The following is a 72,089-nucleotide window of genomic DNA, read 5'->3' as shown; positions in this document are numbered from 1 at the left end:
GAGCCAGTTCAAAGGGGACATTGTCCTGAGTCTATGCGTTGCAGTGACTTCATCGATCAGCTCAGAACCTTAGTCACCCTGGTGCTCGGGTTGGGTGAGGGCGGAGAGGTAGAACCCTTTGAACCTCCTCTGGATGGCTGGCTGAAGAAGCCAAGGTCCTAAATAGGTTGCAGTTGATGGTGGTTTCCCCCTGTTTTCTCAGAGCTGAACTGTCATCTCTGGAAAGTATGTAAGTGGATTGAGAAGAGCCACATCAAGGAGCAAAGGACACCTGGTGCCGAAGGCATCTAAGAGCCAGGAAATAAGGTTCAGGCTAAGTAAGAATGCTGGGGGAAAGTCAGGATGTTAACCCAGATTCATCGGAAACATTCTCAAAGCTCTTTTAACATTCTGAAAAACCAGGAAGTGGGTGGAGCTTTTCTGGTTCGCGGTCCTCCCATCTTGAGCACCTTTTTACCCCATCTGTAGGACCTAGGGCTCTCAAACTGCCTCCAACCTCTTCCCAGGAGGAGATCGAATGCCTTTATGCCCATTATTTTAAGGTGTTGTTTCTTCTCAGAAATATTTCTGTTTCTCAGAGTGAGGAAAGCAAAGGGATAAATAAATCTCTGTTCTAAAATTAAAGCTACTGTTGTTTGCCTGGGGCTGGAAGACATTCTGAGGGCAGGGGTAGACTTCCCAGTCCTCCAAAAGTCCTCAAATGATTACTCTATAGGCTAACTCCCTCTCTTGCAAATGAAGTATTTGTAAAGTAGCGCCGTCACTTGCACCTAGTAGGTGTTTAAAAATACATGTTCTCTTCTTCCCCTCACCCCCAGCCTCCATGAAGTTGTCAAGTCAGGGTTTAATCATGGGAATATTTCAGTTAGGAGGTGCGGGTGATAGAGCCCTGAGGCCCGGAGTTAGGAAGACCTGAGTTCAAATCCAGTCTCAGACACTTACTAGCTGTGTGACCCTGGGCAAGTCACTTAATCTCTCTTTGTCTCAGTTTCCTCACCTATAAAATGGAGATGATGATAGCACTTAGGTCTTAGAGTGGGGTATGTGGGTGTTCAGGGAGGACTAGCATCCCCGGTATGAAGGCTTGCTATCTCCCTATCACCCAGCTCTCACCTGTGGCTCCAAGAAGTTGTAGCACGCATAGCAGCCACACCTCCGTAAAACCATCTGGGTAGAAGAGCTAAACCAGGCTGATGGTAACCAGAAGGCCTCAGCCCGTCTGTGAGTTAGAGAGATGTCTACCCAGAGCACATGAAGACTTCTGGGGTGGGGGGCAGAAGGGAAAGACAAGAACAGATTTGTTCCAATGGCCATGAAGGCAGCTGAAGCAGGTGCTTAGAGGTTGGTCAGACGTCCGAAAGGCCAAAGTCGTCCACTGCATCCTGGGCCGCTGCCAGTTGCCAGGATTTATGACCTGCCACGGGACTTTGATGATGACTGTGGACCAGAGAACGAGGCTGGCGACTTTTTGCCACTCTGCCTCACTTAAATCCGATTCACTCAAAAGTCAAGGCATCATCCGTCGTCCACCATTTTACCCCAACATCGTGATGTCATCCGTCCTCTTTGAAAACGAAAAGATGAACAACAGCATCATCTCCCAGGAGAGAAGCGCTTAACGCAAAGCCCTGCACATAGTAGGTGCTTAATAAATGCATCCCTCCTTCTTTCCTTCCTTCCTGTCCATGAGTAAGTGGCTCTACCACGACTTCAGGATTAGTCTATGCTCAATTAGAAAAGGTTGGGAACATTTAAAGGAGAAGTTAAATCTTTTGTACATTAGTCTATTAAGAAAATCGGTCTTAAGTGAAGATGTAAATATGATGTAATAATGTAATGCCAATGCTACCACAGTCAGTTGGACATATATTTTGACTTCCCCCACCCAGCAGCAGTGGTGACATTACACTGTAACTAGTCACACTCTATTTCTCAGTCTCGCTTTTGTCTGCTGTTGTACAGTGATGGATTAAAAGCTCCTGGGCCTCCAGGGAATCCCCTGTGATTCCTAAAACCTTTCAGGGTTCCTTGACCTCTGACCACAAAGGTCTGGAGAACCTGGACACAGACACACTCAAGAGAATTAGGAAGGACTCAGGATGTGTTGCCAAGGATGCTGCCATTGCTGCGCATCCCTCTCAGAAATCTTTTGTGTGTGTTCTTCCTTAAGGCAGGGGTTCTTAATGTGTTTTGCATCATGAACTCATTTGTCAGTTTGATGAAGCTGAAGGACCCCTTCTCACCAGTATTTTTTAAAAAATTCATAATTAGAGGAGATGCTGAGTATCAGACATTAGTGAAAATAAGGATACAGAATATATAACGTATTGTATACATACTATCTGTAGATATAGTATACATAGCATATCTATAAAGAATATATATGCAAGATAGAACAAAAATATATTCTCTCTCTACATACTATATCTTTATATTAATATTTATGTACATATCCATCTATCTACCTGCCTATCCATCTATCTATCTATCCATCTATCATATCATCTGTCTATCTATCTATCTATCATCTATTTTCCCCCATCCAAGTTCACAGACTTCCTCCCTCCCTAAATCCATCGATTGGCCCCTTCATCGCAGGTTTAGAACCTCTGCCTTAAAGTTTCCAGATGTTTACTGTATAAGACTCTCCTCAGGAACCCACCCAACTCAAGGAAGGCCACTCAGGTAACCAGCATCCTCAGAGCTACCCTGCTTTGCCTCACAGAAGCCTTACTTGGCTTTCTTGCTCTCCCAATAACAGTCACCTCAGTAAGGTGTGGTCCCAGTTGGAAACAGCCATCCAACAGCCTGGCCTCATTTTGCCTTCATAGAGCGATAGCACTACCTAATGAATGGCAGATTGGACTGAGTCAGGAAGACCGGGGTTCAGATCCCACCTCTAACAGAGTGAGCCATTTAATCTCTTGGGGCCTCAGTATCCTCTCCTGCAAAATAGGGATAAAAAAATCTGTATTACCTATAAACATTGTTGTGAGGCTCAAATGATGTTTTTTTTTTTTTGTCACATTTGCTTGGATACCTGTTACACTTCATTTTGATGAAATTGCCCAGTGCTTTGCAAACCTGAAAGTGCTCCATAAATGTCAGTTATTATTATCCTGGCCACAGGCAACTGAATGATAATTGGCAACAGCTGCTGCCTTCTTGCACCGCAGATCAATTGCCCAGCCTTTTTGATTGTGGTGACAGAAAGTTGCCAGAAGTGTCTCTTAGGGTACAAGCAAATGGGATGTTCCTCTCTGCCCTTCCCCAGTATTATCCTCATAATCCTAGTTTAGGTGTATATTCCGGAGGGTGTCTGTCCTTTTCTTCTCTGTTGCAAGGGCCCTCAGAAGTCCATCATCCCTCCTGTCTCCCAGGTTTCTGCCTCAAGGGCCTCTGGACCATACAGATGAAAGGAATCCTGTAGATCATCTAAATCTCCCTACCCCAATTAATTTTAAACAGAAGCCCGTGGAAGTGAAATGATGTCACACAGCTACGTAATGCTAGGGCTACAGACTGGAACTCAGCTCTCCTGACACCCGGACTGGGGCCCTTCCCACATTTGCTCTCCAGTTTGGCCCAGTCAGGAAAAGCAGACCGACTGATTTGTTATTGCTTCCCTTCCCTTCCACCATGGTGCTAATTGATTGGTCCACCGCTGTGTGATGGGTGCACCATTTTCCCTTGAAGTTTGCTTACTTCGCTGTCCTTTTTGTTTTGTTTTGTTTTGTTGAACTGTGAGACTGACTGGTTTAGGCTTTTGAAGGGACGATCTCCTCAAGGTGTTTGTTTTTGAAGCTAAGGCTTCAAAGGGAGAGATGACTTGGTAATTCCACTGGTTGGAAAATCTAGATGGTGTCACATAGGAAACCATTTGTTACCGTAAACCCTCCATTAGCCTCAGTACAGAGAAGTGTGAAACAACCATTTGGGAATGAAAAATATGGATAACTATCATAATGCATGATAATGCTGGGCAAAGCTGATGGGGATTTCATCTATGCCTCTATTTCTAATTTTGATTTACAGTCTCTGAGAGGGGCTTTATGGATTTATGAAAATACACTGGGGAAAATGGAATGACTGTATGTAAGTATATATTTATGGATGTGTATAGGTAAGGCTTATTCTGTGGAAGATTAAGAAGAGCTTTCAGATGTGCAGATCTTTCACATAGCTATGAGGCACAGTGGATACAGCATTGTACCTGGAGTCAGCAAGATCCAAGTTCAAATCCAGTCTCAAATACCTATTGGCTATGTGACCCTGGGCAAGTCACTTAACCTCTGTCTGCTTCAGTATCCTCATCTGTAACAAAGAGATCAGAATAGTATCCATCTCCTAGAGTTGCTGTGAGGATAAAAAAGAGAAAATATTTGTAAAGTGCTTTGCAAACCTCAAAGTGCTATATAAAAGCTTTCTGCAACCTCTCTTAATTCCTTCTTTCTATTAATTATTTCCTATTAATCCTATATATAGCTTGCTTTGCATATATTTGTTTGCATGCTGTCTCCCCCATTAAATTGTAACATCCTTGAGGGCAGGGACTATCTTTTGCCTCTTTTTCTATCCCTAGTGCCTGGCACACAGTAGGCACTTAATGAATGTTTACTGAATTGAAGTAAATGTTAGCTATTATTTTTATTTATAAAAATCAATCTGGACAAAGGCATAGAGAATCGGAGGTCTTAGAAAAGGAAGGTACCTACCTCAAGCTATCTCCTTGTCTAGCCTCCTGCTTCCAGGAAAGTAAATGCCGTTTTTCAGATAAAGCAACAGTGATGACTTGTCCAAAACAACACCACTAGTAGATGTCAGGGCTGGTTTGGGGGGTTGGGGGCTAGATTTCAGGTCTTTTGCCTCCCCCTGCCTGGGGGCAGTCTGTCCTTCTTTTGCTATACTATACTGTTTAATTATCATTCCTTAAAGGAATTCTTAGCCTTAAATTTAAGCAACACGATAGAAAAAAAGAACCTATTGAATGTTAGATTTCATCTGTTCATATCTTCCAAATTCTCTTTCAATCTTTGTTAAAGTACATGCTTACATTTTTACATACTTTTAGTCATGTGCATATATTTTATGGTTTTTTTCCTACTTAATATTTTACATGTTCTTTTCCATTCATCTGCATTACCACAGTATCACTATTTAGAGCTGGGAGGGATCTTATATAACCTCCAGACACTGCCTCACCTTCTTTTTAAAGATGAAGAAACTTTAGCTCAGAGAGACTTGTCCCAGGTCAGAGCAATTGGATGTTAGAACTCAAGCCCTTGAATCTAGGTCATAAGAGTGGGGAACCTGTGGCCTTGAGGCCTGAGGACATAGAAGACCACACGTGTCCTTGAGGGAGGACTCCCCACCCCTAGATTAGGTGATTTCTAAGGGAACCTTTTCTCTCTAAATCTATGATCCTATGCTGTAGGCCAACTCCCTAATTTTGCAGATAAGGAAGCAGGCCCAGAGAAGTTAACATGACTTGCCCAAAGTCCCACAGACATCAAACAGTAGAACTGGGATTGGATTTTAGGTCTTCTGAATTAAGATCATAGGGCAAGAGGCTGATAGTAGGAAGGTACCTTAGAGGTAATTTAGTTCAACCCTTTCATTGGACAGATTAGGAAACTGAGTCTAGGGAGGTTAAATGATTTGCCTAAGGTCATTATAGGGAGTTAAAATTCAATACTCTTTCTGATAGCCTATTCTGTCTCCACTTGCCCACATATTTATCATTTTTAATAGGCATACACTGTTCCATTGTGTGACTGTACCTTCGTTTTCTTAGCCATACCCCTATTGTGGGCCTTTGGGCTGTTTCCAGCTGTTCAGTCTTATAAATAGCACTTTGTTCACTGACAACAAAAAAAAACAAACCCCAAGACAACCAACAAACTTTTCCTTGTCCCTTCTTATTATTTCCTTCTCCTGTTCCCAGCTAATTCATTTCTTGATATCTTTGCCAGTGTGTAGCTGGAAAATGTTAGAAAATATATATTGATTTGGCTTTGTTTTCCATGGGTTCAGAAGCCATGAGGCTGAGCCTGGGATATGTTCTCAGGGGTTATTGGAAATAAGCTGTTAAGAAAAAGCCTAAAGTGCTATTTTTGGTGATGAATTAGTATCAAAGTTGTGCTTTAAAAAATCATAGGTTACAATATTGAAAGGGACGCTACTTTTTTCATTAATGGAGATGGAGTTCTAAAGCCAGAATTGTCAGTTCTGGAAAGAGAGAGACAAGTGGGTTAATAAGATCACTAAGTCAATCAGCCATTTACTATGTCCCTGGCACTGTGTTAAATGTTGGAATGTAAAAAAAGGAAAAAAAAACAGACTCTGCTTCTCAAAGAGTTCACATTCTAATGGGAGAGAGAGTATGAATGTAAGTAGGTACATACAGAATAAATGGAAGGTCACCTGATAGTGGAAGGGACTAATAGCTGGGGCAGTGGGAAAGACTTCCTGCAGAAGGTGGCCTCTGAGCAGAGTCCGTGAGTGGAATCTTTTAGGAAGATAGAAAACTATAAGGTGGGGTCAGCCCATGCAAGAGAAGAGATAGGAAATGGAGTGTTATACATAAGAAACTGCAAACAGGCCAGTGGAGCTGGATTACAGAGCACCAGGAGAGGAATAAAGTATTAGAATGCTGCAAAGGTAGGAAGGGGTCAAATTATAAAGGGCTTTCTATACCAAACAAAACTTGTATTTGATTCTGGAACTAATAGGGAGTCAGTGATGATTGAGGAGGGAGGCTGATGTAGTTAGACCTAGACTTTAGAAAAATTACCTCAGTATGAATAGATTACGGACTGGATTCAGAAACTGGAAGCAAGAAAACTGGTTATAAAGCTCTTGCAGTAGTCCTAGTAAGAGGTGATAATAACGTGAACTTGAGTCATGGCTGTTTGAGTGGAAAGAAGTGCATGTATATTCATTCATCATTCAATGAACATTTATTAAGCATCTACTCCTCTTTCTCCTCCCTCCTTCTCCTCCCTTCTCCTCCCTCCTTTTCCTTTCTTCTCTTTCTTTCTCCTCCTCCTCCTCCTTTTCCATCTTCCTTCTTCTCCTCCTTCTCCTGCTCTCGAGGAGCATACAGTCCAATGGGAGAGACAACACATAAATACAGGATAAGTAGGAAATAATCAAGGGAAAGCAACAGAATGAAGAAAGGTTAGGGAAGGCTTCCTCTAGAAGGTGGGATCTTAGTTGTGAAGGTAGAAATGGCAAGATTTACATGTGGTGAGTGAGAGTGAGGAGTCAAGAATGACCCTGAAATTTGAGCCGGGGTGACTAGGAAGGTAGTGGTGCCTTTAACAGTAATTGGAAACTGTGAGAGGAGTGTTTGAGAGGAGTGATAATGAGTCCTGTTTTGGACATGTTGGGTTTGAGATGCCTGGGTGACATCGAGCCCTAGCCAAAGGTGATCTAGGACTCTGGCTCAGAGACTAGGATTAGATGGAATCATCTGCATAGAGGTGATAATGGAACTCATAGGAGCCAGTGAGATCATAAGAGACTGGGAATAGACATAGGGATAGGGAGTGGACTTGGGGTTTTCTTAGTATAAGGAACTCCCAGGTCAAGAAATTATAGCAGTGCAAATGGGCACCTTCTCTGCCACTTGTAGTCATAGAGAAGGACGTGGTGAACTGAGAGATTAAGTGACTTGCTGAAGGTCACACAACTTGTGTATGTTGGAGTTGGGACTTAAACCCAGCCCTTACTGGTTCCGAGGCTAGCCCTCAATCAGCTAGCCTTGCTATCATATTATATAAATTAAACAATAATAACTGACACTTATGCAGAACTTTAAAGGGCTATACTGACATTTATACATTACCATATAAAATACATTTATAAGGTACCATAATAATTGACATTTATACAGAACTTTAAAGTCTGTATAGCACTTACATTAGCATCTCCAACCTGTAAACAGGTCTTTCTCTGGTGAGTTCTAGAATCAAAATGTATTTTTTCTTCCAGGTATTCAGTTATTATTGCATAACACATTGCCAAAGTACCTCAAAATGAATATTAAATACAGGATTTGCAGGGTGAGGATGTGGAGGATAAGGTAATAGCCACATTGGTATTCTGGGAGGACTTCTCTTCCTCTTCCTTCTCCTTTTCCTCCATCCTTCTCCTTCCCCTTTTTCATTCCTTCTTTTCCTCCTCCTTTCTTCTCCTTCTCTCTCTCTCCTCTCCTTTCTCCTTCTCCTTCTCCTCTTCCTCCTCCTCCTTTCTCCTTCTCCCTCTTCCTTCCAATCTACAACTTTCACATGTGAGAAACCAACCGTGACACCAATAAGTTATTGAACCTCTCAGTTTTCTTGCCACAAGATGTCCACCTGCAATTTTATGAGGTGTTCCCTCACCTGGCATTCCTTATACCCATAATATCACAGGTCCAGCTATAACCCATAGAGTTGAATTGACTTGCCCCACATGACTAGGGAGTGTCAGATCTAGGATTTCCATTTGGGTCTCCTGAGTCTAAATCCAGCCTCCTTTCCACTTTATATCACTGACACAATGAAAGCTATATACTATGATCTCACTTCCTTAGGGGTTATGTAGCAAAATTTGACTTAGTAAACAAAGCCCAGAGTCAGATACCTTCAACCGACTCCAGTGCCTTCTTTGGCATTGTAGTCGACCACCACTTGAATTTCCCAGCTGCTCTGTGGCACTTGCTTTGCAATTAAATGATCAATAGTTATCATGTAAATAGTGAAGATGCATGTGAAATTTGTGACCTGGAAAATAAAGCGTTACTAGACTGAATGCGTTAAATGGTCTGGAAATTATTGGAGCCTTCAAATCCACACCACTGGGCAGGTAAGGTTGCCCCTCTATGGCTAGCTAGGCCTTTTTCCTCTTCCTTTCCCTCCTGCCACCCCCTCTACCTCATTCACTGCAATAAATCCAGACCAGACAACTACTGCTAAGTGGAGCTGCCTACAGGCCTCTCTGCACATGGGCCTGCGTTGCCTGAGGCTTGTTTTCTTATGCACCAGGGAGCCTCCCATTGATTTCAGTAGGGAGCTCTATGCAGCTATCAGAATCCAGCTGGCAAGAAATCCATAGTCTTCTTGCAGCTCATCTGTCAGGCCCTCTCAGTTGAAACCAGGACCAAATGTGCTCCTGAAACAGGGTCACTCTGAACAGGCTAGATGAATTTCAAGGCAGCCTGATGGGTAAGGGGGTGCAGAGGTTCTGAGGGTGAACATGTCTATGAAGAAAGATTTGGGGGACTGAGGAGGTCTGGAAAATGATTATATCTCTAAGGAGTGAGGTAGATAGGATTAGATTATCCAGAAACACCTATGATTTCATCCTCATGGGGAATTTCCTGTGTGGGAATTCTGTCCACTTGTGCAGATTGCAACCATCTACTACTTGGTAGGTAAATCATCTGGTGATCCTTGGGGGTCGTGGAAGTTAGGTGACTAGATAAGAATGACATTACTGGTGGAATTGGAATTCAGGTCTTCTTGACTCCAAGCCTAGCACTCCATCAACTATACTATACTGCCTTTATATTCAGATCAAAGTACATTTATAAAGTTAGAAATTGTTCGTTTAAGTTGCATAGAATTCGTATAATGTTAGAACTGAAAGTGATTCTGCTACTTCATTACTTGGATAATTTTGGTCCAGTTTCTCGACATCTCTGGGCCTCAGTGGCCTCATCTGTAAAATGAAAAAGATAAAAAGAGATGACCCCAAAGGTCCCTTCTTGACCTAATTGATGATTCTTGATGGTCTGGGCTTATCCCTTTATTTGGCAGATAAGGAACCCAGAGACGATAAGTGACTTGCACAAAGTCACAGAGCGGCAGAGCTGAGATTAAGAGACCCTCCCTCAAGTCTCCTTTCTCCTGGGTTAGAGGAAGGAAGGAAGGAAAGAAGGAAGGAGGGAAGGAAGAAAAGAAGGAAGGAAGGAAGAAAAGAAGGAAGGAAGGAGGGAGGGAAGGGAGGAAGGAAGGGAGGGAGGAAGGAAGACAGGAAGGACGGAGGGAAGGGAGGAAATGAATATTTATTAAGTGCCTACTGTGTGCCAGGCACTGTGCTAAGCATTTTACGAGTATCATCTCATTTGGCCCTCATAACAACCCTGGAAAGTAGGTGCTATTATTATCCCTACTTTACAGTTGAGGAAAATGAGACAAAGAAAGGTTAAGTGGCTTGCTCACAGTCACACAGCTAGTAAGTCTCTGAGGCCAGATTTGAACTCAGTCCTGACTCCAGGCCCAGAACTTTCTCTGCTCTACCACCTATCAGCCTCAGAGCTATTGCCAATTTACCAACTACTTCTCCTGTTTGAACATCACTCTGGGAAGGAGGGACTCTGAGTACCTTCAGAGATGATGCCTATTTGTATAAATAGAAGCTTAAATCATGGTAGTCCTTAGGGCCCAGAACTCATCCTGTATTATTACAGACAGGTTGAATACAAGATTGGCACAGAATGGGAAAGAATCTCCTAGACTCTCTAGTTTCTTTCAAAGTTCAGTTCAAATAGGAACTCCTACATGTGGCCTCTTGTGACCTCTTCCTTGCAGATGTTTTTGCCTACCAAGAAATTATTTTTTATTTATTACGCATATACATGTACGGGTACGTGTTGTCTCTCCAGATGGAATGCACACTCCTTAGAGGGCAAAGATTCCTTTCCTTTCTGTCTTTGTGTTCTCGGCACCTAGCACAATACCTGGCAAACAGAGCTCAATAAGTAACCGGTAGAGTGAAAATTGGAAACATCATTTTACACATCTAGCCCAGAGAATTTCTGGACCCTTTAAGCATCTGGATCCCACTGTACACTCAATGAGAACTTCCTTCTGACTGACACTCATGGATATATTCACATGATGGAAGATACTTGGGAGATCATTTATACTCCCTATCACCACCTATCTGACAGATGAGGAAATTTGGGCCCAGAGTGTGGGTCTAAAGTCACTAGGTAATAAGTGACAAATATGGAATTTAAATCCAGTTCTTCTGACTCCAAATACTGGGCACTTTTCACTACATTCTTTTCCACTACCCCGTTTACTCACTCACTTGTTCATTCATTCAACAACTACCTATTAAGTGCTTAGCTTGTACAAACACACTGTGCTAAGTAATAGGGAATATACAAAAGTGGTCCTTGCCCACTCATATGCAATATTTAAAACCACATGTGTTTCACAGGGAGAGTTAAGCAACACACTTCCGAATTTATTTACACTGACTTCATAGTTTTCAGATAATAATTGAACAGCCACGAAATTCTCTAACCATTTTCTACACCTCCTCCATAATTTTTTTGGTTTTGAGTGGGTGGTTGTACTTTGTTGTGAGTGCTGAAATCTGTGTTAACTCAGAAAGCCAGAGTTTAGCTTCAGACTCAAAACCAATCAGATCCAACTGGATTCAACTCTTCCTCCCCATTTTTTGGGGGAAAAGTCCCATTTTCTTCTGTTTTCTTGCTTACATTTTTCCAATCTCTTGCTACTTAAATTCTCTACCAGCACCAGGGAAAGTCTTTTTCAACTATTGAGACTCAGCCTCTGTCAAATTCAGCAGGATGGCAGAAGACCCACTATGGGAGTATATTAATTTTTAAAATATTCAATCAGTACTTACTATTTTTAGCCACTGTTCCCTGGGTGTGACCATCATGTTTGAGAGTACACTTTGGAACCAGGAAGGATTCAGGTCCCATCTCTGATGCATACTGGCTTGTGATTCTGGCCAGGTTCGTTAAGTTCTTGGTGTCCTAGGAAACTTGTTGTCACTATATTTTGAAGAGAAGACACTGACTTTCCTCGGTACAGTAAGTTTCCTCATCTGGGCTATTCACTATGGCAAAGAAATCACAGGTCTCATTCTTGTTATTAACCAAAGCATTTTAGAAGGTTCTTCTTGTTTTCTGGTCTTAGCAATAGAGTAAAGAAGAACTCATTTTGGTTTTAAAAATTAGAAAACTGAAAAAAAAAGATGTCAGCATCATAATATCATTGCTACTTATATCTGATTTCTCAACTTTCCCTCTTCTCTTTCCTTCCTTCCTCCTTTTCTCCTTCCCTTCTTTTCTCCCCTCCCTCCCTTTCTCCTTTCCTTGCTTTCTCAGTTTCATCCTTCGTTGCTTTGTTCCTTCCTTCCCTCCCTCCTCTCCTTCATCTGTCTCTGTCTCTCTGTCTGCCTGTCTTTCCCTCCCCATAGGGCCAGATACAACTAGAATATGCTGGATTTTGATATAAACAAGCAGAATCCTCCCTTTCTCAGTTGTGGTGGTTGGTTGCCAGTAAGGGGGGGGGGTGGGAGTAGAGCCTCCAGCATTATTGCTTTCAACTACAAGCCAGATGGCCCTATAAAAAGATCCATTGGTTTGCTGGGGGGAGGAGGAAAAGTAAAGATGAGGAAGTGTGAGCACAGAAGCTGAAACACCTCAAAGGAGAAGACCCTGTTACAGAACATGTAGAAAGCTTTTCTTTGTCCAGGCATCCTGCTAAGTGTGGAAGAGAGAAGCTTGGGGGAACTGTCACAATTTGTTAGGATGAGCTGGGATAGCAGTAAGAAACTTTTCATTTCTGTCAGAGGGCCATGTCAGCAGCTGTTGAAAAATGAAGATAATAGCATCATCAGCAAAGAGACATATGCTACATGTCTCTACGTGTCTTGCAGAGAGGAATCCCCTTGAAATATATATATGTATATACATAAATGTATATCATCTATTTATCTCTATATCTTTTTAATGGGCTGCCATGTTTTCTAATGGTATCAACATAATGCCAAGAGGCTGTAGAGGAGGATGCCCACCCAGCACACTGGATGGATCCCCTGAGCTAAGTGAGAGGGCACAGAAGAGAATCCTACAGGGTGAATAAGCTTGGATTTGTTGCAACCTGCCTATGTTGATGAAGCCACAGATGTATTGGAAAATATATTTTACACAATTAAAAACAGCAATTATAACAAAAACACAATGAAAAATAAACAACAATAATGACCCCCCAAAACCCCACTCCTTCGGAACTCTGAGCAGAAGCTTCTTACCCCAGTTTGTTAAGGTAAATCTTACCATCTAAAATAAGCAAAACTCTGTATGTATCGTGTATGTGCATAGGTATTTACATGAGCTCCTTGAAGGCAAGGCCAGTGCTGGGCACAGAGTAAGGTACCTAATAAATGCTTGCTGACTGATTGACAGAATATGAATGCTGTTTCCATGGTGTCTTTATTAAAGCTAGGCTGTGGCATCTAAGGGTAGAATTCTTGATGGCGTATTGCAAGGGTGACTATAGTGCTTATAGTAGGTTCAGTGAGACCCAGTTATGAAATCCTACAGGATGAAAGGAAGGGGAACTTGACTTTGCAATCAAGGGCCCATCTTCAGCTGAGAGGGAGGGGGCTGAGGGAGAGGAGCTGATCCTGTGACTGATGAGAAAGTCCATCCCTCACCTCTGGTAAGAAAGATAGGCGCCTTCTCTCATTAGACACATCGTTAAACTTGTCCAAAGGAGATTGCGCCTCTGCCAGTGCGTGCTTTGGAAGCAGGCCTTTGGGAATCCATCTTGACCACACGCCTTTCCTAATTTCATGCCCTTAAACCATCATTCATCTCTGACAATTCTGTCAGGTTGGCCTATTAAATTTCCACCTATTAAGTTTTCAGATCCCCTTTAGTAAATGCATATGCTCCCAACCAGCCATTACTCCCCAGATAACTAGGGAGTCATCTACAAAAGAAGATGATAATTTATGATAATAGAAGATAGGACCTATTGTTTGGCTGGTTGTTGTGAGGAAAGGGCTTTGTAAACTTGAAAGTGCTAGATTAATGTGAATTGGGAGTACATAAAATGGCATGGGGTGGTGGGCAGAAGTTCAGTCTTACAGAAGCAGGAAAATCTAGGATTCAAGTTCTTCCTCTAAACATATACTAGCAGTGTGACCATGTCCGAGTCACTTAACTACTGAGTGCCCCAGGCAACCCTAAGACTTAGGGGCAGCTAAGTAGTTTGGTGGATAGAGCATACAGTCAGGATAGCTGGGAGTTCAAATCCTGCCTCAGACATTTATCAGCTGTGTGACCCTGGGCAAATCACTTAGCCTTCTTTTTCTAAACTGTAAAGTGGAGATAATAGCACCCACCTCCCAGGTCATTGTGAAGATCAAATGAGATAATATTTGTTAAGCACTCAACAAAGTGCCTGGCGTGTAGTAGGTGCCATAAAAACGTTAATTGCTACTATTATTAAGTTGCAAAGGAGTTACTGATCTGCATCAAAGGAGGGAATTTCCATGCAGGGAGTTCCCTTCACTGATGAAATCACAGCTCTAGGGGAAGCTAGGTGGCACAGTGAATAGAGCCCTGGAGTCAGGAGGACCTGAGTTCAAATACGGTCTCAGACACTTAACATTCTTACTAGTTATGTCAACTTGGCCAAGTCACTTAACCCCAGTTGCCCTGCCTTCCCCCCTCAAAAAAAAAAAAGAAATCACAGCTCTAGATTTATTATTAAAAATCACTGATATTTACATAGCTGAAATGAATGAATGAACAAGAATTTATCAAGTACCTACTATGTGCCAGGAACTGTGTTCAAGGCTGAGGATAGAAATGTAAAAGTGAGGCCATCCCTGCCCTTCATAAGCTTATATGCTAATAAGAGATACAATACAAATAAGAAACTGGGGGGCCAGAGAAGAGAGTTTTTGGATTATACATGTAAGCACATGGATTTCCAGTTTGTATCATCCAATATCATTCCTTCCTGGGCCTGTTTTTTCCTCCTAGTAATAGGTAGAATGAAGCATGGACTTCCAGTTCCCTTCAATGAGACCCAGAGAGGAAAAATCATTTGCCTCCCTGTCCCATAACACTGAGTAAATGGCAGAGCTGGGAATGTGGATTCACGTTGTCTGAATCCTAATCCTGCTTTTTTTTCCACAGCACTCTGTGTTCTTGCTTTTGTCTGAAAAGGAGATCATGTTTCATTTCCTTCTTTTGCTTTCTTTATACCTGGAAAGCTAAGATGACAGAATCAGCTATGCAAGACCAAACCAAGCTAATGTTACTCAACATCCTGGGAGGCTCAAATTAATTTATTCTCTAGAAATGAAGGAAAATAGGGATGAAGGAGAAACAAGCAAAATAGGTCACACTCAAAGGCTTAAGAGAAGAGAAAACTCACACCTACGGGTTTGGTCTTCTTAGAGAGACAGGGCTGCATCCACTCATTCATGCATTCCACAAATATTATTGAGCATCCACCATGTATGAAGCAGTGGGGGAGGTACATGGTACCTGCCCTCATTTAATGAAGCATAGAAATCCAGTTTGTAAATCAGATAAGAGACTTAGTAAAGGTATGATCCCAATTAAAAGGATCTAAATCCTCATTTCCGTGCTTTTGTTGGGTGGAATGGGGGAAAAAAAACAAAAATGCCCTGAGTGAGCCGAGAAGATAAATCCATTAGCAGGCAAGATGCATAGAGTGTAGACCGGCAGTTCAGTAACACTTGTCTAATTATCTTAACACCATACATACTGCAGAACCTCACAGCAAAATGAATGAGAGAACCCAGGGGAAGGTCACACATAGTGCAGCAGTGCCCCTGCCTGAGAAAAAGAGAGAATGAAGGAGAATGGAGAGGGTGGAGGATGGGCAAAAGCAGGGATCACAAAGTCACTTAATCTCTGAGGGTCTCAGTTCCCTACCTCATTGGGTAACCTCAGGGTCGCTGACACTTTACCTGCTCGAAGGCAGGTTGCTGAACAAGACAATGTCCTGAGATGCCTCTCATCTGCAAGAAGTATAATTCTAAAACTTTGCATGAGAATTCGCAGGTATCATTTCCTGAGATTGGTAGTGAGCTATAGTAATTATCAATAGAAGGGCAGCATGGTGTAGTTGATAGAGAGCTGGCTTTGGAGTCAACAAGATTTGGGTTTCATTTCTGCCTCTGACACATAATCATAACAGCTAACATTTATAAAGCGCATAATAAATGCACCAGGCACCGTACTGTTTTTTGATTCCCTGCAACCCTGGGAGGTAAATCCCATTTTACTGATGATTAAGTGACTTGCCCAGAGTCACACAGCTAGTAAGTGTCTGAGGCTTCATCTGAACTCAGGTCTTTCTGTCTCTGGGCCCATTGCCACAACAACATATACTATTCAATCCATTTAACCTCTCAATGCCCCAGCTATCTCTACATGACTATAAATTGCACACTAGGTAGAAGGAATTTCCTATACTTGTAGAATTACAGGTCCGGTTTCCAAAAAGTATCGATAAGGAGCTTTTCAGGATTAGAGAAACTGCTTTAGCAAAATGTAAGCTCTGTCTGTCTCATGTTTGTCTCTACGTTTTGCACACAATACCATAGGCGCTTAATAAATGTCTGTTGAGTTGAATTGGTCTCTTTTTTTGTGCCCTAACTATGATTTCATTAGTGTGGGGAACCCTGGATGGTAGAAGGAAGGTCTTCTCTCAATACAGATCAGTTTATACTCTGCCCTGGAGAGAGAGCAGAAGGCAGTTGAAATAAAGCAGCTAGATTTGGGGTCAGAGGGCTCTTCTGTGTGACTCTTAACCTTTCTGGGCCTCAGCTTCCTCATCTCGAAATGAGGAGGCTAGATCCAATGAACTTCAAGGACTTTCCTAACTTGAAATATGAGAGCCTATGAACTTAGTTATAAAGATTTGTGTGGAGGTACTAAAAGTAAGGTCCCATAACTGGTCCGTATCAGAGGCAGAACTTGAACCCAGCTCCTCCTGGGTCTCTATTCACTAATGCTGCACTGCCTTTCTAGTATGGTAGCAAATCATTCTCCATTGTGAGGATCATAACCAAGCTTTCCAAGCTAGACTTGGTCCACAAAGGCAATTTATGAGCCCTTCAGGCAAGAAAGTCCTCTTGGAAAAAAGTGATTCATGCATTTTCCCTTTGTCTCAGTTTGCCAGCACACTGAATCTGAATTTCCAAAGTTAGTTCTCACTTTCTAAAGCCAGGTACCTGCCTCTTTTGTTTTATGAGTGGGCAGGCTGCCCAGCCAGTCTGGTCCTGAGAAGAGCAATGAGGGGAGGTTGCAATTTGGCTAAGCATATGAGTGCTTTCTACCCATTCTATGGGCAGGACCCAAGGTCTGTAGGGAGAGGAACTATTCTATCTATTTCAGGTACCTCTTGTTTTTGCCCCTCAGCCCCGCCTCCCCTGCCTTTCTGAGGAAAGCAATGAAGAATCAGGGCATTTGGGATCATTCAATGTTTAAATATAGCTCTGCCAAAACCCTAATTGGCCATGTTGTACTGCATTCTTTTTCCAAAGAGAGAGAGACCACTATGAACCTAGTCAGAATTGGTCCCAAGGTATTTCCCTGAAGTAAAGGCCTTAATAGAAAAAAAATGCAGTTAAATAGTTAGGACTATTTCTCTCTATTTCCCTTTTGTTAAGAAAAAGAGTAAAGGAACTTCTTTCTCTCTCTCTCTCTCTCTCTCTCTCTCTCTCTCTCTCTCTCTCTCTGTCTTTCTTTCTCAAGCTTGAATTCCCCAAGTGGGGATTAACTAACTTAATTAGACCATCTAGTTAATGCTCTTAAAAGGTGCTTGTAGGAGCCCAGGGAATGGGGGGGGGGGGGGCGGTGGGAAGACAATGGGTATGGTGTTGAACAAGCTTTCCCAGGTCTCTAAATATAAAAACAATGAGAAGCCCCTAGCTCAGACAATGAGGGGAGGCAGAAACAGGATCAGAGGATTGTGGGAGGGTTTTTGTTTGTGTTTTTGGCTTGTTTTCCAACCTATATGTAAACTGCCTGTTCTGTTTTTGCCATTTGATGGGGGGCCCTCCCCACCTCCACCTTATCATCATCCCACCAGATGTGCCAACAGACCTTTGGACCAATAAAAAAAAGAAGCCTTCTCTCTCCTGACGTGTTTCCTCACCCTGTCACAAATTGCAACAGAGGAGATGAGATAAAGAAGGGGAACCTCCTGAAGAAAGGTTTGAGGTGAGTATGAGGAAGAAAACATTGAAATCACCTCCCAGGGAGAAGAAAGCAGTTCAAGAAAGTGGGGACAAATTGACACTCAGATGATGCTGGGGGAGGGAGGGAGATAAATCATGGTAGGGGAGACCTTTAAAGCTGAGGATAGTTCTTGAGGTTAGATGCATAGGAGAGCTATCCTTCCATCAGCATTGGCCAGAAAGATTAGCTCCCATGTGCCAAGCTTGGAACTACCCTAGCATACTCTTCATGAAGAATTTTCCCTAGGGCCCATTTTCATGAATGAAATGCTTGCTGGGAATCTGGTGTCTTGATTTAAGTCAATTTTGTTCAGTGGGAACAGCAGCTCGGCTAGGCTTCGGGCCTTCCAAGAGAGTTTTATAGCTAAATTGGTAGCTATTTTCTCCAAGTATTTCACTTGCTGCTCATCCCACTTCTGTGTTTGAGCTGCCTTCAAGGCCACTGTTTATACTTGGATCTTCCTGAAAGCTCTCTAGCCCTCTCCATTTCAGAAGCAACATGCGGTTTGGGTAAAACTCAGGAAAGAGGGTGAACTGACCCAGGTTCTAGCCCTAGCTTTACCAAGGAAGTTGTATAATCTTAGGCAAGTAGCTTAATCTCTTTAAATTTTTTTTTGGCTCATGTGTTAAATGAACAGGTTGGAAAGCAATATGGAAATATGCTTTTAAAAAAGTGACTAAAATGCCCATACCCTTTGACCCAGAAATCCCACTGCTAAATATATGACCCAGTGAGATCAAAGATAAAAACAAGGTCCCACCTACTCTGATATATTCATAGCAACCCTGTTTGTGGTAGCGAAGAAATAGAAAAAAAAGTAGATGCCCATTGATTGGGAATGGCCAAACATACTGTGGTACATGAATGCGATGGAACATTACCGTGCTGTGAGAAATGGTGACTATGAGATTGAGATCAGCATGAGAAGATGTACATGAAACACTGGAGCTACAACAACATAAATGTAAGGAACCACAACAAAAGGAAACTGAATGTTTTGTGATTATGATGACCAAACTTGAGAGAAGAGATGAGATGATGTAGCTCCCTCCCTTCTTTGTAGAGGAGTGGGGGAAGGAGTGCCTATGGATGTGAAATGTTGCATATGGCGCCAGAGAAGGTGCTGCGTAAGGATGGTAGGATGATAGATCTTGACCTGGGAGGCACCTCAGAGGCCAATCCTGATAATGTAATACCTCATTTTACAGATGAGGGAACAGAAGTCTAGGGAAGTTAAGCAATTTGTCCAGGTCACACAAATAATGAATGTCAAAGGGGAGATTTGAAACTGGGTTCTTTGAATCCAGAGATGGTTCATTTTCCTACCTGTCACACTGCCTTCTCTGCTGTATGAGCTTTAGCAAAGGGGAAATTTCTTAACATCTGTGAGCCTCTGTTTCCTCATCTACAAAGAAAGATAACAATACCCATAGTATTGATGGGGTGCTCGGGCTCCAGCCCTAAGATCATGTCTCTGGAAGCCTTTCTCAGTAGGCCCCTGTCCCGTGAGAAAATTTTCTCTTGTTGCAGAACACATTCTCTTATCAGAACAGACAGAGGGGTGCCTGGCCCAAGGATTTTTGTCCCTGGCTGGCCCAAGGACTCTTCCTCCTGCCAGATCCCCAAGGTCCATGCCTCTGACAACTCCCTCAATGTCTGGTATACTCCCAATACATTCTCATCCACAGTTCCCAAAGGCACCTGGACCCTTTGATTACTAGCTAGTATTTCTGGCATTCCTTCCCCATGCCTCCAGTAGCATCCTCAGTCTTTCCAAGATTCCCTTAAGGACCCATGCCTGCTTTTGCTAAAGCATTACAATAAACTTTTTGCTACTTGACTAAGAGAAGCCTCGAGTATGTGAATTCATTCCAGGTGACCCTGCCTTGGCATTCTAAGGGTCTCAGCACCCCAAAACCTCTTCATTTTCTATCTCCAAGTGTGCTTACGAGAATAAAATGAGATAATGTGTTTAAAGCACTTTGCAAGCTTTAAAGTGTTATATAAATGCTAGCTGTTAAATATAAATGTCAGTTATCATGACCTATTTTTGGTCTCCATATCCTTCTATGTTTGAGGGACAGTCTCAATTATGAGGTCCCCAAACACGGAATATAGAGGTCCAACAGGTCCATCCCAGAGCACGGTGGTGTGTGCCACACCTTACTTTATACTTCCCATTCTAATATAATGCAGGAGTAAGAGTACTTGATTCCCTACTATGATTGGTCAGTTATCTTTGATGCAATACCTTATTGGGCCATTCCTCAGTGCTGTGAAAGGGCTCATGTGTTTGTGCTGATTCATGCAGCTTATAACACTCATGCTCATTCTCTGGTGGCCCCAAGCCCTTGCCCAAGCCAGGGCAAGGTGATCTCTAACTGTGTCTGCACTTTCTGGATGGTTGAAACTGTATATCCCACAATTCAGGGGTTGAGAGACTCAGGAGGCTAAGTGCATTAGAGAAGTAGTTCATGTACCCTTCGCTCATTTGGTCAGAAAGCAGCATATTCTGTGGTTCAACTCTTATACCTGAGATACATATCAACAGCCTGAGACCCAGGGACTATATTTTATGTTTCTTAAGACTTCCCCCACCCTATTGCTAGATTCATACATAACCCAAAGAGAATAAGGAAAAAAGAAAAGATCCTTTTTTTTTGGGAAAGTATGGCAGCTAATTTTTTGTGGTGGCAAAAACATCAAACTAAACCAAACCAAGACTGGAATCTAAGTAGTGCCTGTCAATTGGAGAATGGCTGAACAAAGTTATGGTATTTAATAATTTAATGGAACACTATTGTGTTATAAGGAATGAGGGAAAAGATGACTTAAAAGTGTCATGGAAAGACTTGTATTAACTAAAGCAGAGAAAACTCAGTAGAACCAAAAAAAAACTGCTGTTAACATCCATATTATGAAAACATGTAATTTTGAAAGACATAAGAATCCTGATAAACTAAATGATCAACTGTGATTCCAGAGGATTGGTAAAGAAGTACGTTGGCCATCTCATGACAGAGAGATAATGGACTAATATGCAGAAAAAGAAATGTATTTTTGGGCATGACCAATGTAGGAATTTGTTTTGTTCAACTGTGCTTAGGTGATACAGCATTTAGTCTTCATTCTTTCCTTCCTCCCTTCCTCCCTTCCTTCCTTCCTTCCTTCCTTCCTTCCTTCCTTCCTTCCTTCCTTCCTTCCTTCCTTCCTTCCTTCCTCTCTCACTCTCTCTTTATTAAATTATTGAACCCCATTCCTAATTTTGAGAGCCTATAATGTGCTTGCTTGTTTTTTTTCAAGTAGTGTGGGGTTACAGCAGAACTAGAAGACATGGACTCTGCATGTGTTCACATTTAAATGCTAAATTATGTGGTACAGACAATAATTTCTGATAGAATTGACGATAGAAGTCAATAAGTTAAGTCAAGTCTACAGACACAGAAAGGGGAAATTCAGTGAAAGCTGAAGTAATCAAGGGAAGCTTTATGGATCAGGTGAAATTGGATCTGAATCTTAAAGAGTAGAAGGTGGTGTCATCTGGGCAAATGTTAGTAAGGGTCAAAGAAAGCAGGCTGGAATACATATATAAGGCTAAAACATTATTCTGATCAATAGTTTTAACTATCTCTCTAATGAACCTTCCATTGCTACTTCAATATTTTGATGATCTGTAATTTCTTTGATTCAGATACTCCCTCAAGTGGTACTGTTTGCAACCCATTCATGCCTTCTTATTATATGTGACTTTTGTCCAAGTCCTGCCATAAATCCAACCTAGGAGGTGCACTGTTTACACTGAGGTTTACACTTGATAGTATGTGTCTATGAATGGAATACAGAGTTTGTCCATTGATCATCCTTTACTCTATATATGACAATAGGATAGTAAATTTAGAGTTGGAAGGGACCTTGGAAGTCACTAAGTACAAGCCCCTCGTTTTTAGATGAGGAAACTGAGGCTCAGGGAGTTTAAGTAACTTGCCCACAGTCAAACAGCTGCTTAACTGTTGGAGGTAGGATTTGAATCTAGGTCTTCTTGACTCTAAGACCAGTGCTCCATCCACCATGCCATCATGCTTCTTCTTGACCATTCTTCTTTCTTTTCTGGTGACATCCTTTATGTCACAATACCTTGCTGGTATTTTGTTGTCACTATGTCCAACACACCCCTCTCCAAAGCCTGGAAGCTTTAATTTTTCAGAATGTGGTAATATATGTTTTACAGCCATGCACCAATAATCAACCAATCAATAAGCATCTATTAAGTACCTACTATGTACAGAAGCACTATGCTAGGTCTGGGAAAACAAGTACCACATCACTAGTGGAATATTAATGTAATAAGGACAGGCCTTTGTTTCAGAGAGAATCTTAGGGTCATTAAAAATGCTGCATAACTTCCCAAAGGAAATCCAGCTCACTATCCTCCTATTCAATTTAGACCCCAGTTCATTGTCCACCTGCAAGGTCTGACTAAGTTCTCTGTGCTTATGGACCAGCTCTATGGGTCATCCATCCAACTGCAAGTTGAGTACAGACAATAAGCATTCTTTCTACACTTGTTTTTTCCTATGTGAAGTTAGGCTGAACTCTTGAATGGTTGTGGATCTCATTTAGGAGGTTCTGTAATGTTATGAGCTGTTATTATTGCTCAGTTGTGTCTAACTCTTCATGACCCCTTTTAGGGTTTTCTCAGAAAGGATACTGAAGTGGTTTGCCATTTTCTTCTCCATCTCATTTTATAGATGAGCAAACTGAGACAAACAGGCAAGTGACTTGCCCAGGGTCACATAGCTAGTAAGTGTCTAAGGCCAGATTTGAACTTAGGAAGATGAATCTTCCTGACTCTAGGCCAGGCACTATCCATTGTCCATTGGGACAGCCTCGCTGTCCCAGTGTTCTGAGGCTGGGTACAAATAGTATAGTAGCATTCACAAAAAAGAGTAGGATATCACCATCTATAGGGAATCCTCTTCTATGTAGACTCTGTACTGGATATTCTCCATGACAGTACCAAACACCTTGGAAAGTACTCTAGGATGTCAGCAGGGGGAATAGAGAGGAAGAGAAAGATCCAAGAGATGTTGTGATGACTGAGTGGACACAACTGTAACTGGAGTAGGGTGGGGGTGGTAATCAGGACTTTTCTTCCGGGCACTGGTATTTAGAAAGGCATGCTTCAGCTCCTTTCAGGCCTTTGACCTACCACCTCTACATTGTATGGCTCTCTGCCAACCCACCCTGGCCTTCTGCAATATGGTCCTCCACTGCCCAGGTGCTGGCCTGCCACCTCCCAGTCTTGTTGAAATTGTGGTTCACTCCCAGAGCCCAGTGTTCCACTCAACATATCTCTGCTTGTTTACTATTCCCAGAGAAGGACTAAGTGGTCAAAAGCAGAATAGCCAATCGGTGCCTACATAGGAAGGCCATACTCTGTTATGTCAAGTCACAATCCAAAGATGAAGATATTTGTGCCCATTTCTAGTTCAAATGTACTCATTCCTGTCTCTGTTCATTGAATCTCTCTGGCATTTACCTATTCTCTCAGTGGACCAAGTAGCAACTTTGTGCAAACACTCAAACCTTGGCTTGGGGATTGAGGTCCATAGAGCTGCGATTGCTGCTGGGCAGAGCGAGCTTTGGGGGCCTTCTTTGCAGAACTTGCTGACCTGATTCCACTCTAGCTGCTGAGGGGGCCTAGGGGTTTCTGTTCTTTGCTTTCAGCAGCCGTACCCAAAGTGGTCACAGCCTAGTAATGTTGTTGTTTTCATTCTGACTGGCTCATTCACCAGTTCCTGTGAGAGTGCTTCATAATCACAGGCCTGAATGAGAGGCAGGATGGTTGTAGTGGATAGAATAGTAGAGTCAGAATCAGAAAAACCTTGTTTTGAATCCTAACTCAAACATTTACTGGCTGTATGACCATGGGCAAATCACCTAACCTCTCTGGGCCTCAGTAGAATGGATGAGTTGAACTTAACGACCACTAAGGTCCAGCTCTAAATTTATAACCTATTTGTAGGAGAGTCCACTCCCTAAGGTGACTTAAGACCTTTCTCTAAGGTTGTTCCAGACTTGACACATATTTTTTCGAGGGGAGGCATCAAGCTTACTAGAGGGTTCAGCCCACAAGGCTCTAGGCATATCTTGATTTGTCTTGCCATGGGAAAATCCAGGCACCCCAAACCCGACTCCCTCTGGGGATGCCCACTGTAAACTTTCCCAGCGGTTCGGCGGTCCTCGGTGAGCCGCCTCTGCGTCAGTTCTCATGGGCCTCCAGGTGGCATGAATCTTCTCTCCGAAGCAGAGCTGCCCAGTGAGAGGTGTTCCGGGTGCAGCCTCATCTCAGCCAGCTCCACATCCTGCTCCGTGCACCGGCCGTCTATGACTCAGATCTCCTCCCCCGCCCCCCAGCATCTGGCTGGAGTTTGTTTACAGCCTGGTGTGCTGCTCTAGCCACAGGTGGTCTGACTTTTGGTGCAAATAAAAGTTTGTCAACGGTTTCTCTCCCTGGTTTTTGACTTATCTAAACAAAATTAAGCTGTGGGGAGTCCATTAATAAAAGGCTTCTATTGCAAAGCTATTGGCACTCTGTAAGGCATTTTGGAGGCTGAGCGAGCAGGAAGATCAATATTATTTAGAATGAAATAACAGGGCAGATATTACTCAGGGGACTTTGACTTCTAAGTATGAGAGGGAATAATAGATTTTCTTTGGTTCCTTGATATGAAGGAGTATGACGAAACAGCATGTTAGAATCTGCTAGATTTTTTTAATTACATAAAAAGTCCTGGAGAGATTCTACATGGCTACTCTCTTCTCCCTTTTTCCTCTTCCCATCCCTCCTTTCTCCCCACTCTTTCATCTCGTCTCCCTCCATTCTTTCTCCTCCCTTCCTTCCTTTCCCTCCCTTCCTCCTTGTCTCCCTCCCTCTCTTCTCCTCCCCCTCTCTCCTCTCCTTTTCCTCTCCCTCCTACCCCATGCCTTTGGATTTCTCCCTGAAGTATCTCAATCAATGAATCAGCCAACAAACATTTGTTACGTTCCTCCTACGTGCCAGACAGTCGAAAATAGAGGAAACATTTCAACCATTGATAAGAAACAGGATATAAAAAGGGATATGAGCTTGTTGAATGAAAAAAAGCACAGACCACTTGACTGAATTCTTGGTAGTCCTCCCCTGAATCTGCTTTGTGCCCTGAATGAGTTTGAGAGGGAATGGAGAGGAGAAAGGCGCCAGGAACATTTCATGGTACTTAGGGGAAGGGAGTTAATGAGAGACAGTCCCTCATCTCTAAGCCAGGCCTCTGACTTGTCTATTGGAGGCTGTGATAGAGAAGGGTGGGAAGCCACCGGGAATTTGTTTTAGGAAGCTGGTCAATTTAACATTGGGCATTTTGCTTTCCATCTTTGTCACTAAAGCCAATTAACCTACTAGCTAGGGAAGCTCTAGGGGAGCTAATTGGCTTATTGTTGGAGAAGGAGTAGTCAAGGGGGAGAGCAGGGGCCCTAGCAACACAGGCAGACTGCTGAGATAGCACTCATCAGAGAGTTGGGCAGTGTAAGTGAGGCCCAGCCTTAGACCTGAAGGTGACCAGCAGGACCAAATAATATCCTTGGTGGCCATTGGAAGGCCTTAGGAATGGATACAGGGGAGGCAAAAGAATGAGAGAAAAATGAAAAGAAAAGGGAAGTTATAGGATCATTGGTCTAAAGCTAGAAGGGTCCTTAGAGGCTGAATAGCCAATCCCCTCAATTTACAGTTGAGGAAACTGAGAAAGAAATAAAAGTAGGAGAAGGACAAGAGTAGAGAGAAGACAGGGTCCACACAATGTAGGAGTTAAAGATAAACTCTTATCAATAGCTGCCTCTGGTACTACCCAATGGAACATTTATTTCTCACAGGAGTCTAAGGTATCAAAACCTTACCATGGTAAGGAGATGACCTGGGTTATTGAAGGCTATGCCAACAGAATGAAAAACTATGGTAGCAGAAAGACTTCTGGTATGGCTCTAGGGACATACTTCATCTCTGTATTCCAAGGACTGGCTTAGCTAAGTTTGAGAAGCTCATTACCAGGGTGGCTACAGGGTGTTGTTATTGGTTTTTTTTCTTTTGCCAAATAAGGCCTTGAAGACCGTCTACCAAGTGTGTTGTGGTCTATCTCATAGGGGAGGATGTACCTACACTGATGAAACCATAGATCCAGAGCCCACCCTAACTGTCAATTCTGGGCCATTATACAAATTAGGCAAAAAAAGATTAAGGCAAATTCAGTTGAGGGGAGGTGTTGGTTAAGAAGAGGCCTTGGGGAGAGAACTCGGGACACATGCCCTTATGAGAAAAGATATTTGCAGCTGGAGAGGACACTGCTTGGGGATAGGGATCAGGATGGGGCCAGGAACTCAGCTGGGGTGTGGCAGTGGGAGAAGGAGGGGAGATGTCCTTCCCATTTGGTTGACTCTTATTTTAATGAACTAGGTGCTAAGCTCAGTTGTTCCTGCATGCTGAAGGAGTATCCATCTTGTTAGTGCCCTCCATCGTTTGGAACTCGGGATCAAAGGCCCATTGATTTTGCTCTAGTTGTGGCTGTAGAGCCACATGGACCATTGAAATGTTGATATAAAGCATCAAAGAGCAGGGAGAGGCTTCTAGAGGCTATTTGGGCCATTTCTTTGCCTTTGGGCAAGGGGATAGTTGAAGTATTTAACTTGAACTTATTTCATTGACCTTATTACTATTCTGTTTTATAAAGAATACTGGGCACAGTTGTTTGTTCTTTGTTTTCAAAGAGGACCAATGACATCACAGGTGATATCTTGCTTTGTGCCTGAATTGGATTTAAATTAGCAGAGTTGCACAAAGTCATCGGCCTCACTCTCTCTTCCAGAGACATCAAAGTCCAGTGGCAGGACAAAAGTCAAGATGACAGGATGTGCTCAGTGACCTTGACATCTTCGTTGTCTGATCAAACTGAAAGCAATTCACAGGGCCTGCTTTAGCCCCCTTTGTGGCCTTTGGAACAAATTGTTCTCATCTGTCCATTCCCCTGGGAAGCGTTCACTTGCTTGGGTAGACACCCTGCTAATTCACCAAAGAGTTTGAGGCCTTTGGTTACCTTCAACCTGGTTTAGCTTGTCTGCTGAGACAGTTTACTGGGGTTTGGCCCCTGCACATGCTACCGCTTCTTGGAGCCACAGGTGAGAGTTGAGTGCCAGGTAGACACCAAAGTTGGACGAGCAGCAGCGCTGAAAAGGGCTCAGCAGCTCTCACGCCAGAAGTGCTAGTTCTCCTTAAATACCCCATATACCCTAGGAAAGAGCAATATGAACAAAAGCAAGGAGGTGGGATAGTATGAGACAGGGATACAATATAGTTTAGTGTGAAGATAGATAGGTAGATAGATAGATAGGCAGGCAAGCAGACAGACAAACAGACAGAGAGATAGATAGATGATAAATACTTACTACGTGCAGGCCATTCTAGTATTAGGGATACAAATACAAGCAAGCAAGAAAGTCCTTGTTCTCAAGGTGTTCACATTCTATTGAGGGAATCCAGCATCTAGAGGAGCCTTGTGAGCAGAGGGTGGTGACCCCGTCGGGGTTCTGGAGAGTGGTGATCTCCTTGGGGCTCTGGGGAGCTGAGGGTGACCTCCATGGGGCTCTGGTGAGCAGACAGCCAGGAAGGGGCCTAGAGGCCTGGGCTCTGGACAAGGTAAGACAAAAGTTCTGGAGGGAAGGGATGAGGATGATGACAGACATGACGAGGAAATGGATCTGAAGGCAGAAGACTAAGGTTCAAAATCCAGCTCCACTACTTACTTCCTGTGTAATTTTGGGGAAATTGTTTAACCTCTCTGGACCACAGTATCTATGTCTGTCATATTTCGTGTAGAGGAGAGTCATTATGAGATAAGGCTGAAAAGATGGGATTTGTGCCAGTTTGAGGAAGAACTTGAATGCCAGGCTAAGGAATTTGAACTTGATTCGGTAGAAGCTATTTGGATGGCTTTGAGTAGAGGGGTGACATGGTTAGAACTGCACACAAAAGAAATAAATGGATGGGGGGGAGGGATTGGTGGGAAAAAAATGATGGATTAAAGAGAGATGAGAATATCCCAGAGAAACATGGGGAGGAGGTTATTGTAACATTCCTGATCAATTGTGATGCAGACCCAGGTGAGGGTGGGGTGGATGTGAGAGATTTTAGAAGCAAAAGGGTTAGGATTTAGTTATTGATTAGATGGTAAGTACTGCAGTGCAGTTCGTGAAGCCTAGAAGACCTGAGTTCAAATTCAGCTTTATACACTTACTAGTTGTCTGACCCTGGGCAGGTCACTTAACTCCTGTTTGTCTCAGTTTCTTCATCTGTAAAATAGGGATAATAATAGCCCTTACTTCCCAGGATTATGGTGAGGCTCAAATAAGACAATAATTGTAAGGTTTAGCACAGTGCCTGGCACATAGTAAGTCCTATATGAATCTCATCTCTTATTATTAACAAATACGTTTCATGCATTCATGACAGTGGTGGTGAGGAACAAAAAATAACATACAGTTTTCAAACTTGAGTGACTGGGTTGTATCATACGGACAGAAAGAGGGAGGAAGTCAGAAGGGTAGCAGATTTGGGGGGAAAATGATAAACTGAATATGATACACAGTGAGTTTGAGGTATTGGTGAAACAGCCAGGTGGAGGAGATGTTCTATAGAGGAGGAGAAGTTCATTAACAAATGACCAGCACACTTATTAAGCACCTCCTATGTGCCAGGGACTGTACTTTAAAAGTAGTATCTCATTTGATCCTCAAAACAACCCTGGGATATAGGCTTGTTATTGTCCTCATTTTACAGTTGAAGAAACTAAGGCAGGCAGAGGTTAGGTGACTTGCTAGGGACACACAACTCTCATGTACCTGAGGCCAGTTTGTAATTCAAGGTTGAAGCTTAGGAGAGATAGGTCAGGGCTTTTAGGGAGGCAGACGTGGGAAGCATCTGATGACAGATATAATGATGATTGAATTTGTGGGAACGAGTGCAATTTCTAAGGGAGAGTTTCTTTTTTTAAATTACCTTATTTTAAGCGTAAATACTAAAGCCTAAGTACACAATAAGAAAGGAAAAAGAAGCATATTATAAACTTAAATATGAAATAAGAGAAGAAAAAAGCATTGTCACATGCGCAGCAGAACAGAAGAGAGGATTCAAAATATACAGCAATAAATTTCCATTTCCAGAAAGCCTATATAGTAAGTACTCCACATTGTATTCAGAGCTGTCCATCTTTTCTTCTCTTCCTTGTGAGTTTTCTTTTGTTCTCTGCTGTGCACTTTTTATTTTGTTCTTTTTTTCCCCCTTCCTTGCCCCCCCCCACTACAATTAATTGAGGGCACACACACATGTTTATATGTACACACACACATATATACACACAAGCATATATGTATATACATGTGTACATATATACACAATACACTTAGTCACACATATATACATATATGTGTGTGTATATATATATATATATATATACACACACACATACACACACACACACTTAGATATCTATAATAAGGGAGAGATTCAAGGGAGAATAGGAGAAAGCCAAAGACAGAACGCTGGGGAATACCAACATGAAGGGGTTAGGAAGCAGATGTGGCAGCAATGAAGGATTCAGAGGAAGGGGAGCTGGAAGGAGAATCAAGGCGGTGTGATGTTTCAGAAGGCAAGGGAAGAGAGAGCATCTTGAAGTAGCTGGTGGCAAGCGCTGTCAATAAGTGCAGAGAGGTCAATGAGGATGACCACTGAGATAGGAGATCTCTTGAATAGTACACACATGGGTTTCTGGTCCTGCCTCTAGCCAAATACTAGCAGTGTGACCAATGCTGAGTCATTGGTGTGGTGGATAGAGCGCCGGGTGAGGAGTCAGAATACCCATGAATCCTGTCTTAGATACTTACTAGCTGTGTGACTCATTTTCCTCATTTGTAAAATGGGATTGGATTCAAATGACCTCAAAGGCACCTTCCAGCTCTAAATCTCTGAATCTCCCAGGGCAGGAAAATTGCTGGACTGTGTAAATTTCCTCATAGGGAATTCTCTCCATCAATGAAATCAGAAATTGAACCAAAAAATTAATGGAGACCCGCTAGAGTAGACTTGTTTCAGTGAACTTGGTGTTTCCTATTTTTAAAGCTATCCAAAGAAGCTGATTCAACAGTCTTTCTTTCGCTAGCGTGCTCCCATGACTTACAGTTCACAGGGTCAGGAAATTCTTCCTTTATATTGACTGAGATTATTTTCTCCCGCTGATATTTTTAACTTACTTCCTCCTGTTTTGTACTGAGGGGAGATGAGGAACAGCTGGTCAGTAGGCCCTCTAAAGATTCCAGGAAGAAAGCAGGGCTTCATGCTTGGAAGAGCTGGGGGGTGGTCAGCGGCAGTTTAGTGTAGACCCTCTTTTTTGTTGTTGTTTTCCCCATTCTTCACATTTATTTTTGATTCAGACTTTTTCATAACACAGAAATCCTTTCAGTACATGATTACGGGAAGGTAGGGCAGTTACTTCTTGGTTGTTTGGTCCCTTCCTTTATTACTATGCAAATCAAATAAAACTAGGGGGTACAATGGACAGAGCCCCGGACCTGGAGTCAAGAAGACTCATCTTCTTGAGTTCAAATCTGGCCTCAGACACTTACTAGCTGTGTGACCCTGGGCAAGTCACTTAACCCTTTTTGCCTTAGCTTCCTCATGTGGAAAATGATCTGGAGAAGGAAATGGCAATCATTCCAGTATCTTTGCCAAGAACCCCAAATGGGATCAGGAAGAGTCTGACAAGACTGAACAAGAATAACACAGTGTCAGGGAACTACTATCCCCCTCCCTTCTTTGCCTTTGACATCATTTGTATTTTGTGCTCTACGTCTGCCTGTTATGGTTTCCCATTGGTTAATCATGTCTGACTCTTTGTGAACCCAAATGGTGGTAACTGGAGACACAGGTCATAAGATTTGAGGAGTTATCAATATGAATATTGAAGTCCCCAAGCATGAAGACAGAGTTTGGGATAAAGAGAGAGACCATAAACCACCCAAATTCCTTGATAAAGCAGGAAGAGTGACCTGGAAGACTAGAAGATGACAGTGACCAGGCTCTGGAGAGTGTAATAGAGATGGATGGAGTGCATATCAAAGGAGGAGAACCTATGGGATGATGGTGGCAGAGAGAGGGTCTGGAAGTGGCAGGGGTAAGCAAGGAGAAGACAACACTCCTAGCCCAGAGTGTCAAAGGACACAAGAGAAAGAGTAGTCTAAATTGGAGGCACTGTGATACCATAGGAATAAAACTTGGCTCTGATACTAATAGGCGTATTCCTCAAAGAGATAAAAAAAAAAGGAAAGAGACCCTTGTGTACAAAAATATTTATATCGGCTCTTTTTGTGGTGGCAAAGAACTGGAAGTCAAGAGGATGTATATCATTTGGGGAACGGCTGAATAATTTATGCCATATCAATGTAATTAAAATATTATTGTACCATAAGAGATGATGATAAAAAGATGGTTTCAAAGAAAACGAAGAAGATTAATTTGAATTGATGCAGAGTGAAGAGAGCAGAACCATTTGTACAGCAAAATTGTAAAGAAAAAAGACCCAATTTTTTAAGACTTGAGAATCCTGATCAATAAAATGGACAAAAAGGATCAATAATGAAGCGTTCTTCACACAACCTGATAGCGAAGAGATGGACTCCATCTGCAAAATGAGCTACATATCTTTAGAAATTGTCAATGTGGGAATTTGTTTTTCTTGGCTATGCACATTTGGTAGGAGTTTTTTGTTTTTTGGAAAATGTGAATTTCTCATTGAAAAAAATTGAAATTAAATTAAAAAAAATAACGCTTCTAGAGTCAGAGAACCAGTGTTTAAATGCCATTTCTGGAATGTATTACTTGTGTGATCTTGGGTGTGTTACTAAAATTTCCTGGGCCTCAGCTTCTTTATCTAAAATTAGAGGGTTAGACTAGATGGTTTTGGAAGTTGCTTCTAGCTCTAACCCTATGATCCTATAGTTCTAGTGTGGTTGGGGATAGGTTTTATGTGGAGAAAGACAGGTTTCCAGGAGCACAAGAAGATGGAAAAAGGATGAGAGGAAGAGACCTTGGGTATATGGAATTTGTTAATAACAGACTGAGGGTTCCAGGGGGCATAGCAGAAGTGGGGGGCAGAGGAGGATAGGGCCTGGGAGAGGGTAAGGATGGTCGAATTGGATAGGAAATAAGAACGTAGCAAGGGAAAGAGGGTTAGAGACACCTTGGCAGACATCAATTCTGGATCACAGGGATTAGAGCAGCAGCAGCTGCAGATATAATAACCATCCAGGAGGTGAACTATGAGTTATTCAATTATTTAGTTGAGGGAGGACTGATGGAAAGAGCAGCTTTTCACCTTTAGTGACCCTGGAACCTCATTCTCGTTGTTATGGGGATTGACAAGGGATATCAGTTCTAACTTCTGGGCTCAGTCTGGAGGACGGGACTTAGCATTGATTTTCTACAGGGAGAGGGATAAAAATGCCTGGATTAATAAGACAAGTGAGATTATTAAGGAGTCACATATTAAAAACGTAGGCCCTGGGCTGGCCCAGGATGGCTGTGCCCTGGGGATCTGAGGCGGACCCCTATGTGTTTATTTCTATTGTTCCTACCTTTCTACATAAGCTTCATTTTTTCATCTAGAGCCCGGCACACAGAGCACTTGAAGTCTAGATAACCCGGGATTTTACACTCAAAGTACAGACCATAATTTGCACAGGAGAACCATAATTAGGGTTTCTTGCACTTGGGATGAAATTATTCAAATGATATAGAGGAATGGAAATATACCTGAACCCCCTAATTTTAAGAAGGAAGCAGGATTTGAGATGCCAGGAAGGAGGGTCCTAGGAAAGGGAAGCTATGGAAGCCTTTCTGGGTTTCTCTGGAACTATCTCTTTCTTCATTTCTTATGGCATAGTAGTATGACATTCATATGGCATAATTTGTTCAGCCTTTCTCCAATCAATGAGCATCTACTTGGTTTCTAGTTCTTTGCCACAAAATAATTTATGGTTATAGAATTTAGGAAGTGGTTGCTTGGGATGGGTGAGTTGGACTAGCAAGGGGAAATAAACTGTATACTTCAGGGAGACGAGACCCTGCTTGCCCCAAGTTAGTTAAGTCCAGGTCCCCTGTGGTGCTGTAGCTGAGACATCTGCTTGTATCAAATGTCCCCAGATGCCTACCTCTCCACAGATACCAAAATCGACTGTTTTTGAGCACTAATGGGAAATATTGAAATACAAATGCTTTGCCCCATGAGCCTGCTATTTAGAGCAAAGATAAGCATTAGGGCCTTCACAAAGCTATTTAAGTAATATTTTAATGGTATTAAGTGCTGGTGTACTCTGGTCAGACTTTTGAAAGTCATAATGCAGCCTGAAACAGCAGCTAAGGTTTGCAGCAGCCCAGCTCTATTGATCCGGATATCCCCTGGGGTTTTCCTGTCTCTGTGGGTGATGGTGTCCTTGGCCCTGCCTACTGTACCTCTCTAGGAAAGGCAGACATGAGTTCATGAAGTGTGTCTGGGTTTCCCTGAGGACTATACATCTTTGTGGCAGATTCAGCACTCCGAAGGGTTCTGGGCCCCCAGTGTGCCTGTTTACCCCAGAAAAAGCAATGATGGGAGCTGTGGGCAGTAACTGTCCTTGCCCTGGCTTCCTAAGAAACACCGTGACACTTTAGTTGACACTGACCATCCTTCTAGCTCAGGGATTCTTACCCTTTTATTGTGCCATGGGCACTTTCGTCAGGCTGATGAACCCTCTGGACCTCTTCTCAGAATAATTGTTTTAAATGCACAAAATTGTAAAGGAAATAAATTATGTTGAAATCATTATCAAAATAGTTTTAAAACCCCAAGTTCATTGACCCTAGGTTAAGAAAACCCTGCCTGACTCAAATTTATTGAAATATAGCTATTGAAATATTTTTTTAAAAAATGTTCATGGATGTAGATTTGGGAGGCCCCACAAGCCTCGTTAATGATTCCACCTCCTCCAGAACCTGTTCTGTATAATGTCTTTATCTATTTTAGAGGGTACAGGGAGGATCCTACAACACAGGGCTGTAAGCTCAAAGAGACCTTCAAGATTGTCCAACGTAACTCATTTTGTTGTTGTTTGTCCTTTGTTCTCAAAAAGGACCATGACATCCGGGAGGTGATGCTGTGACATGCAAGTGAATTGGATTTAAGTGAGGTTTACAGCTGAGGAAACTGAAGCCCAAAGAGGTTGGGTGATTTATTCATATAGCTAGTAAACAGAACTGAGATTTGAACCCAACTTTAACTCCAAATCCAGTGCTCTTCCCACTATGCTCCCCTAAGGTTGTGACTTCTTGGTCAAGATGAATTGGGTTTTCTGACTGCCTTGGCTACTCACTGAGCAAACTAAGAGATAATAGAGAGAGTCAAAGATAAAGGAGTAACTGAGTGGCACTGAAAATGAAGGAGGGGAATTCCTTGTTAGGGAATATACATGATTCAAACCTGAGTTCCAGGGATTCTTGGAGTACATTCAGAGAAAGAGGGATCCAATATCTTTGATGCTGGGGACAGGACAAGGAAAGAAGTCCTTAACTGAATATGTTGAAAGAATTCCAGAGGCTACAAACCCTTCAGAGTCAAGATGTATTGATGAAAGACTTTCAGGAGACAAATAGGTGAGGATCTGTGGCATCCTTTAGCAGGACATATGGGACCAAAGGATTTAATAGGCTTTTTAGATTGAATGCATTGAATAGTAATGAGCCAAAAACATGGAGGAGGCTTCTCATGGTTTTGCAACAACATTAGGTCAGAGAAAGTCCAATGTGAATGCAACTGGACCTTAATGGTGAGTGGCCTGGGCCATCAGTGCATATCTCAGAGCAATGATTATTGTTTTAGGTGTAGTGTAGCTTCAGGAGGTTGAATTAGAACTGGGAAATAAACTTAGTTGGGAATAAGAAGGGGGTGGGGTTCACTTCTCAGCAGCCTAGGGTGACAGAGCCTACCAAAAATCAACAGAGAAATTTGGAGAAGAGGGACAGCAAGAAGCTTTCTTGTCCAGCTTGCTATCTTGGTGGAAATGTGTTGAGACCTCAGGACCTCAGCGAGGTACAAAATATGAAAGTAAGATTCAGATGTGGGAGGGAGGAAGGAGGGGTATGCTTCTTTTTTGAAAGGTAACGCCTGAGTGTGTGGAATGACTAGGGCTGTAGATAGTTTAGAGAGACTGTAAACACATTGAGGGCAGGGACTATTTCATGTTAGACTTTTATCCCTGGTGCCCATCACAGTGTTTGGCCCACAGTAGGTATTTAGTAATTTCAGAAGCTCAGAAGCATATAGGGTCTTGGCTCTGATGGTCCAGGTTCCCCCCTACCAACCCCCATTGTGCATGGACCTGGCTATTGAACTTCTGGGGAAGGCAGTCAAGAGCTCATGCAAATATATCTGTCTTCCCCTCCTCACCCACCCAACATTCTGGGTGTTTTATATGGCCCTTTTATGCTTCAGAGCCAAGACCTAGGGGTACACCTAAGAGGAGATTTTAGTGAAGATGGTATCCCACAGATTTGGTCTCAGAGCCATGAATCTGGTCCTCTAATACTGAGCTAAATTCCCTATCACTGGGGATTTTTTTTTTAGGTAGGGGCATCTTCATGGCTCCTTGGCTTCAGGTAGATGACTGAATTAAAAAAAAAACCCAAATATTTATTATATTTATTTATATTTATATTATACATGATAATATATTTATATATAATATAATTATATGATAACATATTTATATTATATATGCCAAACACTGGGGACATAAATAGAAAATTGAGACTATCTCCTCTCTTTCTTGGAGTTCACATTCTAATTGGGGGAGATAACCCTTAAAAGAAAGTCCAGCTGTAGTGTGGATTGAAAGGGCCAAAGATCTTTAGGGTTCATCAGGAAGTCAAATGGCATTTTTAAGGGCCTGGAGAAGGTAGTGATTGGCCATATGGTAAGGCCTGGTAATCCTCAGGGCACAGTGACTGGGTAGGTGGTAAGGCCCCATGATTTCCATCTTGCCAGGATCAGTACATTGGATGGATTAGCTGGTAACTCCTTTCTCATCAAAGCAGTATGAATGGCCCAGTTTAGCCAACAGATGGGGAGCTGGAAGGGGACAGCCTACAATGGTTTGGAAGGGGTGAGGGGGCAGGAAGGTCAGAGTAGAAATGATGCTTTGGGCTTTCTCCCTTAGGGATAGGAGGGGCTAGCCTCTAGCTAGGGAGTGAGAGGAAGAGGGTAATAGTAGGAAGGTTGAAGGGGAGGGGGAAGGGAAGATCTCTGTGAGACAGGAGTAGGAAGGGTAGGCTGGGGCAAGAGGAAATGGTCCCCTTTCCTGTTCCTTTGGGTGCTTTTGACCAAAATTAGATTGTACTTGATAAAGCCTGGGAAGAATGTATTTCTCTAGAGACTTGATTGTCTAATAAAGAGGTATTTGAATGGGATATGAAGTGGAAGGGCAGCTATAAATGCATAGCAGGCTGTGGAGAACAATAGGTTTGGCACAGAAGAAAGAAGTGTAGTTGAAGGGGTCTGAAGTGATTCCCTGGAGAAAACCGTGTGGAGGGGCAGAAATGATACTGTTGAAGACAAGCCTTTACCAAGCCTCAGAGTATGGGAAATAAAGTAAACCTGATGTTTTGACACAAAGAGTTGTAAAGATAGTGACAGAGGTATCAAGATGTGTGGAATGTGATACATGGTTAAGGTCTTATAACCTTGGATTCGTACACTCACCCAAAGGAAGAAAGAATAGCTCAGTAGGTATGGTTGGAAATACAGGCTACCTATCCCAGATTCATTAACCCAGTTGGAAAACTTGGCAGCACATCCTGGCACACAAACTACTGCCCCCAGAGGAAAGCCCCAAACACATAGGAAACACCTATAGACACAATGGAAAAGTATTTCCCAGCTCCCACAGCCATACTACTCTGCCATAATAATGTTCTACCTGCCACAACCTGGCCTGGCTGGGCCACTGCTGCCAACTGATGGGCTGGTGAAACTTTGAAGCAGTCAAATTATTGCATTTGTCTAGGGAATTAGTTCATAACAGTGCAGAGCATGGAGACACATGACTTTTCAAGCCTTTCTGCTGTCTCTGTGATGATATAATTAATATTACTATGGGCATTTTCTGGTACTCAGGTACTAGGTGTGTGTGAGTACCATTGGTAGAAGTGGACTAGCGCATTATTCAGACCCATAACCTTGGCAGTCCAGAAGATTCTGTGACTGCTCACACAATTGCTGGGAACTTAGGACCTCTCAGACTACAACTTCTTCCTGGATATTGTTTGGTATTAGAGCCAAGAAGTTCCTGACTGTAGTTCAGACTGTTTCTCTCCAGAGCAATGATTAGTGAAGCATATGATAGACATTTGTGAAGGTGGGAATTCTAACCAAGAGGTCATGAAGTCAAGTCAGCAAGCATTTGCTAAGTGCCTATTATGTGCCAGGTACTGGGCTATAAGCTCTGGGGATACAAAGAATGGCAAAACAAAACAAAACAAACAGACAAATACATCTTACTCTCAAGGAGCAGGGGAGACATCATACAAACAACTACATGCAAACAATATATTTATAGGAAAAGATAGAGATAGTCAGCAGAGGGAAAAGACACTAGAATTAAGGGAGATGAAGACATTTTCTTGCAGAAGGTGACACTTGGGTTGAGATGTGAAGGAACCAGGAGGTAGAAATGAGGGAGGACCATCAGTGGAAAGGATGGAGGTGGGAGATGGGGTTATGTGCCAGGGACAGCCAGGAGGCTGGTGTCACTGGATCAAAGAGGATGTGGAAAAGAATAAGGTACAGAAAGACTTGGAAAGGTAACAGGGGGGCCAGGTTACAAAGGGCTTTAAAAGCCAAGCAGAGGATTTTATATTTGATTCTGTTGGTTCAAGGGAGTCATTGTAGTTTATTGAACTGGAAATTACAGGGGTGCCCATCACCTGGGTAATGACTGAGCAAGCTGTGCTGTATTGTGATGGAATACTACTGTACTATAAGAAATGATGAGCTCAATAATCTTAGAAAAGCATGGAAAGACTTGCATGAAATGGTAAAGAGTGAAGTGAACAGAACCAAGAGAACATTGCAGATAGTAACAGCAAAATTATTTTTAACAATAACTTTGAACAACTAAGTCATTTTAACAAATACACAAAATAAAAATAGAAGACATATGAAGAAAGATGCAATTTGCAGCCAGAGAAAGAACTGATAAGTAGAAGTATGTATAGAATAATTTTACATATATGTGCCTATTTATGTCTAATGGTAGTCATGGTGTGGGGGAGAAGGGAAGAATAAAAAGGAGAAAAAGAAATTTACACGATAACTTTATTATGTACTTAAAAGGAATAGCAAATTATAAATAACAGATTTGCATTTTTATGTACAATCATCTTTTTATTATGCTATGTTATGGAAATGCATGTTTTATTCTATAAATTAAAAATAAAATAAATTCTAAACAAGATGTTATGAAAGCAGAATTGATCAGCCTTGGCAACAGATTGGATATGGGACCAGATGAGAGAAAGCGAGGAGTTGAGAATGACATCTAGATTGTGAGCCTAGGTGACCAGGAGGATGATGGTATCCTCAACATTAAAAGGGAAGTTAGGAAGAAGGGAATGTTTGAGGTTAAAGATTAAGAGTTCAAGTTTGGAAATGTTGAGTTTAAGGTGTCTATAGCAACCCAATTTGAGTTGTTCAATTAACAGTTGGGGTTGTGAGACTGGAGGTCAGGAGAGAGGTTAGGGCTGGACAAACAGATCTGAGAATCGTCTGCATAGAGATGATAATTGAATCTGTGGGAACTGAGGAAACACTTAAGAGAAATAGCATAGAAGGAGAAGAGGCCCAGAACAGAACCCTGAAGGACTCACCTCTTTAGTGGGCATGACTCAGATGAGAATCTAGCAAAGGAGATTGAAAGGGAGCAGTCAGACAAGTAGGAGGAGAACCAGACCAGAGCAGTCATGCCCAACTAGAGAGGAGAGTCAAAGGAGAAGAGGATGATAAACAATGTTAAAGGTTGCAGAAAGGTCAAGAAGAAGGATGAAGGTTGAGAAAAGGCTATTAGATTTTTCAGTTAAGAGACCATTGATAATTTTGGAGCAAGCAGTTTCAAATGAATGATGAAATCTTTAAAGAAGAGAGTGAGAGGCAAGGAAGTGGAGGAACCCATTTTAGCTGACTTTCTCAAGGAGCTTAGCCACAAAAGGGTGGAGAGATATAAAATGCTTGGTAGTGGTGATAGAATGATAAAGTTAATTATTTTGTGAATGGAGAAGACACATATGTTTGTAGGCAAACACCTAGTAGATGGGGAGATTAAAGATTAGCGAGAGAGCAGGAATGATAGCGAGAGGAAAGTTTCATGCAAAAAAAAATTGGCCCAGTAAAAGACAAAAATGGTAGAAATTTGACAGAAGCAGAAGCAATTAAGAAGAGGTGGCCAAAATACACATTAACATCACTGATAACCATGATGGTGTGGCTACAAATCTAGAGCCAGACATCCTAGAAAATGAAGTCAAGTGGGCCTTAGGAAGCAATGTTAACAATGAGACTGGTGGAGGTGATGGAATTCCTGCTGAGCTATTTAAAACCCTAAAAGATGATGCTGTTAAAGTGTTGCACTCAATTTTGCCGGTCTATTTGGAAAACACAACTGTGGCCACTGGATTGGAAAAGATCAGCTTACTTCTCAATCTTAAAGAAAGGCAATGCCAAGGAATGTTCAAATTATTGAATGACTGGACTCATTTTACACAGCAGCAAGGTTATGTGTAAGATTCTACAAGCTTGGGGCAACTAGATGGTGCAATGAATACACCACCAGCCCTGAACTCAGGAGGTCCTGAGTTCAAATCTGGTCTTAGACAGTTACTAGTTCTGTGACCTTGGGCAAGTCACTTAACCTTGATTGTCTCCTTCTCCCTCACCCCCCCCCCAAAAAAAGATTCTGCAAGCTAGGCTTCAGCAACATGTGAACCGATAATAGGCTAGTTTTCAAAGAGGCAGAGGAACTAAAGACCAAATTGCCAGTATTTGCTAGATTATGGAGAAAGCAAAGGAGTTCCAGAAAAACATCTGCGTCTGCTTTGTTGACTACACCAAAGTTGTTGACTGTGTAAATCACAACAAAATGTGGCAAGTCCTTAAAAAGATGAGAGTACCAGGTCATCTTACTTGTCTCCTAAGGAAACTGTATGTAGGTCAAGACACAATAGTTAGAACTGAACATGGAATAACTGACTGGTTTAAGATTGGAAAAAGAGTATGACAATGCCGTATATTGTGCCCTTATTTGTTTAACTTATATGTAGAAAACATTAAAAGAAATGCCAGGCTGGACGAATCAAAAGCTGGAATTAAGGTTGCTAGGAGAAATCTCAACAATTTCGGACATGCAGATAATACCAGTCTGATGGCAGAAAGTGAAGAAAATTAAGAAGCCTTTTGATGAGGGTGAAAGAAGAGAATGTAAAAGCTGGCTTGAAGCTTAACGTTAAAAAAAAACCCAAAATTAAGATCTTAGCAACTTGCCCCATCACTTCCTGGCAAATAGAGGAAGAGGAAATGGAAGCAGTGTCAGATTTTATGTTCTTGGGCTTGAAGAGAGTGCTGCAGAATTGACACTTTTGAATTATGGTGCTGGAGAAAACTTTTGGGAGTTCTTTGGACAGCAAAGAGATCAAATCAGTCAATGCTTGAAGAAATTATTTTAGGCTGTTCAATGGAAGGTCAAGCACTGAAGCTGAAACTTAAATACTTTGGCCACATAATGAGAAGACATATTTCATTGGAAAAAACCCTGATGTTGGGAAAGATTGAAGACAAAAGGAGAAGGGGATGGTAGGCAATGAGATGGGTGGATAATATCATGGAAACAACGAATATTAACCTGTACAGAGTTTGAGAGAGAGTGGAAAATAGAAGGGCCAGCAATGCTCTGCTCCAAGAGGTCATGACGAGTTGGACATGACTGAACGACTGAACAGCAACAACAATATAATAATAGGGTGGAAGGGAATGTATATTACTCTAAAGAAACATACAAAAGTTGTAGCTCTTAAAGAGAACATTTCAATGACTATTAGAAATATTTCAGTATCTGTCGTATTAAGGAAGTCAAATCCACAACGAAACAGCATCAGTGACATTGATTTACAAAGAATCATGTGGCCCCAAACCTCAAGAAAAGACAAACTATTATTTGAAAAAACCTAGTTAAACCCTCATGTAAAGACCAACAAGAGGGTTCTAGCAGTTGGAGAGATTGTTACATATTACTCTGCACTGCGGCATACAAAGGCTTTTTGAAGGAAGCCATCGGTTATGGTATAGATGAATGATAGATGATGTGATAGATGAATGAATGATAGTGATAGGTGAATGAATGAGTGAAAAAACATAGATATGGCTGAAATGATTGAAAAATAACAACTGTGAGAGGATGGGTATGCTAATGTCCTGTTAACGTAGCTATGATAGGATCAGTCATTCTGGAAAACTATATCCCTAATGTCACTAGACTGTGTAGCCCTTGACCTATTAAAATTAATATTAGACATAAACTTCAAGGTCACTTCACATATCATGCTGGTCTGCACAACTCTTGACATCATCATGGTCTACCTCGTATCATGCTTATCTGTACATATTATATTGCATCCCTGTTAGTAGAGCATGAGCGCCTTGAGGGCACTAGCTATGTGACGCTAGTGCTGTGCATTTGCTGCACATTAGATCAGGCCCCTGATTTCATTTGTACATCAGAGTCTGGGTGAGACAACTCCTCACTTAATAAATGTTAGTCGCAGTATTTAGGATTTGCTTAAAGCCACAGCACTTGTACTGGGGGAAAAATGCAACAGCTCAGAATTCTCGACCTATATATGATCAGCGGTACTCTCTTCAATTAGCAATTATTTGTGCTGTTAGCAGGAGAAATATGTTCTGTCTTCTCCTGTGGAGTTGAAAACGTGCCTAATCAAACATCAGTCACACGGTTTGATCTGTATGATGGTTCCACAGACCTATTTATTTTTCCCCTATGAGGAGGCTACTTTTACTCTCCGATAACTGAATTTCACCCTTGCTGATGCTGAGAGAAATACTGTGAACCCTGGAGAGACTGGTTCAAGGCGCCAAGTAACTGAACACCCTTTCAAATTTCTTTTCCAGTTTAGAAGATGTAGAAGACGTTCTCCTTGTAGGACAGATGTCATGTTATTTTTGCGATTGAATTCCACTACGGATATCATGTTATTTTTTATATTGGATACTGCTTAGTAATTTACAAAATAATCTCTTTTCTGTTTTGTCAATTTGGAAAGTTAACCTTTTAGATTTATTTCATTATCACCCATTGATTTCTCATCCTTGATCATCAATATATCTACTTGATAACTTGTGATGAGTTTATCTAGGATCTGTAAGATACAGTAGAAACAAAGAAGAAAAGCTTTCCTAACCCCCCCCCCCCGCCCCTGCTCCCCATATCATAATCCTCTAGCTGCCTACCAGGCCTGGGGCCACAATGATTAATAACCCTTTCTCTCAATTGTATGGTGCAATCTGACCCCTTCCTGTCTTAGGCTAAAGTAGAATCATAGAATCTGAGAGGTAGATGGGACCTCAGAGGCCATTTATTCCAACTTCTACTTGAAACATGAGTATTTGAGTCTTAGAGCCAAGGAATGTTGGTGCCGGTAGGAACCTCAGAGACCATCTAGTTTAACTCTGCATGTTTTACTTCCTTGTGGCTGTTATATGACTGTGTATGTACACATATACATGCACATATATCATACATACACATATACACCATATATGTTTTTATGCACATATTTATAGGTGTAGTTTTTTTGGAGGGGGTGACCAGAATTGTGATTTCGTAGCTGACTTGCCCTCAGATCCTATACTCAGTAAGTTGTAGAAGGGAGATTTGAACCTAGTTGTTCTAGACTTGGGGGTCAGCTCCCTATCTCAACGATGCCATGATGTTTCTGCTTCTCCTATCAGATATAAGCAATGGAAGTGTGGTTTGGGATGGTGTGTGTGTGTGTGTGTGTGTGTGTGTGTGTGTGTGTGTGTGTGTGCTAATATAACACTGACGTATAAATTGCCTGATAGGGTGAGGCAAAACTAGTTCTGTCTCAGAGAAGGAAGAAAATATGAAAGAGTATATAACTGGGCGGGAGCGGGGAATGGGGAACAGGATAGTGAAGTCAAGAATTATTTTAGGGAAAAGTACGAAAGGATCCAAAGAATAGATCACATGTTCCTGGAACTGGAGTACTGCCAGAACTTGGAGATCATCTCGTCTAAGAGTGAGGAACCTATCTCCTCAAAGTCACATGTGGCCTTCTAGGTCTTTGGGTGCGGCCTTTTAACTGAGTCCAAGTTTCACAGAACAAATCCTTTTATTAAGAAGATTTGTTCTGTGAAGCTTGGATTCAGTCAAAGGGCCGCACTTGAGGACCTAAAGGGCCACATGTGACCTTGAGGCCACAGGTTCCCCACCCCTGATATAGTCAAAACCTTTCATTTTACACATCCAGTCTTTCTCAAGGCCGTAGATCTATCTAGAAGACCCTGGATTAGAACACTAATCTTGGAATTCCCAGCACAGAACTGTCTTGCCTACACTCTACATTGATGAGCAATGCCTCCAGGAACAGATAGAGACATGGAAGAATCTGGAATCATAGGGAATTCCAAAAATTTAGAAGGAAGGAAGGAAACAAACATTTAGTAAGCACCTACTTTGTTCCAGGCACTGTACTAAACATTTTTACAAACTTTACCTTATTTAATGCTTACAACAATCCCGAGAATAAGGTGCTACTTTACAGCTGAAGAAATTGAGCCAGAGTTTAAGTGACTTGCCCAGGGTCACACAGCTAGGAAGCATCTGAGACTAGATTTGAACTTGGGACTCCCTGACTCTACTCCCAGGGCTCTATATACTGAAAGGACCTTAAAGGTCATCTAGTGCATCTTTATAATTTCAGAGAGTATGAGATCGAGGCCCAGAAAGAAGTAACTTGCCCAAAGTCACATGGTAGGTTTGTAACTGGTGAATATGAAGCTTGTTGGCAAGGTGTCTTCAGCGTTCTGGTGACTTCAGAAAGTTCTGTTTAAATTTACCTGGAACCCTGGGTTGGGCCAGGTGCAGCCAGAAGAAACCTGGTATCTTTGAGGATTGGGACTCAGAGGGATCATCTCTTTGGCTTAAGATGGCTAAAGAAACCAGATGTAGCTGTTAGGTTTTAAAGTCTAGTGGGATTTCTCATTGAGCAGGTTATCACTAACTTACCTATGGATAAGAATATTGAAGAAAAGCTGAAATGCATAGCCTGTGACCCAACATTTCTTATATTAAGCTTTAGTAGATTTTTTCACTATAAATTGCCATTTCTGAGTGTGATGCAGGTAACCTACAAAGAAGGCAGCATCATAATGGAAGAGCACTGGGTTCAACTCCCAGCATGGTTACTTCCTACCTATTTGATGTTGGGGTAGTCATTCACCCTCAGTGTCCTTAGCCACAAAATGAGGGGGTTGAACTAGATTACTTTTAAAGTCTTTCCAGCTCTAGATCCCAGGAGGAGGAGTTGGCATATGGGGAAGAGTACTGGATTTGCAATTCCAAGGACTTATGCTCAAATTTCAGCTCTGCTATTTAATCTCTATAATTTTGGGAAAATCATTAACCTCTCTGAGCCCATCTCCTTATGTGCAAAATGACATGGTTGGACTAGATGATCCCTGTGGTCTCCTTATTTTATAATTTTATGATCCCATTATCCTCTGCTGCCTTGTGCTGTTGGGTAGGATTTGAAACAGGAATGTGGAGGACAGATTCTGGTCCCAAGGTCATACTCTAAAGAGAATATTCATTCTGTCATTCCTTGGGTCAGGCTAGTGGAAAGGGCCAACGACAAAAAACAAGTAATCTTCTGTTTGGGGTGTCCCTGGATGTTTTTCTCATTGCTATCCCACTATTAACCAAAAAAGTAGGAAGGAAAGTAATCGATATTCTTTTAAAAATATATTTTATTTAACTTCTGCTGACAAGAATCAATATTTATATAATGAGAACAAAAGACAAACCAGGAAAAAATGCAGCTGAGTTTTGATTAGTGTGAATAATGAATCCTCTGGAAGTGGTCGCATTATTTGAATGTATACTGCATAGTTTACGCTGAGATTGAACCAGTTACCATATCTTACATAATTATAAGTTTGATTATGCAAATTTGAATACCTGTGAGTATTTCAGGGGATTTATCATTCACACTAATTGGAATTTAGCTGTATTTTTTCCTCTTGTCTTTCGTTCTCATGTTAATATTGATTCTTGTCTATAGAAGTTCAATAAAATATATATGTGTATACATATATATTTAAAAAGAATATTGATCATTAAGCAAAAACACAATTGTAAATGATTGCATATATAGAGTCATAAACCTCTGTTACTTGTAGATTAACAATAACAAATGGGCATATTAACATCAGTCTGGTAATGGCAAAGTTGTCCTATTTGTTTCTGGGACTCCTTATCTTTTCTGTACATTTATCAAGCTTTTCTTGCTGTTCTTTTTATTTATTTCGTTGTAATTAGAGTATATCAGAGGTTCTCTGGCATAGTGAAGTAATCTTGGAGTAAGAAAGAACTGGATTCAAGTCTTACTCCAGACAAATATTAACTGAGTTGCTATAGGCAAGCCATTTACTCTCTCCTAGCCCCATTCTCTCGAAGACTGTAAGTTACAGATAGTTGCATCAGTGATGGGACTTTCCATATCAGGAGTTCCCCTACACTGAAGAAATCACAGGTCTGTATTCCATAAATAAATAATGTATGTATATATTTTTATAATTCAAAAGCTGCTTATTACTTCATACAACTTTCCCTAAAATTTTTTAATTCTTCATATTAAAAAAAGAATCTATATTCCATAAGTAATAGAGAAATCAGACTCAGATCTTCATGACTGCAGTTCTCTGAATTGTTTGGGCCCTAACTTCATTACTTACCTCTCACTTAGAAGGGTCCTGAGGACTAAGAGTAGAGGTAGGGCTTGTTGGTTCTGGGTAATTGGATCATTCCATTAGGACAGTATAGATGTGGCCTGAAAAATCTCTAGAAGGGAGTTTGGATGTTTATCTCTTGAAATTGTATCATAGAGCTACTAATTTTGAGCTGAAAAGACTTGGGACCTCAGGGTATCTGATACAGAGGCATGATGTCATCTGGGGCATGATGTTCCCTGTGGTCAAAACCATGCAGAGCTGCTGATGGGAAGTGGAGAGTTACCTGGGAAGTTCAGATCTTAGCCTTCTGTAAAGGAAGACTTCTGGGAGAGTGTATTGTTCTCAGCTCCTCCTCTTCCCTCCAGTCAGAGGGGAGAGGTCATGGAGGAGTTAAGAAGGGAATGAGTATCAAAAACTGAATCAATCAGCAAGATGATGAGATTTCAGCCTCATGTTAGGAATGGGGTTTGGAATTATGATTTTATTGGTATGGGGATTTTCCAGGTGAGGAAACTCCATCTACCAAAGCTGGTGGTGCCTTCTTTTCAATGGATAGTCTTAAAGGGGGAGGTGTTCAAGGAGGACCAGTATCTCTGGTGTGAGGGCTTGCTGAACCCTTTCCAGGGCTGCTCACCCACCTTTGGTGTCTACTTGGCATCCAACTCTCACCTGTGGCTCCAAGAACCTGTAGCAGGTACAGTGGCCATACCTTGTTAAACCATTTTGGTAGATGGACTAAGCCAGGTTGAGTGTAACTGATGGGCCTCAAACCTGCCAGTGAGTTAGGGGGTGTCTACCCCAAGCATGTAAAAACTTCCCCTGGTGGAATGGGCGAATCAGAACAATTTGTTCCAAAAGCCATAGAAGCGGCTGAAGCAGGCCCTGTGGAACTCTTAGAACCTGGTCAGATATTGAAGGTGCCAAGTTATTCACTGTATCCTGGGCCATCACTAGTTGTCCTGATTTTTGTCTTGCCATTGGACTTTGATGACTCTGGAAGAGAGAGGCATAAAGTAAAATATATAAGCTTACAAAGGAAACTAAGAGATATTGAAAAACAGGTATTAAAATATAATTTTTAAAAAACCCAAGTTCACAGACCCCAGGTTAAGAAACCCCTGGAAGACGTTTCTTTTGACCTTATCTGATTCTCCCTCATCTAGTTATTTATGAACACATCTCATCTTGCTCCAGATTATATACATTTATAGAGGGCAAGGACTGGGCTGTTTAGGAGGCTTAGAGCCCTCAGATTTAAGTCTTGGGCTTGCTACTTCTTTGAATTTTTGTGACTGTGAATTTCTTCAGTGAATTTTGGTAAAAAGTGTTTCTATGAAGTGAGGATGCCTATTTGGCATTGGTCTCTGGGAGAATAATGACTACCTTTGTAGTGAAATGAATATAGTTTCTGGTTTGAGACTTCTGGGCTCACATCAATCAGGATGAATCTTGGGGGCTATCCTAGATCACCCTCTTTTTGGCTTATACCCACCCTAACTTTATTCTGGGGAAAGTCTCCAAATGTAGCTTACTTATTGATCTCCACAATGTGGGTAACGGGGTTCCCCAAATCTCATAGGAGCAGTCCCGGCAACAAACGCTTTTTTCAAGTAGGGAAGAGCTTTTATTTACCCCATAGAAATTGCAGAAGATAGGGAAGTTGGAAAACCAGCTCCTACATAATCAGTACAATTCTCTTGACTCTCTGGTGTGCCCCACTTTTCTACCAAGTCTTAAGCTATTTTACTCTATAGTTACGCTTTCCCTTTGAAGGGAACTGAACCTGGGCATTGGTAGTGGGGCAATGCCCTGACATGTCAGTGAGTTCTTCTTTAAATAGGAACACATGTAGCACTCTTCTAACCCCACCCCTCCCCTGTCCCCCACAAGGCGTGCTGCTCAGGAAATCCCCCTTTCTTTGGCTAGAAGTTTGGGTTTCAGGAGCGTAAAACTTGGGGTTATGGGTGAGGCAACCCACAACTCTGGTGCTGCCCAGGAAATCCCCCTTCTCTGGCTAGAAGGCCAGATTCCAGGATTGTAATATCTAGGAAATTCTTCCCCCCTTCTCTAAGTAGAAGACTGAGGTTCGGGATCAACATTGTCAAGGAACTTCTTTTTTAAGTCATATTTCTGATGTTTGTTTCTGCCATGTGTCTCACCAAAATCATCACTAATGGCTGAGGGTCACCATATCCCTTCTCTACCCCCATCTGCTGTGTCCTAAGTATATCTCTAAAAGAAAGATAGAAAGGAAAAGAGTCAAGTAAAAAGTGGAAAGAGATTATCCACTGGCAGCCAGCACAAAGGGGTAGCTCTTTCCCCAAGACACGAAGCCAATCAATTCAAATTAAACTCATCCACCTAATGGCCCAAGAGCCATCTCCAAACCAACCAATTCTTCTTGGAGGTCAGCCTTAGTCACTGACTTAATCAGCTGCCTTTTGTCTTTCCAAGAAGGTGCTGATGGACATGTCTACTCACTCATTATGAGAAGATATAATCAAAAGTCCCCACAAAACAGCACACTGCCCTGCAAGCTCATCAAGTTGATCAAGGAACCCCTTTGATCAACCCCTTGCATGAAAATGGAAAAGCTTTTCTGGCAAATAATCTTTAGTTTATGGCTAGAATAAAGAAAGGGAGAGAAGCCATCCATCACAGAATCAAAAGAATGAACTGATTACATTTTAGTGATGACTTGCAGAAGGCTCTCCTGACCTCTGCCTTTTAGAACCGGTGCTGGGGTCTGGCATCTGAGAACCCAGAGTTCTTGGCTACTCACTATGGTGGAATAAAAACTCAGGGAAGGTAGTGGTATAATTATTGTTATAATCATTACTGTTCTAACTTTTTCTTTGTCATCTTCTTCTTCTTAGGCCTAACTATTATACATTTCCCCTCTCTCTGCACAACTCCCACTCCATCTGTTACCCTGGGCTATGAATGGGAAGTTTTAGAATATAAATATAATGCTAAATAAGAAAGTGGTGGTTAGACCCTTGGGATAAAGAATGGGAATGAAGACAATTAAATTAATCATTAGTCTGATTCTCTGACCTCGGGGTTGGAGGGCAGGTTGTGGTAAATCCTCAGAGGGAAGATTTCTGTGAATTAATAAAAAATAATTTCTTCAGTTTTCATGGCCTTTTACACTTTTTAGAATTGTATCTATTATCTATTTAAAAGTGTATCTATTATTTTTTACGATGGGCCTGTAGTAGAGATGTTATTTCTATTTTACAAACAGGAAATCGACTCTTAAGTGATTCATCTAAGGACTCACAGCTAAGTAGCTACAAAATCAGGACAAGAACCTAAATCGCCAACTCCCCAGTCTAGTTATCTCTCTAGTATACTCACAAAAAAGTGTACTTTCTAGTATACTGATTTTTCCCTATTCCACAGCAGTGTGGTGAAGTGGATTGGGTATTGGATTCAGGAAGACTCAGGTTCAAAGACCATATTAGATACTTATTATCTAGGTGGCCCTGGGTAATCACTTAACCTCTTTGTGCCTCAGTTTCCTCATCTGTAAAATGAGAAGGTTGGACTTTATTTTCCATACCAGGAGGAGAAGCTGTCACTTTTTGCTGTGAATCAGTGAGCTCAGAATTGGATTTAGCAAAGCTGTAGGATTGCTGGCCTACATTCTCTTTCTTGGCCTTTCTCTATAACTTTGGGAGAAGAGTTTGGGGATTTGGCATGAATTTTACTTTGTGTCATGAGTTTTAAGTTGGATATTAAAACAGTTGTCTTCTTTAACACAGTACCTATTCAACAAACATGTTGCCTATTAGCATTAGGCTCTGTGCTTTGGATTGAGGATAGAGATAAGAAACATATCTTGATTTAATCGATAGAGGGCACTACCAGATGAGGAAACTCCCTCTGCCAATGCTGGTTGGTACTTTCTGTTCTAGAAAGCCATCTTAGAGAGTTGTCTAGAGCACTGAAAGGTTAAGTGATTTGTCCACACAGCCAATATGTGTCAAGGGTGGGACTTGAACCCAGACCTTCTTGGCTTTGAGGCCTCCTCTCTATCCACTACAACATACTACCTATCTTGGCACTGTAGATACAAAGAGAAAAACAAAACGGTTTTTGCCCTTGAGGAGCTCCCAGTCTGTGGGGGAAACAATCTGTACATGAGCAAATATATGCAAGATAATTTCAGGGAGAAATCCTAGTAGTTGGGGAGGAAAAGCAGGAAAAATCTCATGTAAGAGATAACATTTTAGCCAAGCTTTTACAGAAACTAAAGATTCTAAGTGACAGAAATGGGGAGAGAATGCATTTCAGACGTGAGAGACAGTTCACGAGAAAGCCTAGGCAGGACACAGCATCATGGTGGAGAAGTCCAGTTGATTTGGACCAAAGAGCTCCTGAAGCGCAACAACGTACAAAACGGCTCAATGGTATGGCAGGTAAAAGATGAAATAACTGGGGAAATATAAGTTTGATCTTCCAAGCATATTGATTTATCAAGCAATGCATGCCAACTGCCTGACAAATCCGGACCAGTAATCTTCCTCAGCTTTGGCACTGGACCCCAAATACAGGGGAAGACAGACCTTGATACACTAAAAACAATCAATCAAGTGAGACCAATTAATTAAAAGGAAACAATTAACCAGGATACATTAGGTGATCTGATTTTTAATTGGAGGAAAGATTAGGGACTTTCCAGTTTGAGAAGGAGAGAGTGAACAGGTGTATTCTCTGAAATAGAAAAAGAGGTATTCTACTACCCCCAAGTGTCTGTAAACAGTCAAAGGAACATGGAAACAATGACTGATTGACTAGTACGGGGACAGTTTTCAAATAGGTCATATGGATTGCCTTAGCTGTATAATTGTGAGAAAACTCCTTGCATCAATTTTTGGATCTCACTGGGTTTCTGGTCAGGATAACCTAGGTCCTTAGTTGGGAGTCTATACACAGCAGGTAGAGATTGTCCATCTTCCAAGGCACACAGGTCTAGCTTCAAACAGTGCAATAGTTTTCTCATGATTCCCACCATTGAATAAGGTTTTCTCACAAGACAGAAATTAGATTAGACTCAAAATTGAATTGAAAGGGAACTGAGCAAGCTCCAGAATTGAGTCACAAGATGAAGCATGGTTCACTCAATTCCCACAATTAACCACTTGCTGCTCCAATCCCCTTGGTTCATTCAGTAGGTAAAGTGGAGGCAGGTTTTAAAGGCTTTTAAATGTCAACAGAAGAGTTTATAATTGATCCTAGAGATAACAACAGATCGTGACTGGAGTTTATTGAGTAGGAAAGTGGCCTGGCTGGATACTGTTTTAGAAGTATCACTTTGGTTTCTGTGTGGAGGCTGAATTGGAGGTGAGACTTGAGGCAGGCAGACCAATCTGGAGGCTATCACAATAGTCCAGGCAAGAAGTAGTTAGGGCCTGAACTAAGGTGGTAGTTGTGTGAGAGGAGAGAGAGATGGATGCGCCGCATATGCTGTCGAGGGAGAATAGAGGACTTGGCAGGTGGCTGGATACAGGAAGGGATAAGAGAGAGGGAGGAGTCCAGTATTACTCTGAGATGATTGGAGGGATGATGGTGCCCTGGACAGAAATAGGGAAATTTTGAAGAGAGTTGGGTGTGGGGGTAAAGATAATGAGTTTTTTGCTTTGGACATGTTCAATTTTAGATGCTTGGGGGCATACTGGAGCTAGCTCTAAATGACTTGTGGAGGGGGTTTTTAAATTTTTGAAGTGAAAATTCATGCCTCAAAGATGGGTAAATGCTACAAATCAGAGCTTGATTTATTGTTTGGTTAATAGTCTAGGCTTAAAATGCTGGACAAAATGTTACTGATGCAGTTTTTTTGTAAGGCAATCAGGGTTAAGTGACTTGCTTAGGGTCATAGAGCTACTAAGTATCAAGTATCTGAGACCGATTTGAACTCAGATGCTTCTGACTCTAGGACTGGTGCTCCATCCATTGTGCCACCTACTGTCCCACAAATGAAGATTTTAAAAGTGTGTCCTGAATACAGTTTATTTTTCTGGAGAGCTAATTATTCAAAATTTACTAGCATACCATAGTCTATATATTCTGTTTTAGATTCAAGGAACTCTGTGAATTTTCAAAACATTAATATGGGAAGTTATTCCCATGTGACAATTGTGGTCTTTGCCACTTTCTGGGAAATATAATAAATGCCTCATAAGCCATTTCTATCCAATTATTCTTTGATTTAACCAGTAAGTCTGAATATTATGCCTTCATTGGGGGAAAGTTCTACTTGTCAATAAGTCTATACTTTCCAGAGCTCAGGCTTCATAGAAAGCCAGATCTTCAGTTCAATTGTATGTTTCATGAAGGCAAGGACCCCTTGTGACTAGTATGGTGCTTAGATCTTATTGTGTATTCAATAAAAATGTGTTGATTTTATTAATTGTTGCTAGGTGAGGGCTTGATCTTGCTGTGGGACCACTTACTTTTCATACTATCCATGGATCTGATCTTGCTTCAGCAGCTAATGACTATTGGCTGACTTATGTATAGATCACATTGTCACTCGTGCTCATAACCCTTCAACAGTGTCTCACTGCCCAACTAATGAAGTTCAGACCCCTTATCCTGTAATTGAAAGCTCTTCACAGTCCGGTACCGTATTTTTTTCTAGTTTTATCTCATATGACCTCCCTCCATGTAATCTCTCCTTCAATGAAACTTGACTATTCCTCCCTCATAGACCCCTGTATTTTGCTGCCTCCCAGGCTTTTTTCATGATTGGGATGCTTATGCCTATGTGTTGGGCCTGGAAAAGTCTTGCTCTATCTCCTCCCTTCCTGTCTTTTATCCCTTTGTCTATTGATTTCATGGGGCAACTAGTTGGTTTAGTGGATAGAGTGCTGGGCCTGAGGTCAGGTAGAGGCTTCTTTCTGAGTTCAAATCCAGCCTCAGATACTTCCTAGCTGTGTGACCCTGGGTAAGTCGTTTTACCCCTTTGCCTTCAGTTTCCTCATCTGTAAAATGAGCTGGAGAAAGAAATGGCAAACCTCTCCAGTATCTTTCTGAAGAAAACCTCAAATGGGGTCATGAAGAGTCAGACACAACTGAAACAACTGAACAACAAAAATTGAGTTCCTAGCTATCCTTTAAAGCTCAATTCAAATAGTGCCTCCTCTTTGAGATCTCATATTCATTGTTGCAAACCAGTTGTTAAGTATTTAGCATGTTCAAGTTTGACTGATCCTTCATTGCTGCAGGGAGGTGGCCCTTGGCTCTTGAAGGCTGTGCCATTTGGGTGCATGCTGACATAGGTCCTGTCAAGCTAGAAAGCTTTGAATACAAGCCCATTGATACAGCTCATTGTATGTCATCTGTCTTGGGAACAGCAGCATTAAGTTCAGAAAAGCTTATTACCTGAGGGTTGGACCCTAGAAGGCAAATTCATTTGATCATATAAACAGACATGGAGAGGTTGCCCTCTGCATATGCATAAGGAAGACCCACAGGGATGAACTTATGGATCCTTGAAGTATTGAAAATGTGGTACTAAGTGGATGGTTAACAAAAAAAAAAAAAACATTCTTCCCATCAAAATCCTTGGCATTGTCAAATGGGTCAACATCAGAAAAGGATATTATTTCATCAGGAGAAATGGCATTAAAGAAGAGGCATTACTATTTGTTTTGCCACTGTAGTCTAAGGCAGCGCTTCTTAAACTGTGGGTCTCGACCCCATATGGGGCCTTGAAAATTTGGCAACAGTAAAAGATTTCTGAATGTGCCACGACCAAAAATTAATTCGGAATCAAATGTCTAATGAATCCGAGGTGTTTCTGGTAGCGCTCGCCAGTGTTGCATCTCACAACTTCACAGTAGTCTTGGTTCTGAACACAAAGTATGCCCTGAGGCCATGCAGAGTTTAAGAAGCCTGCCTAAGGAATGTTAGGTCTTTCCATCTGACTTGCAGCTAAAACTTCCCCTCCTGTGTTGTCTCCATCCATTAGAACACGAGCTCCTTGAGAGCAGGGAATGTCTTGCTTTTTTTATTTGCATGGCACTATGCTTTTTTATTTTCATGGCACTACACTTTTTATTGATAAGGTGCTCTTGGTTAGGTACTATAATAGAATGACATGGATATACCCCTGAGCCTGAGAGCAATCACCTACAAGTACTTACACAGCAGAGAGAGAAAAGGCATTTTCTGTCTTTCTTCTGAAAGGTTTCATGGAGACTTCAGAGAAATTTCTGAAACAGCTGAAATAAAGGCAATCAGTAATAAACTCTCCCTCCTGAGATTTCTCTTGACCCTTGGCTACTGCCTCTTTGGTGTACTTACCATGTTTTAGTTATTTGTGTATCTGCCATACAGAGTTTATCATAGCCTTCTACTTGATACTAAGGTCCATGAGGGCAAGGATTGGATTTTATAAAGGTCTTTTTTAAGTGAATGGGGCATCAGGGGTGTAGCGGAGTGTATGAGGGAAGTGTTGAGGTACTCATTCTTGAATTTGTATTGCTCATTCTTAACCCATATTGCCCGAATATCTTATACGGGTGCATACTATAATTGGGCTGTATGCAACAGACTACTTGAAATCCACTCCTAATTACCAACTTAAATAAATGCAGCCCTAGGTTGCTACCTGAATATTGTATCTAATCCTTTTCATTTGACTGAATGTTGAGTTGCCAAGACAGCTGTCCTGTTGACAAATCCCTAGGAGGTAAGAGCTATCAGCACAAGTTTCCTTTTTGTAAACCGAACTTAGAATATTCATTATTTGTGCTGGAAGGGATGGAGGCTGGAACCACTTCCATAGGATAAAAATCACTCTGGCTCTTGTGGTTGTCATGCCAACAATGTATAACCTTCTTTCACGACTGACTCTAAACACCCCTCATAATGCTTCATTGAGAAGCCAGGGTTTGACAGGCGATCACACCAGCTAAAAAGGCCAAAGGCAAGTGTAACGTATGAAAATGGGCTCTGGGACAGGTTAGTTTCTCCACATCCTGTGCTGGGTCAATCTCCCTTCAGAAGTAGGGACTGTTCGACCTCCCCGAGAAAAGGAGGAACAATGAGGAAGTCTGGTGGTGTCTCAGATGATTTGAGCAGAGGTTGGATAGGTCTGGACAGAACTCTGAAAACCTTCTTGGGAAGAATCACTTGGGTAGGACCAAGTTCTTGGGGGTATTGGCTTATAGAGGAAGAAAGGGAAGGAGGGAAGAAAGAAGGACTTTATTAAGTGCTTACTGTGTATGCCAGGTACTATGTGAAGCCCTTTACACATATCATCTCATTTGATCCTCATCACAACTCTGGGAGGTTGGTGCTATTATTATCCCCACTCTGCAGTGGAGGAAGCTGAGGCAGGCAGTTAAGTGATTTGCCCAGGATCACACAGCTAGTAAGTGTCTGAGGCTGGATATAACTCAGGTCTTCCTGACTCCAGGCCCAGCTCTTTAACCACTATGCTACCAATCTGCTTCTAGTCGGAATGATAGAAAAAAACTTCCAGCATTTTCTTTGCAAATTATAAGATTTTTTAAAATCTACTTATGATAGCTTATTCCAATAATAACAAAACAGGAAGGAAAAGAGAGAGGGAAAAGAAGATGACAATAGAAAGAAAATACTTTTATTCCTTCAATTTTTTAATATATTGTATTTTCTATCACCTTCAGGCCGCAGGGTCACTGGCAAAGGATGTTGGTTACACTGTCTTTAAAATATCTCAACCAAGTTAGGTCATCGAGCAAGAGTACCTGTCAAAGTCTCCTCTACTTCTACACAGACAACAACCATAGTTACTTTTTTTTCTACAGCCAGAAACTAGGGTTACACTGAGCCAATGGGTCACTGAAGAGCCATCCTGTCTCCAATAACAGGGAACAGACATTTTTCCCTTCTACTTATTACTTATATTTTTGATTTTTAAATTATAAATAAGGTAAAGTAAATGTATATCTACATATAAACAAACTATGCACCTTATTGACAATAATAAATTAGGATCCACCTTCAGCTCAAATAAGCATATTATTTCACTTAATGAACACCGTTGAAATGTGCATATTTCAAAACAAATTTACTTATTGAAAAGGGCATTATAAATTGGTAGTGAAATTTATGAATGTATAAAGCATTTATAAACACTATGTGCAAAGCACTATAGTAAGTACTGGAAATACAAATAGAAAAAATAAGATCCATCTAACAGAAGAGGCAATACACACAGAAGGTTTCAGCGGCGAGTCAGATGGAAAAGGCCCATGGTCCTCAAGACATAATGATAAAGGAGGTGGTAATGACTCTTTTTTTGTTTATATAACACAAAGTTCTGTAAACTTTTTTTTGTACAACAACCCTACCCCTTATAGGATTGAGCAATATCAAGTAATAAAATCAATCAGTAGAATCAATCGTTGACCCATTCACAAAAATCTGTGGTCTCTGGCAGATTCCTACACTGCTTGAAGAGGGACATATTACTATGTCGTTAGGGTAGATAATGCAAGTATCATGATCCACGAATGAGGAAACTAATGAGGAAGCAAGCACAGAAAAGGTAAGAGATTTGCCCAATAGGATCACGGAGCCAGCAAGTGTTGACTGTCTTTTGTCTCTTTATATATTCCCAGCATTCAGCGCAGCATCTGACACATATTAGGTACTTAATAGGTGTTGATTGATTGATTGATTGACTTGAACTTGGACCTTCTGATTCTAAGACCTACACTCTTCCTCCTATACAACATTACCTTTCGTTAAGGCAAACATGTAGTCTTTATCACTACTATTGTGCAAATATGGACCCCAGTGCTAACATGCTTTCCACCTGCACAAGCAGAAAGCCAAAGGCAGTGCAGGTTCAAGGGCAGGTGCAAAGCCACATGCCTGCATTTAATGACTTGCTATCAAACCCCAGTAGCACCAAGGAGAATTAGAGACACTGCGGCCAGCTCTGCCCATCCCATCCACTGAAAGACCAGCCTTCAACAACTTATAACTGGGGACAATTCTCTGTAGTAAAGAGCAGAGATGTGGACCTTAGTTCAGAATGCAGTAGATGGGAAGGCAACTCACAGATTCACAATCACAGCTGGCGGCAAGAAGATTTAAGGGAGGGAGTGGACCTGAGTGTGCATCCTTGGTCACGGGGAATTAGGATGAACACTTTAGGTCCCAAACTTTGGAAGGTACCCAAATTGTCCCTCAATCCTGGCAGTTAATTGTGATTCACTATATATAGTTGGTACACAGCAAATGGTTGTCAGAATGAATTGGACAACCATCTCAGGTGTGTCCTCCCACAGTCTCCATGTGATCTGTCCTGTGAGCACATGAGCCCTCAGAGGAAATGGAGTTCTTGTTCTTACACAGTGCTTGGCATATAGGTTTCATGTAGAAGGTGATGACTCAGCTGAATTTCAAAGGAAGAGAAGGAACCTATGAGGCAGAGGCAGAGGTGATAAGGGAATGAATTTCAAGAATAGGTGATGAACAGTGAAAAGGCTTAGAAACGTGAGATGGTACATTACGTGTAAGGAGTGGAGAGAAGACCAGTTTGGCCAAACCATGGAGAATGTGAAGAGGAATACTGTACAGTAAGGCTGGAAAGATAGCTTGCGACCAGATTGTGAAGACTTTTTAAAGCCAAACAGAGGGATTTATGCTTTATCTTAGAGTCAAGAGAGGGTCACTGGAGTTGGATGAAGAGGGGAGTGATATGGTCAGATGTGCACTTGAAGTTCTAGTTCTAGTTTTAGCTCTTGATAGCTGAGAGGGGGTAGGCAAGTTACTTCTCCTCCATTGGATCTCATTTCCCTTCGATATAAAATGGAAGGATTGAACTAGAATGATCACCAAGGTCCCATCCAATTCTATAGTTCTGTGACTGCCAAGTCCACCATGGCAGCGAATGGAGTGCAGGGTACGAAGGGATGATATCGCAGCAAAATATTTTGTTAGAAAATGGGGATATACGGGCAGCTAGGTGACACAGTGAGTAGAACACTGGCCCTGGAGTCAGGAGGACCTGAGTTCAAATATGACCTCAGACACTTGACACACTTACTAGCTATGTGACCTTGGGCAAGTCACTTAACCCCAATTGCCCTGCCAAAAAATGAAAACAAAAAAAAGAAAGTGGGGATATTGGGGCAGCTAGATGGCATAGTGAATAGAGCACCAGCCCTGCTGGCCCTGGAGTTAGGAAGACCTGAGTTCAAATCCAGCCTCAGACACTTGACAGACTAACTAGCTGTGTCCTTGGGCAAGTCACTTAACCTCAATTGCCCTGCTTTCCCCTCTCCAAAAAAAGAAAAAGAAAATGGGGATATGGTATCTACCCATTTCCTCCAAAAGCCTCACAATAGCCTGTTCCATATCCAAGACAAACAAATCTTCAACCACAAACATTTAAACCTTCTATTTTGAATGAAGTCAAAGCCATTTTTCCTATATTTTCTACATTTGGACCCTAAGCCAATACTACCAAGACCTTGGTCCTACCCAAGTGATTATTTATTAAATGCTTGCTGTTTGATTTGTAGACTCTTTATACCATGAATACTTTGGCTGATTCCACTTTGGCATTCTGGTTACCATACCCTTTAACTTCCAGGCATGTTCTATCACCCTTTTTGTTGCTGTTGAGTTGTTTCAGCTGTATCTGGTTCTTCATGACCCCATTTGGGGTTTTGTTGACGAAGATACTGGAATGGTTTGCCATTTCCTTCTCCAGTTCATTTTATAGATGAGGAAACTGAGGCAAACCAGGTGAAGTGACATGCCCAGGGTCATACAGCAAGTAAGTTCCTGAGGCTGGATTTGATCTCAGGAAGATGTCTTTTCTGACTCCAGGCCCAGCACGCTATCCACTAGGTACCATCTACCATCCTAGACCTGTTAATTACCCTTAACCAACAACAGGCCTTAGCTCTGTCTGTGGAAGGGTCAGAGACCCACCATCTGCTTTCACTTTCTGCTTCAGTCTGCTGACATTAAGTTGTTCAGAGATAGTGTCCTGGTATGGTGACAACACAGTATACTGACATCAAAATACCAAAGTGATAGAAGGAATTTTTATATTGGGCCCGGATTTTGCATGGATCTTTATTCTTTGAAGCCTGCAACTTTAACAGAGAATGATTTAGCATGGAAATATAGGTCTTCCAACATTTATGCCTATAGGAGTTGACTGAATTGACTTTTGTTGTAAGTCATTTAAAACCCCCCAGGACAAATTTCTCTACAGTTGATTGGATTAATTTATAGTCAATTTGATATTTAAGATGTCCCAAAGTCCTAAAGTGACTATTTTCCTGGTTGATATTCTCTGTGGCTCAGACTTTGCCCTACCCTGGGGCTCATTTATTGTTAATTATTCTTTTCTTCTGAGGACAGCTGTCAGTTTGACATTCCTTCTCAATGCCAAGACAGGAGTCTATATTCTTTATCTGCCAAGCTCCTTCATGGGTTTTTCCACACATTGAAATAAGGTCAGACTCTGATGGGTTCTGAGCATTACTTAGGAAGATTTTTCCAAGTCTTACATAGAGTGCTTTCGATACATTGCAATACTTAGAATGACTAGAACTTAGCTTAAAAATTCTAAATAGATGGGGCTTTTATGTGGATAAGGAGCTGAACAGGTGCAAGAGATGAACAAGATAGTACAATCAATGGGTTGCCCCTGACTTTGAATCTCACATCTGTCTCTGATTTGTATGTGATGCTGGGCAAGTCATTTCCTGTGTTCCACCTATAAAGTGGGTCCCATAATAGAGTTCTTCCATCTGTCCCTACAGGATGTTGTAAATATCTTGGGAAGGAAGTGTCCTGATGTGTGAAATAAAGGGTTATCTAGCTAATGTTAGATAAATGGGAAAAAAACCCAAACAGAGCTTTAAGTTGACCATAGACTCAATTTAAGCATTGTGATGCGATTGCAAAAAGTAGCTAATGAAATCTTAGACTTCATTAATTAAGGTGTCTAGATCAAGGGAGGTCATGGGTCCAACTCTGTTCTAGTCTAGGTCAGACCTCATCTAGAGGACAGTGTCCAGTTGTATGTCTTGTACTTTAAGAATATATGTGTGAGAGTGGCAATCAGGATGGTGAAGAGTCTGGGAAGTGTGTCATATCAGGAACAGCAGGGATGATCAGCCTGAAGAAGAGAAGGCTTGAAGAGAAAGGTAGCGGTTAAGACAAGGTTGTCTTCAGAAATTTGAAGAGATGTCATAAGTAAGGGTGAGAATTAAATTTAGGGTGTTAAAGGAGGATTAGGTGTAATCCAGACTACCCTCCTTGCCCATTTTATAAATAAGAAAATGGAGGCTCAGTGGGCTTAAGTGGTATATCAAAAGTTTTTACAGGTAGTGAGTAGCAGAGACAGGATTTTCATGCAGATCTTTTTTTCCAGACCCAGGGCTCTTTCCACTTATTCCAGGCTGCCTCCATAGTGGGAAAGCAAGACTAGATTCCCCAGGCTCTAGAAGCCCACTTTCACTTCAATTACAGGAGCCAGGCGATTGCTTTCTCAGTATCTTAGGTAAAAACATCTTGGTAGAACAAACATGCCTCAATTATCTAATTCAGGCCAGCTGCCTGAAAATAAGCAAGTTTAACTAGGATGATCTGAAAGTTCTTCAACTTTCTTTTGTATCATGAAATGCTTTGTTAGACTGGTGAAGCCTACGGATCAGAAATTCTCCAAAGAAATTTTAAAAATTCATAAAAGACAGAATCGCAAAGGAAACCAAAGATATCAAAATAGAGTTACATATGTATATATGTGTTTGTGTATATATGTATGTGGGTATATATTAATATACATACACATTCATACATGTGTGTATATGTATATATGTGTATGGTTGTGTATGTGTATGTATACATATATGTATATATACACACATACATATATGCACACATACATATACATATATACCCTATGAGTTTGTGGATTCCTGAAGAGGTCCTTTCATCTAATTTATCTTCTTCTAGGCTCTCTTCTTGACTTTCGTGCCTTATTGGCAATCGCATAATATGCTGAAGAACATTATCGTTCTGTTTTGATCCCAGTTAGAGAGGCGTTTGTGAGCTGGCTAATTTCTTCATCTGTGAGGCTCTGAGGAGAGCAGAAGCTCTAGCTTGCTTGAGTTTCACCCGACTATTAATCCACGGTTTTATTGTCCTTCTCCCAGTTGTTCACACAGAAAGGTGTGGGGCCCCCAGGCTATGGAATTGTGTTTCCATGGAAAACTACAAATGATGGGCTGATGGAGTGCTGCCATCTCTTGGCTATGCAAATGACAGAGGCTCTATGTGACTTAGGAGGTGATCTTTTTTAGATGAGAGCCTTCATTCTAACTGTTCTGCATAAATAACTTTGCTTGCATTCTTGACAATCATGCTGGCCCTCCTGTGTGTTTTCTTGGGTTTGAAAGATGAAGGTAATAGCTACATTTGAAAAGTATGTCTTTGAAGGGAGGGAAATTCGCCTTCTGTCTCTTTTGGTGATTTGGGCCTATAATATTTTTTGAGCAACTTTTCAGGAGCTGCATAGAGAAGGTTAGTAATAGAATGCAGACTTGAGAGAAGCCCTTGGAGGTAAGTGCTCCAATCCCACCTATGAAAGAGAAAATGGGATTTGAAACAGGGGGAGTTTACACTTGAATTCCCACTCTTCACAAAATTGTGAAGTACGTGATGTTCTGCACCATTCCCTGCTTCATTCAACCAACAGGCATTTATTAAGCACTTGGTATGTGCAAGGCACTGTGCTAGATACTGGAGATACAGCAATGACCAAAATGAAACAAAAGCTTCTCTTTCCTCCTTTCCACCCCCATTTCGATGCTTTTGGCTTTCTGTCTCTGGCCTGTCTTCTTTTAGCTTATCCTCCCTTTAATTTTATCCTTCTTCCCAAAATGAATTCTTCCCTTGTAACAAAAAAAAAAAAACAACTAAGTAAAACCAAGCCACACAGTGGTCTTTGACAGTGTCTACCACATTCTGCATCGGCTTTCTATTGTTTCTCCTTTTATTCTGTCAAGACCTGTGATTTGGATAGGATCTGTGATTTCATTGGCATCAGAACTCCTGATGAAGAAACTTATTTGCCATTGCAGAGATGCAATTAGAGAGTTGCCCAGGGTGTTGAAAGGTTATGGGAATTGGCCAAAATTACCCAGATAGTAGGTGTCAGAAGCTGGATTTGAACCCGGGGCTGGCTCTCTATCCATCAATTCTATGATGATGACTATGATAATGATGATGATGACAGTAATAGATATTTAGACAATGATTAAGGCTAGGTGAGCACTTTGCACGCATTACCTAGTTTGATCCTCACAACAACCTTATCAGGCATTATCCCTACAAGTACTCTTAGGTCAGTTTTACAGATAAGGAAACTGAGTTTCAGACAAGTTAAGTGATTTGACTAGGGTTACACAGTTAAATATCAGATGAATTCAGGTCTCACTGACTATAAATCTAGCCTTTTAAAGCAGAGGTTCTTAATCTTTTTTTTTAATATAATACACCCTTTTGGCAGTCTGGGGAGGCCTATGAATCCCATTCTCAGAATAATGTTTTTAAATGCATAAATAAATTGAATAGGATTATAAAGTAAACCAATTATATTGAAACATAGTTATCAAGGTATTAAAAAATAATAAGTACACAGGCCCCAGGTAAAAACTCTTACTCTAAGGTGTTAGCAAACTTTAAGCTCTTTGTATGTTAGTCTTCCCAGAGAAATTTGCATTTTTAAAAAAATATTTATTTCTTTATTTTTAACATTCTTTAAAAAAATTGAGTTTGAATTCTCTCCTTCCCTCTTTTCCATCCCTCCCCGATTCTTAAAGAAGGCAAGAAATGTGATATCACTTATACAGGTGAAATCATGCAAACATATTTCTGTATTAGCCATGTTGCAAAAAAAAAAAAGACAAATAAATAAAGTGAAAAAATTATGCTTCCCTCTGCATTCAGACTCCATCTGTTCTTTCTCTGGAGGTGGATAGCAGCTTTCATCACAAGACCTTCAGAATAGTCATGAGTCACTCTGTTGATCAGAATAGCCAAGTCATTCCCAGCTGATCATCATACAAAAATGCTGTTACAATGCTGTGTACAATGTTCTGGTTCTGCTCATTTCACTTTACTTCAGTTCATATAAGTCTTTCCACATTTTTCTGAAACCATCCTTGCCCATTGTTTCTTATGGCACAATGGTATTTCATCACAATCATGTACCACAACTTGTTCAGCCATTCCCCAACTGATGGGCCTCCCCTCAAACTCCAATTATTTGCCACCATAAAAAAAGAGCTGCTATAAATATTTTGTACAACTAGGTCTTTTTTCCTTTTTCTTTGATCTCTTTGGGAAATATTGCTGGGTCAAAGGGTATATGCACAATTTTATACCCCTTTGGGCATAGTTCCAAATTGTTCTCCAGAATGGTTGGACCAGTTCACAACACCTTCAACAATGCACTAGTGTCCCATTTTTCCACATCCCCTCTAGCATTTGTCATTTTCCCTTTTTGTCATGTTAGCTGCCCTGATGGGTGAAGAGGTACCTCAGAGTTGTTTTAAGGAAATTTGTGTTTTAGTAGGCAATCCAGAGAACAGCATAAAGCTTTCTAAAATTAAAGGAATGAATCTCAAATGACAAAATTTCAGTCTCTAGGTGAGATATGATTAAAATCATACTATACTTAGATTGACCCTTTACTCTGATTATTCATAAGGCTGAGTCTTCTTGGGTAGTCATGGACAGGGTCTCTCAAGCCTGGGTAGTTTTAAAACAGAGATAGGCTTTTCAAGATCCCAAGTGGCAGGTAAGACTGGCTTTTCAAGGTTTAAGACTTCTTACTGCTGGTACTCAGGAGATAGATTTATGTGAATTGAACCATAGTCTATTAAAAATGGATTAAAATAACTTGCACTACCCAAAGGTTAGGTTATTCTAAGCCAAGGCAGACATATTACAATATTATTAAAAGGCCTTGGAGAAACTTGTCAATATTCTCAGAAAATTTGGCTGGTGTATTGTGTTAGTCTATCCTGATCGATAGGGCTGGGATGCTGACTCTGCCTCCTCTTGTTTAATTTGCCATTATAAGTTTGGCTGGGCCAACGAGTCTAAACAATTCTAATACCCAGGATAAATAAGCAGAGCAGCAAATCAAACTGGATTTGTTGGTACAATTACACAATAAGGAATCTGAGTGATTGGAGTTGAACTCCAATGGTAAATTGGAATATAAATGTTTATAAGTCACAGGGTGGCTTTACTATCTCAGGAATGGTAAACAGCTCCACATTTCCAGCTTTTGGCAGTACTGTCTTGTGAGTAATATCTGCTTTTGCACTGCAAATTTAATTCTTTTTTAAAAAATTATTTATTTTTAGTTTTCAACATTCATTTCTACAAGTTTTTGAGTTCCAAATTTTCTCCCCATGTCTCCCCTCCCCGCACCCCAAGATGGCATGTATTCTGATTACCCCTTCCCCAAGTCTGCCCTCCTTTCTGTCACCTCCCCATCCCCTTCCTCCTTACTTTCTTGTAGGGCAAGCTAGATTTCTATACTCCATTACCTGTATATCTTATTTCCCAGTTGCATGTAAAAACAATTTTTAAAATTCTCTTTAAAACTTTGAGTTCCAAATTTGCTCCCTTTTCCCCCTCCCTACCCACCCTCATTGAAAAGGCAAGCAATTCAATATAGGTTATACATGTGTAGTTATGCAAAACACTTCCATAATAGTCATGTTGTGAAAGACTAACTATATTTCTCTCCATCCTATCCCACCCCTCCATTTATTCTATTTCTCCTTTGATCCTGTCCCTTTTGAAAAGTATTTGCTTCTGACTACCCCCTCTCCCTAATCTGCCTTCCCTTCTATCATCCCCCTCTTATCCCTTTCCCCCTATTTTCCTGTAGGATAAGATACCCAATTGAGTATGTATGTTATTCCCTCCTTAAGCCAAATCCTTTAATTCTTGAGAAGGATTGTCTCTCTTCTAAGGGGTCAGCTAAGCCCAAGCTGTAGGATTTAAGAACTCTCCTATAAAGGGTATGGTGAAAGCTCCATGCTAACTAACGTGTACCTTTGGGAGTATCCTTCCAAGTCACACATTCTCCTTGGAGGGTGAGGAATTTTTCAATTGTCAATTCAGTGAGATGATCTAGGTTAAGTAGTATAAGGTAGATATTTTAGGTTCTAGGCAGTGTGATGTCCAGGGTGAGATGAATCCTTGGCACTTTGGTCTCATGGTATGGTAGGCACTGGGCTGCTAGAGGCTGAGGAAACTATATGATGCCTCCAGCCAGTTGGCACTTACAAAACGGTTTCTTAATCATTTAATTTTTATTGGTCTCAGTATTCTTATCTGTGAAATGAGGTTATATGTGTGGAAGTTTCCTAACATCATCTAGCAGTCCAGGCTACTCATGTAATAAAAAAGGTATCTAAATCCAAAGTTCGAAGAGTTTACATGATGATGCAGAAGGTCTCACAGCTGTTTAGTGTCTAAATTTGGCCTAGAACCTAAGTCTTTGAGCTACAAGATGTCCAGATTTTCTTTTTTCCTCTAGCATTCTGTTACTCAACAAGGATTAAAATATAATCAGTTTATGGGGTTAAGGTTGACCTTTTCTCTTTATACACATGCCTGTAGGCTGCATTTTGCTTTTTGTGGCTTCTTTTACCCCCCTCAAAGGCTTTTCTGGATTTCCCTTTAATGTGATTTCACTTGCATAAAGAAGCTTCTATGTGTATAGGAGAAAGGCTGGAAGGAGGATGTGCCTAGTTCAAAGTGTATCCACACAAAATTAAAGAATATCAGATTTAGAAGGGACTTTAAATATTATTTAATCAAGTTCCCTAATTTTACACTTTTTAGGGATTAACCAAGTTAGAGGGGAGTATAAAGTCCTATCACTCATACTTGGGTCTTCACAGAAGGTCATGATTAAAATATGTATTATGAAAATAACAAGAATAAAATTATAGTGTACCAGGATCATAATGGAGCATGCAATATTGGGCGCTACCCTCTTTACATAGATCTGGGCCAAATTTGGGTCCGTTTGGGCTTAGATTGTCTCTGTGTCATGAAACTATGCCACAATGCATTGATTTGCATTGTTATGTTGTCCCTGTAAAATTTCAATGGTTTCTCAAAAAAAGTCATTTCTCTATTTTCCTTGACCTCCTAGTGGGTAGATATATAACGGATAGATGGCTCAAAAGAGAATCAAAGGTCTGAAGGCGGCACGAAAGACAATCTAGACAGAACACCACTCATACCAGAGGTTCTCAAATGATTTCATTCTGTAACTCGGGGAGCTATGCTGGCCTTAATCATAAGCAGAATGAGTAGTTGCTGCTATAAAGTGATTCGGAGGTTTCTTGGGAAGGTTCCAAAACATCTAGGCCCAGTGCCACATCATCAAAAAGCTACCATTGCTTTTCTTCTTCAGGTCTCTTCTTTTAACATGCAAATATCTTTCCAAAGCTTGACACATTAAGCTGTTATGAGTCATTCACTCCTTAGTGTGAATTATTTTATCTTCCTACTTAAGCCAGTAGAAATCAGTAAGGCACTGAAAAAATAAATATAAGTTTGGATGGGGAATTTACAATCATCAGATCATAGCTTTAAAGCTGGCAGGGACCTTGGAGGTCACTGAATCCAGCTCTTTCATTTTACAAATAAGGAAACTGAGTCAGAGAATGGTAAGTAACTTGCTTTGGGTCATAGAGAGAGCAAGTGTCTGAGACCACATTTGAACTCAGGTCTTCCTAACTCCAGGTCCAGCACTCTATCTAGATCTGGGCAAGTCCAGGTAGTTAAACTTGATCCTGGTTGAATGACCAGCCTCAAAGAATCTAATAAGTTATTATCATTTTGGAGTCTCAAGTGGAGTGTTCTAAGAATCTGTCCTTGGCCCTGATCTGAAAATTTTGATCAGTGACTTCGATGAAGTTGTAGAAAGCATACTTGCCAGTTTGGGCGATTGTCTGAAAATGGGAAGCAGAGCTAACATGTTGGATTACAAAATCAGAATGCAAAAAGGCTAGAATGATTGGCTGAATTGAATAAGGAATACAATTCAATTTCTAGGCTAAAAGAAATAAGATGAAGGAGGAGAGGGTAGGCAACAGTTTCTATGGGAAAGAGCTGCGGGTTTTAGAAGCAATGATTCCTCTGTCCTTTGAGTCAGAGCTCACCTAGAGTTTTGTTTCATTTCTGTGTGGTTATGCTTTAGGAAGGCCATCGACACACTGAAACATGCCTAGAAGACCATGACCACGATTAGGAGAGAACTAGAAACTGTGCCATATGAGGCATAGGTGAAGGAACTTAGGAATGGTTAGCTGGGGGAGAATCAACTTCAGGGAGAGGCAGGGGGAAGGCAGAGACCATTACAAAAATAAATTGAAGGGCTGTCATATGGAGAAGATACTGAATTTGTTCTACGTGGCCCCTGAAGGAAGAACTGAGAACCAAGGGTGGAAATTGTAGGGAAAACAACAACTTCCTAACCATTTGGGATATCCAGAAATGGACTGGGCTGCCCCGAAAGGTGGCAGGTTCCTCCTCAGAGAGGTAGATAGAGGGCTGAGTCTAGAATCAGGAAGATTTGAATTCAAATCTGGCCTGAGACACTTACTGTCTGACTCTGGGTAAGTCACTTAACCTCTGTCTGCTTCAGTTTTCTCAACTGTAAAATGGGTATAATAATGGGTCTAATAGTATATTATAATATATAACACCATAATATCATATATAATAGAGTATACGCTAATAGTATAATATAATAATATAAAAGCACCTGCCTCTCACAGCTGTTGTCAGGATCAAATGAAATTATATTTACAAAGCCCAAGGAGGATACTGCCCGTCACATGGAAGGTGCTTGATAAATGCTTGTTCCCATGCACTATCCCCTTGAATGAGGTGTTCCGGTAAAGAGGGGGGCACTACTTGCCAGGAACATTGTAGAAGGAATTTTTGGTTAGGTACAATTCAAACTAAATGGCCCATGAGGTTTCTTCTAGCTTTCAGACTCTGTGATCCTCTCAGATATTCTTTGCTTTGTAGTTGCTTCCCCCTCCCCACCAGAGTCAGTACTGCAAGGGAAGTATGGCTGGGAAACTCTTTCTCGAACCAACACCTTTGCCAATTATTCCTCGAGTCGCTGTAGGCTTTATTCAGGTACCCACTTGGCACCTAGGGGTAAATTTTAGATATGACTCCTGTGTTCAAGCAGTTAACAATCTAGTGAGAAGAAGAGGCGCGAGCGTGGAATAAAAGCTAGGTGGGGAAAGAACAGTATGTAGAAAGAACAAGTAATAAGGACAGCTTAGTGGAAGGATGCAAGATTTAGTGGTCCTAGCACCCATTTCCCCTCCCCCCATCACTGTATGACCTTAGGAAGGTGATATATCTCTCTGAACCTCAATTGTCTCATCTGTAAACTGGGAATAAGAATATCTCATTTGGCTTTTGCCGAGAGGATAGAGCAGATGATCTCTTAAGGTCCTTTAGAGACACACACACGTGTGTATGTGTGTACGTATATATATATACACACAAAAATATAAATATGTGTATGTATGTATATATGTATATAGATTTATATATACACACATATGTATACATAGTATATATTGTGTATATATGTATGTGTATAACTATATCTATATTTATATCTATATATATGGTGGCAGACTAGACATTTTTTCTGATTCCCACAATCTCTCAAACTTCTCCAAAACAGAAGTTATGCACCAAAGATAAAGCAACTCTGGCTGTCTTCGTGTGCTAGGACACCCAGAATTCAGAAGAAGGTTAAAAAAATTCCCCAAATCCAGGAACTGACTCTCACTGACCTTGTGCCCACTCAGCATCCCTCCCCTACTTCCCACACTGCTGACCGTGAGGCTGCACAAGCAGGCCAGAGAACATGACATAGATTTAGAACAAGACCCACTCCTACACTTCCATCCCTGCTCCCTCTTTCTAGTGCCATGGAGTCCCATGTTCCAGGCTTTGGAAGTTTGCTCAGGCCTAGACAGCCAGCTTGGTCACAGACCTTCAGGAGCAAAAGCCTGCCAGGGATTGCAACCCCACAGCGTCAGTACTACAAAGCTCTAAACTGTCAGTGCCTGGGAAAATAGGGTCTGAACTGCCAGTGATAGGCCGGAGAACCGAAGAACAGAGGGAGTGAGACAGAGCACCAGAACGGGACACCATGAGTGGGGAGACCTATGTAGCACTCTACCAAACCTGAGAGAAAGAAAGCAGCACCCAGGTGGGGCTAGTTCTGGCCACCTAAAAGTCAGTTGGGGCAGAGATATAGGCTGGTAAACTTGGAAGTGCCCACCTTGGGAAGAGCCTGAGATTCATTGAGATCCAGCCCCCAAAGAAACCACAATCAGTGAGGAAGTGAGTGATAAGGAAAATAAAGGGATGGGGGTAGGGGGAGACTGAAAATACCAAAGATTTCAGGAAGAAGAAAACTCAAAGATCTTGAACATTAGCAGATAAATCAATAGGAAAAAACAGTAACAACAGAAAGAAACATGGCCTTTAGATCTAGTAAATGAGTTATGGCATATGTGAATAAATACTGCCAAATAAAGGAAAATTATCCACCTCATGGAATATGAGAACGTGGAACCATTGTATACTGTGCCTGAGTGCTTCAAAAGAGAAATGAGAATTATTAGAGCAGAATTTATGGTCTACATAGCAAAAGCAATGAGGAGAATAGAAAAACTGGAATCTGTAATGTCAAGCCTCACCAAAGAACCAAAAGAGAGAGCAATAGGTTGGGAATGTAAATACACACAAGTGAAAGATAGTCTAGAAGAAGAGAAACAAAAACAAGAACATTAAAAAAATATGCCCACTATGCAAACAAAACATACTGAACTGCATAGAGACAACCTAAGGATCATAGATCTCCCAGAAGAACATGACAGGACATAAAATATGTACGGCTAAAAGCAGTCATAATGAGAGTATGTTGGGGATCAGGCAGTTTAGAGCTGGTTCATCTGGGAGGGAGTTTACATTTTTTTTATCGGCGGGGGGTGGGGTGGTGGGGGGGGGAAGAAACACCTCTCTGGTTATGACTAGAGGGAGACAAGCAGAGACATAGTATGGCAGACCAAAGTTAGGTCTGGCTGATGAAATTTTGCGGTTAAATTTCTCAAAAGGAAATAGAATTTCTTTTTCACCTTCTGAAACTGGCTGACATGTTCAGTTTGTCAGCCTCTGCTACAGCTGTACCTGTCACTAGTTTTGTCCCTAGGTGACTTTTTGTTATTTCCCTGAGACATGCGCCCAAACTTTGCTCAGATAGTTTGAACAGTGGAAACAAACTACCCCAACCACCCCAATCACTTGTGCATACTCATTGTCTGGTTTATTCAGTTATCAGATAGGTTGTGAAAGTTGGGCAATTTGCATTGAGGATGTAGCTGATGCTTTTTCATTGGTGACCACTATGAGTGGCAGGAACCTTGTCACAAAAATGCAGAATGATAAACTCTAAGTGCCAAAGGTGTTGAAGGCTATTAGCTACAGTAGTTCAGGAAGGGATTTCAGGGTCCTGAAATCAGAGATTTGGAATTAGGTTACTGACTTTTCCCTAGCCACCAGAATTCTTGATATTTCTCAAGCAAGTTGTCATTAATACTCTGGGCAGGCTCACTCAGTAAAGAGAGACAACTTTATGCGAGGGTGGAGAGAACAGAGATACTGAGAGAATTAGGGTACATAAATGTGTAAGTATATGGACTTGAGATGCTGCAATTCAAGCTCAACACAAATATGCCAATCTATAAAAATTACTAGTATAAATTGAGATTGTAATTCTTTTTTTGATGGAGGGTGTTTGTTCTTTTAAAACAAATTTTGACTTTTTTTTTTTTACATTTTCCATATCTCCTAATAACCCCCAATCCACCCAAAAAGTCAGCCCTTACAACAAAGAAAGAAAAAAAACAGTTCAGAAAAATGAACAAATCTGCCCAGGCCAACATCATATCCAGTGTCGTACCTCCATGGCACCTCCGACTCTGTAAAGAAGGGAGGAAGATGTGAAGAATATAATCTTTAGCACTATCTCTAAAAACAAGGCCCACAAGCATCATTGTATGTGGTTAAAACTAGAGTACTTTTCTTGGTGTCTGCTGCTCTTTGCCTACCCAGAAGAACCATCAGTCCTAAAAAGAGATCTCTGGAACCAGAGGGCAATGAGTCTTATATACTTTAATTCGGAGGTAGAGGAGGGAAAGAGGAAAAGAGAAGAAGGCAAACAAACAAAAACCAAACCAAACCCAAAACAAAACAAAAATACATTCATTTCACATGAATGGTCTGCCTACTAGAAAAAAAGAAGAAACATAGCACAAGTTCTGAATTTATCTTTTCTTTGTAATTCTGGTTTCGCCTGGTCATGAGTAATTAACTTCCTTGTTACCAGTCTTTATAGCATGCTCCTCAGCTCCTCCAACTCCAAGGGCTGAAGACAATCCTACACCTTCCTCATTCCAAATTTTAGGCCAGATTTACCAGTTTTTGAGAGTATTGTCCTGTATTTTTAACAAAGAAGGTATAACACTATCAGGCATCAGAAAGCCACCTCCTTAGTCCTGACACATGACCTCTTGCTGCCCTCTGCTGCTGCTGCCTCTCTCTCTCTCTCTCCTCTCTCTCTCCTCTCTCTCTCTCTCTCTCTCTCTGTATATATATATATATATATATATATATATATATATATATATATATATATAACTATTATTAGTTATATAATTATATATTAT

The sequence above is a fragment of the Trichosurus vulpecula genome, chromosome 2, assembly GCF_011100635.1.
Source record: "Trichosurus vulpecula isolate mTriVul1 chromosome 2, mTriVul1.pri, whole genome shotgun sequence".
NCBI lineage: Eukaryota > Metazoa > Chordata > Mammalia > Diprotodontia > Phalangeridae > Trichosurus > Trichosurus vulpecula.
The sequence above is the reverse complement of the archived record's forward strand: the minus strand, read 5'-3'. Positions refer to the sequence as shown.